General features: G+C 46.8%; 5 protein-coding genes across 16 annotated transcripts in view; 3 read left to right on the top strand and 2 right to left on the bottom strand.

Annotated features, from left to right (window-relative positions):
• SOAT2 (sterol O-acyltransferase 2) overlaps positions 1-1,931 on the top strand; it is a 22,227-nt gene extending 20,296 nt beyond the window's left edge. Inside the window, exons 14-15 of the mRNA XM_053373375.1 lie at positions 274-419; positions 1,566-1,931. Coding sequence (XP_053229350.1) covers positions 274-419; positions 1,566-1,616 — 197 coding nt within the window. The 3' untranslated portion in view covers positions 1,617-1,931. The remainder of the gene's footprint in view (positions 1-273; positions 420-1,565) is intronic.
• A 1,339-nt stretch (positions 1,932-3,270) lies between these two features.
• On the top strand, positions 3,271-6,416 carry LOC128406195 (uncharacterized). The gene is made up of 2 exons (XM_053373300.1): positions 3,271-3,822; positions 5,835-6,416. Exons 1-2 carry the CDS (start codon positions 3,489-3,491, stop codon positions 6,119-6,121), a joined length of 621 nt encoding a protein of 206 aa, XP_053229275.1. The 5' UTR covers positions 3,271-3,488; the 3' UTR covers positions 6,122-6,416.
• Positions 6,417-11,247: 4,831 nt separating this feature from the next.
• CSAD (cysteine sulfinic acid decarboxylase) lies at positions 11,248-45,436 on the bottom strand. Of its 5 annotated transcripts, none has more exons than XM_053373153.1 (16): positions 45,354-45,381; positions 36,977-37,078; positions 35,733-35,885; positions 35,416-35,542; positions 34,223-34,313; positions 32,006-32,112; positions 31,206-31,321; positions 26,205-26,284; positions 24,988-25,042; positions 24,121-24,237; positions 22,516-22,580; positions 18,745-18,826; positions 14,205-14,404; positions 13,997-14,048; positions 12,681-12,770; positions 11,248-11,862 (listed from the first exon to the last, which is right to left on the bottom strand). In XM_053373153.1, the coding sequence occupies exons 3-16, from the start codon at positions 35,856-35,858 to the stop codon at positions 11,689-11,691; spliced, it is 1,482 nt and encodes a 493-aa protein (XP_053229128.1). In that variant the 5' UTR covers positions 35,859-35,885; positions 36,977-37,078; positions 45,354-45,381; the 3' UTR covers positions 11,248-11,688. The 5 variants fall into 5 exon arrangements, with proteins under 5 accessions (XP_053229128.1, XP_053229124.1, XP_053229146.1 ...); XM_053373149.1 differs by lacking the exon at positions 45,354-45,381 and adding an exon at positions 44,835-44,984; XM_053373171.1 differs by lacking the exon at positions 36,977-37,078 and having other exon boundaries at positions 45,354-45,436.
• Positions 45,437-45,487: 51 nt separating this feature from the next.
• Positions 45,488-62,336, top strand: ZNF740 (zinc finger protein 740). Of its 7 annotated transcripts, none has more exons than XM_053373314.1 (8): positions 45,488-45,630; positions 50,094-50,313; positions 50,495-50,640; positions 54,479-54,607; positions 54,795-54,884; positions 56,695-56,818; positions 58,967-59,085; positions 61,793-62,336. In XM_053373314.1, exons 3-8 carry the CDS (start codon positions 50,599-50,601, stop codon positions 61,880-61,882), a joined length of 594 nt encoding a protein of 197 aa, XP_053229289.1. In that variant the 5' UTR covers positions 45,488-45,630; positions 50,094-50,313; positions 50,495-50,598; the 3' UTR covers positions 61,883-62,336. The 7 variants fall into 7 exon arrangements, with proteins under 7 accessions (XP_053229289.1, XP_053229295.1, XP_053229313.1 ...); XM_053373338.1 differs by having other exon boundaries at positions 45,490-45,630; positions 54,479-54,571; XM_053373320.1 differs by lacking the exon at positions 50,495-50,640 and having other exon boundaries at positions 45,489-45,630.
• A 5,549-nt stretch (positions 62,337-67,885) lies between these two features.
• ITGB7 (integrin subunit beta 7) overlaps positions 67,886-69,360 on the bottom strand; it is a 52,479-nt gene continuing 51,004 nt past the window's right edge. For both annotated transcript variants that reach the window (XM_053373140.1, XM_053373143.1), the window contains 2 exons: positions 68,955-69,118; positions 67,886-68,078 (listed from right to left, as the gene is read on the bottom strand). In XM_053373140.1, the coding sequence (XP_053229115.1) occupies positions 68,013-68,078; positions 68,955-69,118 (230 nt within the window). In that variant the 3' untranslated portion in view covers positions 67,886-68,012. The remainder of the gene's footprint in view (positions 68,079-68,954; positions 69,119-69,360) is intronic.

Raw genomic sequence — 69,360 nt, 5'->3', positions numbered from 1 at the left:
TTGGAGCATCTGCTATGCCTGTAAAAGGTCCCAGCTTCAGTTCCCAGCTTCTCCAGAGAATGCCCCATCTGAAACCCTGGAGAGCTGCTGCCAATCAGTGTTGGTAGTATGGAGCTAAATGGACCAATAATCTGATTCACATTCCTATGTCACTACGGACCAGGGCACTGCTCTGTCGCAGAGGTTCCCAGAAACTGGCAGGTGAGAAATACCTTTGGTCCAGTGTGGTCTGGACTGTGCCCAACTAACCTTTTCTCCTGGTCTTCTTCGCAGTGATCTTTAACTTCATCCTCAATGATAAGAGAACAAGCCCCGTTTGGAACGTCATCATGTGGACATTCCTGTATGTGGGCCAAGGAATCCAGGTCTGCCTGTACTGCCAAGAGTGGTATGCTCAAATCCACTGCCCACTCAAAGAGGTGAGTATGCAGACTGGCTTGTGGGTGTAGAACAAGCCCTCAGTTCCTCCCATGTGCCAACTTGCAGAAGGCACAGCCAAAGGCATTTTGCTGCCTGAAGAACTCCCAGTTCTGTCCACTTCCTGGACCTCCCCATCTGCTGCCTGAGGCAGCTGCCTCACAGCAGGGCCAGCCCTGCTATCAGGGATCAAAAGTCCCCAAGCCTGATTAGCACCGATTAGCACACATAAAGGCTCCACAATCCTGTGCTGTTCTGCCATATTATTAATAACATGGTTTCCAAGCACATCAGTAAATGGCAAAATCCACATAGAATCTTGTAGCATCTTGAATAATAAGTGTGCTTGCAGGCAGGTGTTTCTTGTGGGATTGGTGCTCCTCCTGCATGCATCTGTTTTTGCTGTGTCCACACAATGTTGTTGCCATAAAAATGCTGGCCTGCATTCACACCCAGTCAATTTGGATTTACAATGGTACCTTGGGTTAAGAACTTAATTCGTTCCGGAGGTCCGTTCTTAACCTGAAACTGTTCTTAACCTGAAGCACCACTTTAGCTAATGGGGCCTCCCACTGCCACCGCGCAATTTCTGTTCTCATCCTGAAGCAAAGTTCTTAACCTGAGGTACTATTTCTGGGTTAGTGGAGTCTGTAACCTGAAGCGTATGTAACCTGAAGCGTCTGTAACCTGAGGTACCGCTGTACTCTTCCCAGGAGAAATACTGTAACTCCCCCCCCCCCCCGTTCTGTTCCAATTAAACCTTCTCTACCCGAGACCCTGTGGAAACCCTTTGAGTCAAAGTAGACAATATAGGCTATTTCACAGGTGGTCAAACCTTGAGATAGCTCAATGACCTGCTTTCAGTACTAAAACCCTGCCTGGAAACTCCCTGCCAAATGTATTATGATGTACGTAAGTGTTCCTGGGCTAGAGCCCATTTCATTATATTATGCCATAATGCTCATAATAGAATGAAATGGGATTATAAAGTGTGACTCCGTGCACTAGCATAAATTGCCACCATATCGACCTAGATCTAACCACCAGTGAAAGGCATGACTTCGTGTATTCCTTTTTGTCTTGTCAAAGTCCTTTCCTTTTCTGATTCTGGCCCTCAGTGATGTTTGTTGTTGTTTTCTGCCTTTCAGAGGACCTTCTGGGGGATAGTGACTCCACGTTCTTGGTCCTGCCGCTCCTAGGTCAATGCCAACTACCTTTGAGAAGCCACCTTCCCCTTTGCTCCAAACAGATCTTCCTGGACTCACACTCTGACCATTAGAAGAGTCGGAGCCCAACATCTTCAGAGGAGGGTTAGGTTGTCCATACTTGCTGTTGACTCAAATTCAAGTACCCAGCATTGACTGACTAATCCTTTCCCCAGCATAGCAAGGTGATTTACCTGTCCACTGTTGTTGCTTGATTCCAGCATCTACGTAATACTTCAAAGTTTGCCTACTCAGTTTATTCATGGCTGTTTTCTACTTTAAAAAATAAAATTCTGTGCACACAAGTAATTTGGATTCTGCTCCCAGAAATGTGGAGTTCTGCATCATTCATATACTATGTGAATTACTACCTTTTGTTTTTTGTTTCGGTTATGCTTTTGCAGCTAAAGATATACAGCAAAAGATATAACCAAAAAGGTTATGCCTTTGCAGCTAAAGATATACAGCATTTGCAGACATCCTGCTAAAATTACATGATTGTGTAGTCATTTTTTAAAAGAATCTGTTCCCTGGCTATCAGCTGTTTTCTGGGAAATGTGGCCTGGAATGGACTGCCACAGCTGCTTGGGACTCAGTTGGCTGAGCTGAAACTGGCTGATCCGAGGCTGGTGTAAGTTCAAAAAGGGGTCCTTCCTGTTCAGCTCAGCTACCTTACCAGGCAATCCAGTGTAGAACACTATTTTAAAGGCTGGTTTTCCCTCGGCCAGGGACACAGGTGGCGCTGTGGGTGAAACCACAGAGCCTAGGACTTGCCGATCAGAAGGTTGGCGGTTCGAATCCCTGTGACGGGGTGAGCTCCCGTTGCTCAGTCCCTGCTCCTGCCAACCTAGCAATTTGAAAGCACGTCAAAGTGCAAGTAGATAAACAGGTACCGCTCCGGCGGGAAGGTAAACAGCGTTTCGGTGCGCTGCTCTGGTTCGCCAGAAGCAGCTTAGTCATGCTGGCCACATGACCCGGAAGCTGTACGCCGGCTCCCTCGGCCAATAAAGCGAGATGAGCACCGCAACCCGAATCGGCCATGACTGGACCTAATGGTCAGGGGTCCCTTTACCTTTCCCTCCGCCAGGCTTAGACAGAGAGGGCAGCTGATGAACACACTTTGAATCTTAGGTAACATTACTTGAATTGCCATTCAAGTGGTATGTGTGTGTTTTGTGATTATGTGGGCTGGGGTTACCTGCCCTCCACCCCCAATATTTTATTCAAGTTGGCACCCCTTGCGAGTCCAGTCTGAGGTCACTCCCCGCCCTAGCGGGAGATGCGCCGCGCATTAAACCTGGTAAGTTTTGAACGCAAAGGGCGCAAATTGCAGCCCTCCCCCGCAATTCTTTTCAGCTCCAGAACTGGAGCTCGCGTGCAGATCCTTAGACAGAAATTGCTTTCTTGATTTCAGCAGCCCAATCTAGGGAGGGGGGGTGCTTTTACTTGTTGCTGCTCAAGACGCTGATGAAGAGCTGGAAAAAAAGTCTCTGTTGATCATCTACCATTACAAATCATCCGGAGATCATCCCCACCTACTTTCTGCCCGTCCCTGAAAAAAATCCACCCTAGTCCGCTCCCCTGAAGAAGAAGAAAAAACCCTCCCACCCCCGCAGCCTTGGCACCGCCCCGCCCCAACTTCCTGGACTCGAGGCTGCATCTCCCGTTCCACCAAATCGAAAGCAGCCGCGCAGCAGCCCTGTTGCAGCCCTCCTTTCCGCGCGCCCTCTGCTGCTCACGTCACTAGGAAGGGGGTTTCCCGCGTGGCCCTTTGTCTTGGATAAGTGTGTGTGTGTGTGTGTGTGTGTGTGTGTGTGTGTGTGTGTGTGTGTGTGTGTTTATCTGGACTGGGCACCCGCTCCTTCCATGGCGGCTGCGAGAGAGCGGTTGCTGCAGATCCTCGACGATCTGACGGACGAAGAGCTCCGCAAATTCGTCTTCTACCTGGAATCCATCCCGGACCTATCTGTCCGAATCCCTCGACGGAAGCTGGAGAAAGTCTCGCCGGTCGAGCTAGCCGAGCTGCTTGCGCGCTATTTTCCCGGGAAAGAATTAGAAGTCGCCGCCCACGCGCTGGGAAAGATACCCAGGAAGGATCTTCTGCGGAACCTCCCACGCGACGTAGCGGGGGGCGATCGCCCGAGCGGAAGGGGGACCCCTGCCATGGAAGCCCCAGTAGACCTCGTGGAAGCAGCTCCAGGTGAGTACTGTAGAGGTGGGCACAGCCCGAACCCACAGGGAGAGCTCGGAGCAGGGAGGGGGTAGAGGTTTTGCTGTCTAGGATAGGGGTGCCAACTTGAATAAAATATTGGGGAGGGCGGGTTAGGCCGCCCCGCCCCACCGCACCCCACATAATCGATCATATGACATGGTGCACACTAATTATTTGAATGTGCTTCAACTTTGAGAGGGCCCGGCCCCCTCAAATGTTTTATTGGGGGGAGTTGGCTCCTATGCTCCAGGACTCCCATTTTGTCTAGGGCAGGGGAAGAGAAACTGTTGGCCTCCCCCCTCCCCATGTTTGTGGGACTGTTGCTCTCTTGATGCCTGATCGTTGGCTATGCTGGGTGGGGCAGATGGGAGTTGAAGTCCAGCAACATCTGCACAAGGAACTTCCAGGAAACGTTCAGAGTATGCTTCGCAGCAAGCAAAACTACTCACACACATATATACAGAGGCAGACACTGTGCTCCAGTGTGGACCTAGCCAGGTAACATGCAATTTTTGCACTGGATTTTCTTCCCTTATCAAATTATTCCTGGATCTGGCAGGAATTGCAGGTTGCTGCTTAGATAAAGAGGACGTTTTGTAGATGTAAATAAATAGAGACCCATGTAGCATCACATCCACATTAAACTCCTGTGCAGATGAGCCCATTCCCTCTCTACTGGGATCTTGGTTTCCAACTGGGCAGGAAGTGGAAGGGTGGGGAGGGAAAGGATAGTCCATCTGGAGGTTTTGAGGTGTGTGCTTTGCCTGTACCCCCTCATCGCTTCCTGGAACGTTCCTCAAATGCCCTGGGCGCACCCTTGTTCCAGCACCTACACAGATAAAAAAAAATTCTAGCATCCAACTTAAATCTAGGACTCAGCCCCAGACCAGGATGAGTGGGTGAGCTTCCACAACAGGTCTGAACCCTCATATTATCTGGCAGGGATCCTGCACCTTTAACATCTGCACAACAAGCAGGAATTCACATGGGATAACTTTTCTGACATGGGAAGAACTTCACAGGTTGATTTCGGCTCGTGGTGCGGCTTTTAAAGCAGGAGGCGGAGCCTCTGGCCCTCTCAGATAGTGCTGGACTTAATTTCCCATCAGCACCAGGCAGCATGGCACAATGGTCAGGGTGTTGGGAGTTGCAGCCTAACAATAATCTGAAGGGCAGCAGATACCGTATTTTTCGCTCCATAAGATTCACCTGACCATAAGATGCACCTAGTTTTTAGAGGGGGAATGCGAGGGGGAGAGATTCTTTAAAGGGAGCGCTGAGCAGAGCCTGTATGCTTCCCAGAGCCTGTATGCGTGGAGCGTGTGTGCGGCACTTGGAGGCTTTTCCCCGAGGAGGGAGAAGGGCAGCCCATCACTGACGGGTTGCCCTTCTCCCTCCTCGGGGAAAAGCCCCCAAGAGCCGCACACACGCTCCGCGCAGCTCTTTAAAGGGAGCGCGGCTCTTGCTGGCTTTTGCACGAGGTGGGGGAAGGGACAGAGCACAGCTAAGCCAGAAGCTAGAACAGCGAGAGGGAGCGCTGCACAGCGATCCCTCTCACTGTTCTGGTTTCTGGGATAGCTGCGCAGCCTGCATTCGCTTCATTAGACGCACACACATTTCCCCTTACTTTTTAGGAGGGAAAAAGTGTGTCTTATAGAGCGAAAAATACGGTACCTTATCCTTATCTTAAAGGCTCATAAAGCATTTTCCTCGCCTAGCCACTGCCTTGTATCTTGCTTGTTATTTGTTTTATTATAAATATCTAAATACCCAGAGGAATATACAATATTAAGCAAAGAATAAAAAGAAGGCATTGTTAAAAGACACAGCAAAAATCTCAGCTGGGAAGCTTTCCTGTTTGGTTGCCAGGACTTCATCCTCAGGCAAATCATTTTTAGCAAGCTTGCGAGGAGTCCCATCTTGCCAATGAAGCGAACAGAAGGCACCATGTTAGCTGTGCTCTTCTGCCTCTCATAATCTTCCTTCCCACTATTTTGCAGTGCAACCCAGTCAGGTTTCGCAGCAGCAGCTGATGAAGCTAGCCAGGAAGTTGGGCAGGAAATGGAAGACGATTGCCATCGAGTTCCTGGGGGTGGAAAATTCACGCTTGGAGCAGATCGAAGAGGAGAATCACAAGGACATGGTCATGCAAGCTTTCTACATGCTTTGGGACTGGAGGAACCGGGAGGGAGGGAAGGCCACTGCAGCCAATTTATACCTTATTCTCGACCAGGGTGGAGTGAATCTTGACCGTGATGCATATGCGTTCCTGAGAGAGAGTGCCTGAAAGAGTTCTTGAAAGGCCAAATACCCCTAACAGTCTTCTCCAGCAACTCAGGCTCTCCAGATACCTTTCCCAATGCAAGTGAACACAGATTATAATGATTTATGTTGACTGGTGTTTACGCTGATATGACTGAGCTGTGCGGGGTGTGGGGTGTGTGTTTGAAATTAGCCAAGGGCCAGGCGCATTTTGCACCTGACTATTGGCCACTTGCAGGGACGCGGGTGGCACTGTGGGTTAAACCACAGAGCCTAGGACTTGCCGATCAGAAGGTCGGTGGTTCGAATCCCCACGATGGGGTGAGCTCCCGTTGCTGGGTCCCTGCTCCTGCCAGCCTAGCAGTTCGAAAGCACATCAAAGTGCAAGTAAATAAATAGGTACCACTCCGGCGGGAAGGTAAATGGCATTTCCATGCGCGGCTCTGGTTCACCAGAAGCGGTTTAGTCATGCTGGCCACATGACCAGCATGTCTGCGGACAAACGCCAGCTTCCTCAGCCTATAGAGTGAGATGAGCGCGCAACCCCAGAGTCGTCCGCGACTGGACCTAACAGTCAGAGGTACCTTTACCTATTGGCCACTTGCAACCGAGTGAAGATACCTGGGCGCCAGGATGGCACCTGACATCACCACCTGAAGGTGCATGCCTTGGGATCATTGGATCTTGACTGTTTTCACATACTAATACCCCATCCTGTAGAATTCTATCAGTTATATTTTATCTGCTCATTCCGTATTAATTCCAGGAACCAAAATACTTTCCCCATACAGCCTGAGCAGTGAACAACTTTACAGCTAACTGTTGTAACTTGTCTTCACTTACCCTGTCCCACTGCCCTGGTCACAGTTGTGAAGAATATTTTTACGTTTTGAATGGCCCCTGTCACCATTGAGAAAAAGAGGTCGGAATAGGCCAATATATATGTGTACTGTCCCTGGATCAAGTGACTTTTCTTCCTTAAGGTCTCAAAGCTCTTAACCTGGCTCAAGGATGTCATCTGAACCAGCCAGATGCTTAACTGATAATCAATCATAGTCAGTGCATCCTTTGAAAAATAAGACTTCAGAGCTGTCTTGCCCCCAAAATGGCAACTAGACATTCTCTTTTGGCAACTCTAACCCTGGTTTAAGGAGCCACTTGGCGCCTAGCTTATATATTTGAGTTTCTAACACTGGTTCTAGTGCACAATAGTGGTAGACACCTTGCTGAGTGAGCTCTGCTGCCAAGCCAGCTGGGGAGATTCCCACAGAACTGAACAACCACCTCTCTTTTTTCAAAAGATAGCCAGTGTGGTGTAGTGGTTAAGAGCAGTGGAGTCGTAATCTGGTGAACCGGGTTCGCTTCCCCGCTCCTCCAAATGCAGCTGCTGGGTGACCTTGGGCTAGTCACGCTTCTCTGAAGTCTCTCAGCCCCACTCACCTCACAGGGTGATTGTTGTGGGGGAGGAAGGGAAGGGAGAATGTTAGCCGCTTTGAGACTCCTTCGGGTAGTGATAAAGCGGGATATCAAATCCAAACTACTCAACAAAGATGGACTCAGGCTCAGTTGGAAGAAGCAGGGATTGCGTAGACTGAGCCAGTGTGGTGTAGTGGTTAAGAGCGGTAGTCTTGTAATCTGGGGAACCGGGTTCGCGTCTCCGCTCCTCCACATGCAGCTGCTGGGTGACCTTGGGCCAGTCACACTTCTCTCAGCCCCACTCACCCCACAGAGTGTTTGTTGTGGGGGAGGAAGGGAAAGGAGAATGTTAGCCGCTTTGAGACTCCTTAAAGGGAGTGAAAGGCAGGATATAAAATCCAAACTCTTCTTCTTCTTGAGGGACTTCTCTAAGAATGGAACCTCTCCGGAGGGCAATTCCATTATAATACTTCTGAAAGTGCCACAAACACCCTGGCTGCCATTATGCCAGGTCATCCTTATGAAGGAGCTTATTCTTACTCTGTTTTAGTATGTGCTGGATGCCACCCAGAGTGGCTAGGGCATGGGTAGGCAAACTAAGGCCCGGGGGCCGGATCCGGCCCAATCACCTTCTAAATCTGGTCTGCGGACAGACCGGGAATCAGCGTGTTTTTACATGAGTAGAATGTGTCCTTTTATTTAAAATGCATCTCTGGGTTATTTGTGGGGCACAGGAATTTGTTCATTCCCCCCCCAAAAAATATAGTCCGGCCCCCCACAAGGTCTGAGGGACAGTGGACTGGCCCCCTGCTGAAAAAGTTTGCTGACCCCTGGGCTAGGGAAACCCAGCGAGATGAGCAGGGTAGAAATAATAAAATTATTATCATTATCACAGAGCAATCAAACAGATCTTTAACTGAGCCAGTGTGGTGTTAGTGGTTAGAGTGTCAGAGTAGGGCCTGGGAGACCAGAGTTTGAATCTCCACTCAGCCACGAAGCTCACCTTGGGCCCAGTCACTGCCCCTCAGCCTAACCTACCTCACAGGGTTGTTGTGGGGCTTAAATGAGATGGGAGGGAGAACCATGTTCATCACTTTGAGCTTCTTGGAGAAAAAGTGTGGCTATAAATGCAATAAACTCAGCTTGAGGGGCTGGTGTTGCTATCTCAGCTCTTCTAAGGGTGCAGTCTTGCAAATTTGTTATTCTCAACGCCAGGTCTACTGACCTGCTTCAGATAAAGATGGCCTGGGGACATGATATGAGTACAGAACCAGGAGAATAAGCCATGGCAAGGCAACCGTCTTCACACCAGGGATACAGGAAAACAGCCTCAAGATGGTGTTTGCTGTGGCAGATGAAGGTGATAGACTACATGGGCTTGGCAGAAATGACGAGCAGAATCCGAAACCAGGGAAGAGAAACAGCGCAAGAAGAATGGAAAAAATTCAAGGACTACTTAAAGAAATATCATAAAGTTAATGAAAGTTAGAATGATGATGGATTGGAAAGTAAACGGTTACTATTAGTAATGGTTAAGACAAGGAGAATAAGGAAGATTAGTTTAAACTTAAATTAAAATAAGGGAAGATTTGCTGAGCAATTGATAAGAATTTGGAATACAGAAAAGGGAGGCATGAGGAAGTCGGGGAAGGAAGGTATAAGAAATCAGGATATGAAATGGTACATGTTTTTTGTTTTGTTTTTGTCTTTGTATGTTTATGTATGTTATGTTTATATGGAAAAATTCTTGAATAAAAATATTTAAAAAAAAAAAAAAGATGGTGTTTGCTGGCACTACAATTTTTATGGGACAGGGCTCTAAACTGTGTTAAGGTGTGGGTTCTGTGGCCCCTTTGGTAGAAACATTTTGGGTCTCTGTATTGTATGAAAACTATTTTCATTTTCGGATGCGAAGACAACAATTCTGAGTTGCAACAAGATATATCGTCACCTGAGTTAGCCGTCTTCCTTTTAGTCATTTCTCCTTTTTTTTGCAATGGAATATTCACCAGCCGACATTGTTATGCTGTTGATAAATACTTAAATAAAAAAGACTGAACTACTTACCTTTCCTCCCAAACCTTCCTCTGCTGGATCCCTCTCCATGTCTGACAATGTTGACCTCATTAACCCTGTTAACATACAGCCTTGGCTGCTATCTCTGTGATGTTTTTGCCCTTTTTTGCTTCCAAACTGCTCAGTGCTCTCATGCAGGGTTAATGCTCCTCCACACCTCAGAACATGACAAAACACTTACCATCCCACCCATAATTATTCAAAAGAAACACCCCACCGTGACTCCTAGTGGCTCAAGAAGCTGGTACAGTGGTACCTCAGGTTAAGTACTTAATTCATTCTGGAGGTCCATACTTAACCTGAAACTGTTCTTAACCTGAAGCACCACTTTAGCTAATGGGGCCTCGCGCTGCCGGAGCACGATTTCTGTTCTCATCCTGAAGCAAAGTTCTTAACCTGAAGCACTATTTCTGGGTTAGTGGAGTCTGTAACCTGAAGCGTATGTAACCTGAGGTACCACTGTATTGAGCATTCTGGAAGGCCAGCAGGTTGTTAGCTTTCTACAAAACTTGGCACAAAACGTGGGCACTGGTCCCACGAAGATACAATAGTGTTGGTTGTTCTGAGCGTTGATGGGCAGTTTTGGAAGAGAATATAAGGAGAGAAATAGCACTAATGTGGCTGTTTAATAAACAGGGAGCCACTAATTAACCAATCCTGTTCAAAACTGCATGTTCAAGTGAACAAACTGCTGCCCTATAATGAAAGAAATGGCAGCTGCATCAAAAAAAATTCGGAAACATTCCAGGAAAGCAGGGCACCTGAGAGCCTTCGCTCACTCCTGGCCTTGAAAGTGGGCAAAAGGGGTGAGGAAGTTGCGTTATACCAAAGGTCAAGACTGTGTTTAAATTAATGGATTTTCTGAACATATCCAGAATACTGCTGTCTCTAGCAGCGTCTGAGCGGAAATCAGTGTTTGGGCGGAAATCCAGATGTATGGCAGCCCATGTATGGTAGTGCCAAAAAAGCTCAACAACTTTTCTGTCCAAATTTTCACTGTTTGAAATACGGCACCCCTAATCTATGGAAGTCACATTCATTAATTTCAATTTGTGAGTATGGACTCAGCTACATTAGTCAAAAAATGTATTATAAACATGCAACACCAGATGGCGATGGAGAGCAAAAAAAATTCTGTGCGGATTTTTACATAGTGTTTCTTTTTCTTTTGTTATAACAATTTAATTTCTACTTATTTATAACATTTTTTTCCTGTGCGTAGATGCACCCTATGAATAAGGTTGGACCCAACCGTGCCTGCTCATCTAGCATGGCAATATCTACTGTGGGTGGCTGTGGCTCGCTTCAGAGTCTCAGGCAGACACACACACACCCCGCACCACTTCCTGGTTCTGTTTTTAAACAGGAGACACCAGGGGCATTCTGCAGGCCAAGCGGAATTTGTCTTGGACCTCAAGCTGAAATTTAGGCATGTTTTGATTTCTTACTGTTTGATAAGTTTCCCAGCTTGTATTTTACGTGCATCAGACCCAAATGCAACACTGAGTTTAGGCTGGAAGCTCCTCAGAGGCAGGGACCTTTCTGTTTTTCTTTATCAAACTACAAGGTCACTGTGGGTGCTCCATGAAGCAAAGCAAAAAAGCATTGCTTTGTGGTTGGGGTTTTTTTATTTAAAAAAAACACTAGAAAAAGAGAGGGATGAAAACAGATTTTTAATCAAATTCTCATTTTAAAAGAGAAAGCAAGGTTTGTGCAAGCAGGCCAGAGAACGGGTCTTTGGGGTCTTTTTGTTCTTCTGCAGTGGGCTTTGGATGCTGACTGTTGCTTCCTCCTCCATGTCTCACCTTCCACTTCCATAAGCTCCTTGCAGCGGCCTCGGCTGTTCCCCTTTCTGAAGAAGGAAGGCCCGGTGGCGTTCCAGATATCATTGATGTTTATGTGAAGAGGGTTGAGGTGAGAATGGGGGAAAGCGAGCTGGAGGCCCTGGCGAGTTGCAGCTTCTGTTGCTTCTTGTAAGGTTTGCAGAGGGAGGCGGTGGAGAAAGAAAACCAAAGGCTCCTGGATTTCAGGTGTGAAGTCCCACCCGCATTGCCAAAGGGTTCAGAGAAGTGGGCCACAGGGAGAAGGGAAACAGAGCTGCTACAGGTCTCTTCCGAGCCTCTCAATCTCGTCGAGGAAGAAGTCCAAGTCCTCTCGGGTGACTGCAGGGTTCGTCACCACCTGGCGGAAGAAGTTGACTCTGTTGCCGAGGGGCTGGTAGCTCACCATCATAGACCCTTTCTTCATCATCCGCTCCTTGATCATAGGAGCTACCTAAACCCAGGCAAAGAAGGAACCCAGTCTCAGAGTTTGGTTGGACACTGGGACGCAGCACCCACCCACCCCAGTTTAGAAGAATGAGCACATGCACAATGAGCAATATCCACAGCCTCCTGTCAGAGTGGACCATTTCCTTTACAGGATTCTCAACACTCCCAGTATGTTTCCAAGCACAATTCAAAGTGTTGGAGCTGACCTTGAAAGCCCTAAACGGCCTCGGTCCTGTATACCTGAAGGAGTGTCTCCTCCCCCATCGTTCTGCCCGGACACTGAGGTCCAGCGCCGAGGGCCTTCTGGTGGTTCCCTCATTGCAAGAAGTAAGCTTATTTCAGAATGCGGCAGCTAGATTGGTGACTGGGAGTGGCTGCTGGGACCATATAACATGCATTGGCTCCCAGTACGTTTCTGGGCACAATTCAAAGTGTTGGTGTTGACCTTTAAAGCCCTAAATGGCCTCAGCCCAGTATACCTGAAGGAGTGTCTCCACCACCATTGTTCAGCCCAGACACTGAGGTCCAGTGCCGAGGGCCTTCTGGCAGTTCCCTCATTGAAAGAAGTAAGGTTACAGGGAACCAGGCAGAGGGCCTTCTCAGTAGTGGCACCCGCCCTGTGGAGCGCCCTCGCATCAGATGTCAAGGAAATAAACAGATATCTGACTTTTAGAAGACATCTGAAGGCAGCCCTGTTTAGGGAAGTTTTAAACATTTGATGTTTTATCGTGTTTTTAATATTCTGTTGGGAGCCGCCCAGAGTGGCTGGGGAAACCAGCCAGATGGGCGGGGTATAAATAAATAAATTATTATTATTATTACCTTGCCCAATCTCAGACAGTAATCTGTGCATCCCTCCTTCCCGCGTAGGCTGGGAGGCATGTACCAAAAGCACAGATTGATGAATTCCGGCTAAAAGAAAAGAGGAACAAGACAACTTAAGGGAAGTGTTCAGGAATATATTTCTCCTACACACCCATCCCCTATGAAGCGCGACGTTCTGGGAGCCCTGGTTTATATTTCAGTAGCATACACCCCCTATCTGCAGGGGTGCATCTTTATCCTGTCAATCATCAGGTGACTTGAGAGTTCAAGCCAGGCTCAGGGTGACCTCGAATCTTACTGCTGCAAAGTGCAAAAATATAGATAGAAGTGACCTGTTTTATAAGGTTTAGATCTCCGTGCTTGGTGGCACAGGATGCCCGGTGTCTGGCGGGTGGGCATGTTTCACCCAAAACACCAAAGAAAGATGCCAAGGCTCAAATTTGTTCGGCAGCTTTGATGGTTGATTGCAGGTGAGGAATCAGCCTGCAGCTCCGAGTGAATAGTGCGTGCTTTTCATGCGGAGTGCTCTGAGTTCAGTTCCTGCCTTCTCCAAAATAACCTCAATGAGGACTAGTAAAGGTCCCCTCACAAAGACAGCTGCACTGCTTGAGGGCTTGAGGAATCATTGGTCCAACATTACAAAAGACACCTTCATAGGTGTTGTCGTTGTTTAGTCGTGTCCGAGTCTTCGTGACCCCCTGGACCAGAGCACGCCAGGCACTCCTGTCTTCCACTGCCTCCCGCAATTTGGTCAAACTCATGCTGTAGCTTCGAGAACACTGTCCAACCATCTTGTCTTCTGTCCTCCCCTTCTCCTTGTGCCCTCCATCTTTCCCAACATCAGGGTCTTTTCCAGGGAGTCTTCTCTTCTCATGAGGTGGCCAAAGTATTGGAGCCTCAGCTTCAGGATCTGTCCTTCCGGTGAGCACTCAGGGCTGATTTCCTTCAGAATGGAGAGCTTTGATCTTCTTGCAGTCCACGGGACTCTCAAGAGTCTCCTCCAGCACCATAATTCAAAAGCATCAATTCTTTGGCGATCAGCCTTCTTTATGGTCCAGCTCCCACTTCCATACATCACTACTGGGAAAACCATAGCTTTAACTATACGCACCTTTGTTGGCAAGGTGATGTCTCTGCTTTTTAAGATGCTGTCTAGGTTTGTCATTGCTTCATAGGTGTAAGACTAGTCAAAGAATAGTGAAAGTCTCAGCAAGCCTAGGGGCGCCCTATTGTGTCCTAGGGTTGAGCCCTACCACTGAAAACAGATTCTGAGACTGAGGCCTGTCGAGTCCTGGAGCTCAGGCACATCTTACCTCTATCACCAGCTGAAAGCCTTCTCTCTTCTTGATCTCATCAGCCAGGTACCTAGCGGAGGGAAGGAGGAGAAGACCAGGAAACTGGGATGAGCTCTGTAACATTCACCTGCCGGCAATTAGGCAATGGAGGTGTCATCCCTATTTCCTCGGCTTTGAGAAAGGGAGACCACCCACCCCGCTCCCACCCTTACCCCACAAGGCGCACCTGGTCATGGCGAAGGCCCTGTCAACTCTCTGCTCTAAACCCCTGGTACCATTGGCCTTCCACATCAGCCACAGCTTGAAGCAGTCAACTTTGCGGCCACACTGGATGGTCTGGTCCCCCCTGTCATAAGTCCTATTGTAGAACTTGTCGGTCTGGAATAGGTAAGTGGCTTTGGCACAGTGGCATCTCTGCAGCAGGCCCTGCCAGGGAGGAAAAGCCAAAACAGAATTTAAAAAAAACATGTTCCTACGTTCTATTGTAACATATTCCTGCCTTCCCCCGTCCGGTCCATTAAAATGGCTTTTGATCATTCTCTAGAGGCCCCCCTTCGCATGTCTCTTCCATGAGAGGCCCAGAAGGCATCAACACGAGAGCGGGGACTTTTCCGTGTTGGCACCCTGCTTGTGGAATGCTCTCCCCAGGGAGACTTGCCTGGTGCCTTCATTACATATCTTTAGCTGCTAGTCAAAAACATTCCTCTTCTCTCAGGCCCTTGGGTACTTAAATAGTCTAGGGTCTTTTAAATTGTTTTTGTTCGTTATTATGCTATGTAATTTGTGTTTCTATATTGTAAACTGCCCTGTAATCTTCGGATGAAGGGCGGGATTGATATTTAATCAATCAATCAGTCAATCAATCAATCAATAGTTAGCGTGGCTTTCAACCACAGTTAAGAAATACACAGGATAAAACCACGAGATTTTTTTAAAAAAAAAAGATCAGGAGACTCAAGAACTTTTGGGACTTTAGAACTGGAGCAAGACCAGGCTTCCACAGGGAAAAACAAAACAACAACCACAATATAGGACACACTTCCACAACCTTGGGCACTCCAGATGTTTTGGACTCCAAATCCCATCAATCCACAGTCAGCATCATGTTTTGGAGTACAGTTCCCATCAGCCCTAGCCAGTATCATGTGGATGAAGGGAATCGTAGTCCAAAACACCTGGAGGCCCCCAGGTTGGGGAAAGCTGGTCAATGGAGACAGCTGTTTCTCCACATCCCAGCTAAGTGCAGTTCGAAAGTGGGCAGGACACAAAGGGAAGTGTCTCCACAGCAGATCTCAAGGACTGCCTCGCCCCTTATGAGCCAGGCTGCTCTTAATAATAAAAATAAAAATAAAAATAATAAATTTTTATTTGTATCCCGCCATCCCCAGCCAAGGCCGGGCTCAGAGTGGCTAACATCATAAAAACAACACAATATGCATAAAAACAGACATCAATTACCGTATTTTTCGCACCATAGGACGCACTTTTTCCCTCCTGAAAAGCAAGGGAAAATGTGTGTGCGTCCAATGGAGCGAATGCAGGGGGGAGGCAGGTGGGAAAAGCCCCCAAGAGCCGCACACAAGTTCCGTGCGTTCTTGCGGGCTTTTCCACAGGAGGGAGAAGGGACTGACTGGCCGCATCAGTCCCTTCTCCCACCTCCCAGAAAAGCCAGGAGAAGCCGTGCAGCCCTTTTAAAGTGTGCGCGGCTTCTGCCGGTTTTGCGGGAGGTGGGGGAATTCCCTCACTTCCCAGAAAAGCCAGGAGAAGCTGCGATCTCTTTAAAGGGGTTGCGCGGCTTCTGCGGGCTTTTGGGAGAGGTGAGGGAATCCCCCCACCTCCCAGTAAAGCCAGGAAAGCCCTGTGCAGCGTCTCCTGGCAAGGAGAGGCTGCACGGGGCTAAAGGGGAAGCCAAAACAGCGAGCGGGATCCATCCCGCCCCCTGCCTTGGCTTGCTCCATAGCTGCGCGCAACCCCTCCGGCAGGGAGAGGTTGTGCGCAGCCTGTACGCTGCTCTTTGGGGCTGGGGGGGGGGAAAGATTTTTTTTCTTGATTCCCCCCCTATAAACTGGGTGCGCCCTATGGTCCAGTGCGCCCTATGGTGCGAAAAATACGGTAATTCTCTTTGAGAAGTCCTGGTCTTGAGGTGGAAGTGGGACCTTGCAAATCGGAGAGACAAACATCCACCCTGCATGGGCCAATGAGAGCTCACTGAGACAGGTAGGACTAGGGCTATGGGTAGTCAAGAATTCCATGCCCCCCCCAAAAAAATCTGTCTGAATCCAAGCTCCAATTTATTTTTTAAGTGTCTATCCCTTACGATTGCAAAATGGTTGCTTCAGAGTCAGGGGGAAGCTGGGGACCATTTGCCTTAGTCCGAGGGCGGGGGCTTTGGGATTCTTCTGCATAGCTCCCCCCTTGCGATAGCTAGCAGAAGCACAATAAATTCTGCACAACCAATAAGCAAATATATGTGTCAGGGAACTGACATCAGAGATCAACGGAGAGGGAAGACGCTCCGAGGATGCAGGGGAGGGAACCAGCAAGGAGAGAGGGAGAGCTTCCGCTGGGGAAGGAAACCAAGGTGACACCAGGAAGAAAGGGGAGGCTGAGAGTACTTCGGAGGGAAGGCTCCGAGACTCTGCCAGTGAGACCAGTGGGGAGAGCGCAGGACCTCCGCTTGGCACGCCTACTCTGCGCAGAAGGCTTCCGCGCAGAGAAGCTAGGCGGAGACTGGGGGTCAAGGAATTCTTATGTTGGAAGAAGTTCAGGAAACGCCCACTGACGGATTCTAGCAGTGATTAAGACAGTCGCGTTTGCAAGGCGCTGTCAAACCAGGGAAAGTTTGAGCTATATAACCTGCTTGGGGGCAGTTTGGAGTTTTACGCATGAGCAACACCATTTCCCATTACAATATGCAAAAATATGCACAGCGTACATACACACAGACCTCACCTTGACTTTTGGGTGGAGGCAGGAGTGGACAGGGCCACATTTCCTCGGGGGTCATCTGTCAAGTTCTCAAGCTGGTTGTGAGTGGGGGGCCAAAACGAGTGGTATGGGGGGACACAGACCAAAGTGTGGCATGCAATCCACTGGGAGCAGTCAAATACAACATTCTTTGTTTTCCTAGAGTGGACATGCAAGGGGATGTTGGTCCAGCCAGTGGAACTTCCTGTTACACCTGGCTGGAGTATCCTTCCTTGCATGTGACTAGTGGGTGGGTGTAACCTTTCCAGACCAGGTAAAAGGACAAGGCATGCTGCCACTCCCTCTCTTCCTCCATCTTCCTTTCGTCCTGCGAACTTCCTGGACTAAACTGCTGACTCCCAGGTCATCTCCTTTATGGGGTAAACCTTTTTGTATATGTTTGTAACTTTAAGCCTAAAGTCTGCCTTCAGGGATCACACTGTGCTCTGCCTGATCGTGAGTCAACTTTCTTTTTATTGCTTATGAATAAGACTGTGGTGTCTTTATTCTTTTAGGAGGGATTCAAGGGGTCTTACCAGGAAATATTAGAACACATTTCAATTTGGACAAGCCAGACTGAATTGCTTTTTGCCTGCAGGCTGTCTCGCCAGAGTGGTGCATGATCTAGTTATCTCTCACTTGGACTACTGCAATGCGCTCTACGTGGGGCTACCTTTGAAGGTGACCAGGAAACTACAACTAATCCAGAATGCGGCAGCTAGACTGGTGATTGGTGAGACCACATAACACCGGTCTTGAAAGACCTACACTGGCTCCCAGTACGTTTCTGAGCACAATTCAAAGTGTTGGTGCTGACCTTTAAAGCCCTACGGCCTCGGTCCAGTATACCTGAAGGAGCGTCTCCACCCCCATCATTCAGCCCAGACACTCAGATCCAGCGCTGAGGGCCTTCTGGCAGTTCCCTCGCTGCGAGAAGTCAAGTTACAGGGAACCAGGCACAGGGTCTTCTCGGTAGTGGCACCCGCCCTGTGGAATGCCCTCCCACCAGATGTCAAAGAGAACAACTACCAGACTTTTAGAAGACATCTGAAGGCAGCCCTATTTAGGGAAGCTTTTAATGTTTAATAGACCAGGGTATTTTAATATTTTGTTGGAAGCTGCCCAGAGTGGCTGGGGAAACCCAGCCAGATGGGCAGGGTATAAATGATAAATTGTTGTTGTTGTTGTTTTGTTGTTGTTGTTATGAAACTCACATGATTTTGCAACCAGTTTTCTGCTGGGTAGCAAGTTAGGTAAAGGTAAAGGGACCCCGGACCATTAGGTCCACTCGTGACCGACTCTGGGATTGCGGCGCTCATCTTGCTTTTATTGGCCGAGGGAGCTGGTGTACAGCTTCCAGATCATGTGGCCAGCATGACTAAGCCGCTTCTGGTGAACCAAAGCAGCACACAGAAACGCCGTTTACCTTCCTGCTGGAGCAGTACCTATTTATCTACTTGCACTTTGACGTGCTTTTGAACTGCTAGGTTGGCAGGAGCAGGGACCGAGCAACGGGAGCTCACTCCATCGCGGGGATTTGAACCGGTGACCTTCGGATCAGCAAGTCCTAGGCTCTGTGGTTTAACCCACAGCACAACCCGCGTCCCATAGCACAAGTTAGGAAGGATATTAATAAACAATATATCCTCTCCTGACACCCTCAACATTCCAACAAAAAGTGGGTGGGATACTCCTTTCTCCGAACCTTCTCTTTTCTTCATTTCCCCCCCCCTTCCTTGCCACTCACATGGCATTAGGCCAGTTCCTTAAGCTGAATCATCCCCAGCCCAAATACCTACGGAGTTGTCTCGGAGCAGGAAGGCAGAACACTGCAGCCCAGTCATAAGCATTTTGTGGGGATTCCAAGCCACAGAATCTGCCCTGTGTAGGGAAACAGAAGAACAAAGTTATCACAGCTTGTTTCGACATGGAACATATCCTATTCTAAGATGCAAGAAAATGCAAAGCAATGTTGTGGGAAGGGGGAGCGAACTGGGGGAGAAGAAAATGCAATATTGCAACGTAAACAAGGCTTTTCCAGAAGGAAATGTCTGTCAGTTTGACTTTCACATGTCAGGGCTTACAGGCCTGGGTGAATTTTGAGAATGCCCCAAATATATATTTTACTTATTCCTCTATTGTTTGGACAGACTCAGGCAAATGCTAACAGTATCAACATTCACCAATGGCTCTTTAGGCATTCACAGTTGTTTGGAATGATCAATACATATACTGTATGTGGCTGTTGACATCCACTGGAACCGTAAGGTGCTGGTGGAGGTCTTCAGGCAGGAGTGGTGCCACCAGCACTCTGGTCTCCCAGGCAAGACTCTGTCAGCTCAGAGTGCCCTCTGTGCTGCAGAACTGGTGTGGGCACTGCCATCTGAGCCCACAGCATGAAGATGGTCAGTTGAATTCACAAGCGAATGTAGATGCATAAAAACTTTCCATCAAAACCAACTTGTCATGCTCAACAGCAATATACATTCGCTCACCCTGAGTGTCTGGCACCTATCTGTAAAACACACACACACACACACACACGAAAGTTAAGGAAACTATATGCTGTTGTCATAAATTAAAACTTCTTCTTTTTTCGGTTTTGTTCATTTGCAGATTTCTGCAGGGGGTTAAGGAGCCCAAGTTTCATCCTTCATCATTGTAAAGGTTCCAAGGGGTTGCTCGGCTGTGAAGCCTTGCTTTTGATGCAAAAATAAATTTTATCTGTCCAGAGAGTCACTCTCCCGTGGCTGGCTCATTCACTGGCAGAATCCGTGAGTGGGCGGTCCTTAAACTTTCCCCAGCAAAGTAATTTCTTGACGCCCAGTCTGCGCCTCCCCTCTCTGCGCAGAAGCCTACTGCGCAGGGAGGGCATGGGTAACGGAGGACCTCTCTCCTCCCCGCTTTGCCCAGACAAGGTGTCCTGGCACCGCCTCGCCTCCTCCGAGCCCTGCAGCTCCTCTCCACTGGAGTCGTGGTTACTCTCCTCCGCCGAGGAGGAGCTGCTTCCCACGATCTTTGGGGCCTCTCTATAATCCATCCGGCTTTTCCTCTCTCCCTCCTGAACCGATGGCAGTACCCTGACAATCATCATCGTTCATTGTTCAGATATCAAGCATTCCAAATGCTGGCTTATCTTGCCAGCAGAGTCTGGAAGTTATTGGCCTCATTTAAATAAAAAAATGAAACTTTGCTAAACCTTTAAAACATATGCCTTTCTTGGTCAAAAACTCAACAGCTTTGTGTATGCTAATATTTTCATAACTGTTAGAAACCACGCCAGGCTGTACCAAGCCTCTTTCAATGAGACCAGCCCCATCTCTGACCTCCAGGCCATCTGTGACTGCATCTCCTGCTTTTGACCCCCCTCCCTGCCCAATGCATGTTTGCCTGATCTAGTGCCTGACTTCCAGCCTGCCTTGTTACTGGCACTGGTTCCTTTGACCCATCCTGGAATTGGACCCCAGCAGCCTGATCTAGTGCCTGACTTCCAGCCTGCCTTGTTACTGGCACTGGTTCCTTTGACCCATCCTGGAATTGGACCCCAGCAGCAGCCTGTTGCAAAATGATGCCCTGGACTTGACAGTAATATTATGAATGAAATATACTTGGAGTCGAGAGTGGATTTTATGCTCTTTATTCAGCTCATAGTGGTGAGGAGGAATGGAAGTTCCCCCAGAATGTCTGCTTTATATACATTATTTACACAATGGGCCCCACGTGATTGGCTTATTCTGGGATTCACCTGCAGGCCAATCAGGTTGCGGATTCACTTCCACCTGGAGCTGGATTGGGTGGCTCCTGTGGACCAATCAGACTGCTGCATTGTTCTAGGACCAATCAGACTGCTGCATTCTGGACCCTATTGTTCTAGGACCAATCAGACTGCTGCATTCTGAATCCTATTGTTCTAGGACCAATCAGACTGTTGCATTCTGAATCCTATTGTTCTAGAACCAATCAGACTGCTGCCTTTTGGATTCTATTCAACTCAGTAGATAACAATGAAGGACATGAATCAGGCCAGTGACAAGTAGTGGCTTACCAGGGCAGGTGTCTTATCTGAAAGCTATTGGGCTGCCGAGATATTTGGCCCTGAACCAGCAGCCTCACATACAACCTGTCACAGGGCACCAGGGACCTGTTATGGCAGGATCCAGGGCTCCTTGCTCCCTGTGCCAGCTTGCCAGGCAAGGGAACTGCCCGCCATTTTGTGGAACTCTTGTGGACTCCCCTTCCTTGGAGGTTTTTAAGCAGAGGTTGGATGGTCATCTGTCATGGATTGCTTTAGCTGAGATTCATAGACGACCCTCTATGAGTCTATGATTCTAAATCAGCAGGGGATTAAGTATGTAGGGATTTCACCCGGCTGGTCCCATATAAAGTTGCTGACTCGAGACTGGCTGCTTGGGTATATGCTGAGCTGCTTCACCAGCCCATCCATCCGCATTTCCGATGTGGGGGTCAGGTGGGATTGCTATGAGGAATTATGAAAAATGGAATAAGCCATTGTGTCCGCAATGAAAGCATTGTGTTGACTGGGCTTGGGTCATAGACAACAATTTCTGATCAAATCCCACAAGCCTCTGCATCTCTGCCATTTTCTCTACTGCCCATTTCTCTATGCCTGACAAGCACGTATAAGCATTCTGAAACACAGACCAGGCACCCTCAGTACATAAAGATAACAGGTTACTTTGATGTAGCTTTTGTTAATCTTTAGGTAGATCTTAGGGCCAGGAAACAGAGTTTCACATGCAGGTGATAAAGATGCCTAATCTTTCCTGGCCATCCTTCCTCTCATGTTTACTGCTTATTTATGACCTCCGGGGTTGCTGAATGCATTCCTCCTTTAGTCCTGTTTTATTTACCCCAGAATGTATGCATGCTCAAATTAGCTCTTTGTAGTTTTAACTTTAACTTTGTCCCATGTTGGTTTTTTTGAAATGCTCAGAGGAAATCTGATTGGTTCTTACGAACACTGTGTAAAAAGTTCTTTTGTAAATAAAATGACCTGGGCCAAGGGGTGGAGAGATTATTATTGGCACTTCTTCCCAGAGTCTTGCTGGTCAAGCCTCGTGTGTATTTTATTAATGAGAGTCCAATCCTTCCTTGTGGGACACGGGCGGCGTTGTGGTCTAAACCACAGAGCCTACGGCTTGCCGATCAGAAGGTCGGCGGTTCGAATCCCCGCGATAGGGTGTGTACCCGTTGCTTGGTCCCTGCTCCTGCCAACCTAGCAGTTCGAAAGCACGTCAAAGTGCAAGTAGATAAATAGGTACCGCTCCGGCGGGAAGGTAAACGGTGTTTCTGTGCACTGCTCTGGTTCACCAGAAGCGGCTTAGTCATGCTGGCCACAAGACCCGGAAGCTGTACACCAGCTCCCTCGGCCAATAAAAGCAAGATGAGCAAGCAACCCCAGAGTCGGCCACGACTGGACCAAATGGTCAGGGGTCCCTTTACCCTTTACCTTAATCCTTCCTTGCTTTTGGGATGCAACCTTCCAGCCCTTGCATCACCGGTCCATTGGTATATAGCTCAAAGCCCACTCAAGAGTAAATATTGCCTACCTCTCGACCCCATTCAGAAGGTGCCGGTGCCTCTGCGAGATGAGGGCACTGCCACCCCATGCAGCCTACAAGAGAGTGACAGAGGCGTATCGGTCATTAAGAACCCATCTGGGCAAAGTATGTCAACGAGGTGCTCATGTAGTCAGAAATCCCAATCTGAAAATACCTGAAGAGCATAATTCCAGGGATAGCTGACCAGTGATGGAATGGGAGTCTTACCCCCATTTATGCATTTGATCTGTTTCATTGTGGCATATCTACTGAGCACGAGAGCTGGTTGTGGGAGAGACCCACAACTTCCCCTATGCCACCAACAGTTAAGGCATTTCTAAGGGCCTGTCTAGGGGACGCAGGTGGCGGTGGGTTAAACCACAGAGCCTAGGGCTTGCTGATCAGAAGGTCGGCGGTTCGAATCCCCGCGACAGGGTGAGCTCCCGTTGCTCATGCCCACCTAAGCAGTTCAAAAGCACGAAGAGCAAGTAGATAAATAGGTACCACCCCGGCGGGAAGGTAAACGGCGTTTCCGTGCGCTGCTCTGGTTCGCCAGAAGCGGCTTAGTCATGCTGGCCACATGACCCGGAAGCTGTACGCCAGCTCCCTCGGCCTATAGAGCGAGATGAGCGCTGCAAGCCCAGAGTCGGCCACGACTGGACCTAACGGTCAGGGGTCCCTTTACCTTTACCTTTAAGGGCCTGTCTTTAAGGGCTAGAAACTTGAGGGCAATCACAAGCTCCAGTTGAAAGCATCTGAAGACACTGAATTCTGCCCCCAAACCCAAAAGCTGGACTTAGTTGGAATGATAACAGATACAAAGAATACATTCAACCTTTCTTTCCGGTCTTTTCCTCCCTGCCTTGATTTTTGTCCCTCTTCCACCCTACTACCTCTTGGATAATAATTAAACAGTAATCGCCCTAAAGAGCAGGTTGCCTGCTACATCTATGCACAACTGATTCACCGCTCTGGTCTGTCCTCAATAGAGGCAGGTTAGTCTGTTGCATCCCTGCATCTGCAGCACGCAATCGCTTCTAATGCAGAGACATGAAAGAACAATTCATCCTAGGAGGTTAGTTGTTGCACCTCTGCATGGGGCAAATCTTGCAACTACATCCTGAAAGGAACAGGATTGTAAGATCATCCTCGGACCAAAAAAATAAAATTGCATGGGGGAAATGATCGTGACATTACTTTTTGCACATGACACCAGAAAGCAATTCCATGGACATGAATCACTGGTCAAGATCCAAAGAGACCTGTGTATGTACACAAAGGTCGCTCTGTGTGTGCAGAAAGAAACAGCTGCTTTTACCTTTCGGCTGCAGCTCCTGTCGACTCCCTGAATGCTACTTCAGGAGAGGTTTTGGGGAGGGAGGAGCAAGGGACCCTGATAGGAAAGCCACCTCACCTGCCAATATGTCAGAAGTGGACCACCTGTCTCTAAGGACCATCTTCTATCCTTGATCTGGGTGGCATTCAGGGTTTAAAAGACACAGAACACACACACCCCTCCCCATTTTCTCTCTCTCTCACACACACTTATAACAGGCACCTCCTGCCATCCCCAAGGATCTGTAGGGCACCAAACCCCCAGCGTGCCGCACTTACATCAACGTGAAGCCAGATCTTGTGCCGTGCGCACACTTCCGCAATCTCAGCCACGGGGTCGAAGGCTCCCAGGACGGTGGTGCCACAGGTGGCGTTGACAAAGAAGGGGAATGCCCTCTGGAAAAGAAGAACATCAGGAGCAGGCATTGGCAGACGGGAAGTATAGCTGGCGCAGGTTTTGCCAATCTGGTGCCCTCCGGAAGTTTTGGACTACAACTCCCATCATAGAATCATAGAATCATAGAGTTGGAAGAGACCACAAGGGCCATCGAGTCCAACCCCCTACCAAGCAGCCAGAGCAGTCTGGGTTGGCTAGAGCTGATTTTCTGTGAACATTACAAGGATGTTGTGTCTCCCAACAACACAAATCCCCCCCCCCCATTGTATGTCTCTCTCTGATCATGTTTGGTAACAGGTTAGCCACCCCTGTTAACAACAACAACAATTTATCATTTATACCCCGCCCATCTGACTGGGTTTCCCCAGCCACTCTGGGCGGCTCCCAACAGAATATTAAAAACACGATGAAACATCAAACATCAAACATTAAAAACTGGTTGCCTTCAGATGTCTTCTAAAAGTCAGAGAGTTGTTTGTTTCCTTGACATCTGACGGGAGGGCGCTCCACAGGGCGGGCGCCACTACCGAGAAGGCCCTCTGCCTGTTTCCCTGTAATCTCACTTATTGCAGTGAGGGAACCACCAAAAGGCCCTCGGAGCTGGACCTCCATGTCCAGGCTGAACGATGGGGGTGGTGAAGCTCCTTCAGGTGTAAGTAGGCAAGTCCTCAGAAATAGAGTGGAGCATCGTGAAGGAAAATGTCCTGTGCTCCCAGTTCTGCCCCCTTCACCGCCTGGAGAAAACCTACCTCAGATTTGGCCTGGTTGATCTTTTTCTCCAGATCAGCAGGGATCATTTTTCCCCTGAAGGAGAAAGAAAGCAGTGGCAGAAGTGAGCCTTGAGACAATCCACCTCTAGAACCAACCTATGCAAGGAGCAGAATCGTGTGGTGTGTGTTTGCCCCGGAATGTGCTATTTCAGGCTGCAGCAGGTATAGAATCTCGTAGACAAATGCCTCCCTGTTTCAAAATTCCCTGTGCACACAGAAAACTATTGCCTTTGGGGGAAGGCGTTCTAGGCTAGCCCTCTCTGTGAAGCATTGCTTTTCCACATCCGGGAAGATATTTTTCCTAATGAGAAAAAGATACCCTACCTGCAATCCGAAATGGCAAAATCCACATATACCTGTTCTACATTAGCTTGTGCAGATCAACCACTCAAGGATGATCTGAATGGATCACCTCTTCGGAGGCCTGTTTTAAATCTCTGCCAACTTTATTTCAAAGGCAATGTGCAAAGTGACACAGTGGCTTAAGGACTTCTTGATGCAATTCTAGGCCCTGTGTTAATGCACTACCTTAACCTTTTCGGAACTTTTTGTCATTGGAAAGAATTTGAGGGAAACATCTTTTCCTTCTTGAGGACTAGAAGAGAAATAAAAATAAATCTTTGGTTTTCAAGGTGCTAAATTCTATCCTCCATTATCAGCTCCTATGTTAGCTGCAAAATCACTGTGTACCTGTCTATGGGGTTATACCGTATTTTTCTATCTATAAGACGCACCAGACCACAAGACGCACCTAGTTTTTGGAGGAGGAAAACAAGAAAAAAAATATTCTGAATCTCAGAAGCCAGAACAGCAAGAGGTGAAAGCAGCAATCCCTCTTGCTGTTCTGGCTTCTGCGATAGCCTCGCAGCCTGCATTCGCTCCATAAGACACGCACACATTTCCCCTTACTTTTTAGGAGGGAAAAAGTGAGTCTTATAGAGCAAAAAATACGGTAATTTTCCATTAAGTATTGGGGAAGGGGGAGGGAATCTGGAAACAAAAGGAAAAAGAAAAACACCGATAAGCAATGGTATCTCTGTCCTTGGGTATTTCCCAGGGGAGGCATCTGTTAAAGGTGCATTTGGTAGGTAAGTATCATGTCTCAGGGCAAATTATTTTATTAGATGGTCCACTGGCAGTGCCAGGAGACCCGGGCCAGGTCAAGTCTCACAAGGGTTTCCGATGGAAGCTCTCACTTTTCATCAACAGCAACAAGGTAGATGTTGTCTGTGCCAATTCCCAGGAAAGCCGCTCCCTTCTGGATGGAGTAATGGCACTGGAAGAGAAGCCAGAAAAAGAGGGAATTAGAGGATGATGATGATGATAATTTATACCCCGCCCATCTGGCCGGGCTTCCCCAGCCACTCTGGGTGGCTTCCAAAAAAAATTAAAATACTGTAATACATCAAACATTAAAAGCTTCCATAAACAGGGCTGCCTTCAGATGTCTTCTAAAAGTCTGGTAGTTGTTTATCTCTTTGACATCTGGTGGGAGGGCGTTCCACAGAGTGGGCGCCACTACCGAGAAGACCCTCTGCCTGGTTCCCTGTAACTTGGCTTCTTGCAGAGAGGGAACCGCCAGAAGGCCCTCGATGCTGGACCTCAGTGTCCGGGTAGAATGATGGGGGTGGAGACGCTCCTTCAGGTATACTGGACCAAGGCTGTTTAGGGCTTTAAAGGTCAGCACCAACACTTTGAATTGTGCTCGGAAATGTACTGGGAGCCAATGTAGGTCTTTCAAGACCGGTATCATATGGTCCCGGCAGCCGCTCCCAGTCACCAGTCTAGCTGCCGCATTCTGGATTAGTTGTAGTTTCTGGGTCACCTTCAAAGGTAGCCCCAGGTAGAGCGCATTGCAGTAGTCCAAGCAGGAGATAACCAGAGCATGCACCACTCTGGCGAGACAGTCTGCGGGCAGATAGGGTCTTAGCTTGCATACCAGATGGATCTGGTAGACAGCTGCCCTGGACACAGATTTGACCTAGGATACTAGCAGAGGCTGGTCCATTTGGGGCTAATAAGACACTGGCCCACCAACCATAGCCTATTCTCGGCAAACACCCATCTCTGGGTCTTCTAACAACCAGCCCACTGGGTGGCACTGCCTATCAGCTCCCACCTCTGCAGTCTCAGTTTTGCCCTTATAGAACTTAGCAGGGAGGGAGATGGTGACAACCTAGAATTGGTTGGCTCTGCGTGTCATGGGCTCTCTGGCGCCACCTCCTGTTGGCCTCCTGGCTTCTGCCTTAGCAGCACCAATGGGCATCAGCCACCATGGACTGATACCTCCATTGGAAGCTGTCTAATACAGTGGTACCTTGGGTTACATACGCTTCAGGTTACAGACTCCGCTAACCCAGAAATATTACCTCGGGTTAAGAACTTTGCTTCAGGATGAGAACAGAAATCGTGCTCCGGCGGCGCAGCAGCAGCAGGAGGCCCCATTAGCTAAAGTGGTGCTTCAGGTTAAGAACAGTTTCAGGTTAAGAACAGACCTTCAGAACGAATTAAGTTCTTAACCCGAGGTACCACTGTACATGGATAGGCAAACTAAGGCCCGGGGGCTGGATCCAGCCCAATCGCCTTCTAAATTCGGCCTGTGGGCGGTCCGGGAACCAGTGTGTTTTTACAGAGGTAGAATGTGTCCTTTTAATTAAAATGCATCTCTGGGTTATTTGTGGGGCATAGGAATTTGTTCATCCCCCCCCCCCAATATATAGTCCGGCTCCCTGCAAGGTCTGAGGGAAAGTGGACCGGCCCCCTGCTGAAAAAGTTTGCTGACCCCTGGTCTAATACCATTTGATCATTTGGGGTCCATTTGAAGTGATTTCCCTTAGCTCCATGCAGCTCCCCCCCTCCTGAATAATTATTTAATGTTATTGATTAATAAATAGTGTTGAGGGTGCTTTTTTAAGAAAACTCAACAACAAGCAATCAATGAATTTTATAGACAAACACAAGCACAATTAAGCTAGGGTGGCACATCACCGGGAAACAGGGCACGCTATAGGACAAACGAGGACACCATGTATTAGCATAAAGCTTTCATATGGTATAAATAGATACAAATATGGAAATGACTGCTATGATACTCAAGGCAGCTAGAAATCCTTAAAACGCCACATGCAAATATCAGCAAAATATTCAACAATATATTGTAAGTTCAAAATGGGCAAAATATGTAGACGTAGGGGAACAGCATGGGAAATGAGCGAGGTCCCAACTGAAGAAGAATGGCAAGTTAAACTGATGGAATATGCACAGATTGCAGACTTAACATATAGAATAAGAGAATAAGAAGAACATATGTTTAAAGAAGATTGGGAAATGTTTATTGATTATATGGGGGGAAATTGTGCACACCTGAAAGCATGGGCAGCATTAAGATAAATCGAACAGTGTAAATAAATTTTGATGGATGTAATAATGGAATTCAGTGGTACCTCGGGTTACATACGCTTCAGGTTACAGACTCCGCTAACCCAGAAATACTACCTCGAGTTAAGAACTTTGCTTCAGGATGAGAACAGAAATTGTGCTCCGGCAGCACGGCGGCAGCAGGAGGCCCCATTAGCTAAAGTGGTGCTTCAGGTTAAGAACAGACCTCTGGAACAAATTAAGTACTTAACCTGAGTTACCATTGTACAGTGGTACCTCGGTTTACAACCATAATCTGTTCCGGAGGTCTGTTTGTAAACCAAAACAGGTTGTAACCCAAGGCGCACTTTCGCCCATGGGGCCTCCAAATTTTTTTTGTTCATAATCAAAAAATAAATAAATGGGTTGTCATCCAAAAAAAGGTTGCAAACCGGGACACACACTTCTGGGTTTGACGTGTTTGTAATCCAAAGCGTATGCAAACCAAGGTACTGAATGGTTTAGTTTATATAAAATATGCAGGGATTTTTGTTGTGCAAAATGAACCATGGAGAGAGAAGAAGGGAAGTCATTGATCCTTTAAGATTGTTTAAATGAATACTCTAAAATGTAAAACAGAAAATTTAATAATAATAATAATAATAATAATAATAATAATAATAATATATTATTTGTACCCCGCCCATCTGGCTGCGTTTCCCCAGCCACTCTGGGCGGCTTCCATAGAAACCAAAAATACACTAAAATATAAATATTAAATATAAATATAAAAATTATAGGGCAGGGGAAAGAAGTAGGGGAACAGCTGGCTGCATTCCAAGGCTCCTTCTTGACAACTTGAGCCTGTCTCCCCTCTGCTCTCCCAGTGTAGCCCCAGCAGCCAAAGCCATGTGTGAGGTTAAGCAGCCCTTGAGTGCGTGCAGATATCAGCCCGTCCCAGAAATCCAATTAAATAATTTATTCAAAAGAAGTATATGGTAAAGAGGAAGCAGCAGGGGAGAGCGAAACCACTAGTAAGCAGCTCAGAATTGAAATAAAACATTATACTAGAATATTGGTTTAATCCTTCACTAATCCAAACTTAATATTAACACTGGGATTTCTCAATCCTTCCACTAGGCAGACTTAATCAGTAACTTGGCTTCTTCACTTATAGGTGATGCAGGGCTGGGTAATCTTAAAATAACAGCCTGAGGATAGCATGGCTGTAGCAAAGGCCCTACAGCTGAGAACGTGTACAGCAGTCTTCCCCCTGCTCCACTTCCAAGGAGACCTCAGGTTTGAGGTCTGGGCAAGGCTGAAGCCACAGTCACAACACCCACACATATGCACCAGTGCTGGAATTGTTCTTGTCTGGGATAATACAGAAGCTGTGTATACATTTGGAGAAGTCGTGGCTACCCATAACCAGTGCTAGAAACTCAGACACATAAACTAGGCATCAAATGGCTAGTTTATACATCAAACCTAGGCATTAAACCTAGGTTATGGTTGCCACAACAGAATGTCTATTTGTCAGGGGGTTGGACTAGACCCTAGAGGGTTGCTTCCAATGCTACAATTTTATGATTCTATGATCTCAACTAAATTGCTTGACTGTAGCTTTCTCAAACAACCATTCACTTGTCCTAGTATGCAAGAAAGGAGAAGTACACACAGTGGAAATGGGAATGGCATTAACTATGGACTAGGGCAGGTTTTTGAAACTGTGTTCTGTGAGTTCCATGATGATGATGATGATGATGATGATGATGATGATGATGATAAATTTATTATTTATACCCCGCACATCTGGCTGGGTTTCCCCAGCCACTCCCCAGCCAATCAAATATTAAAAACACAATACAGCATTAAACATTAAAAACTTCCCTAAACAGGGCTGCCTTCAGATATCTTTTAAAAGTAGAGTACAGTGGTACCTCGGGTTACATACCCTTCAGGTTACATACGCTTCAGGTTACAGACTCCGCTAACCCAGAAATATTACCTTGGGTTAAGAACTTTGCTTCAGGATGAGAACAGAAATCATTCAGCAGCGGTGCAGCAGCAGCAGGAGGCCCCATTAGCTAAAGTGGTACTTCAGGTTAAGAACAGTTTCAGGTTAAGAACGGACCTCCGGAACGAATTAAGTACTTAACCCGAGGTACCACTGTAGTTGTTTATTTCCTTGACAACTCATGGGAGGGTGTTCCACAGGGCAGGCACCACTACCAAGAAGGCCCTCTGCCTGGTTCCCTGTAACCTCACTTCTCGCAGCGAGGGAACCGCCAGAAGGCCCTCAGAGCTGGACCGCAGTGTCTGGGCTGAATGATGGGGGTGGAGACATTCCTTCAGGTATACCAAGGCCGTTTAGGGCTTTAAAGATCAGCACCAATGCTTTGAATTGTGCCCAGAAATGTACTGGGAGCCAATGCAGGTTTCTCAGAACCGGTGTTATATGGTCCCTGCAGCCACTCCCAGTCACCAGTCTAGCTGCCACATTCTGAATTAACTGCAGTTTCCGGGTCACCTTCAAAGGTAGCCCCACGTAGAGCGCATTGCAGTGGTCCAAGCAGGAGATAACAAGAGCATGCACCACTCTGGCAAGACAATCTACGGGCAGGTAGGTTCTCAGCCTGAGTACCAGACGGAGCTGGTAGACAGCTGCCCTGGACACAGAATTGACCTGAGCCTTCATGGACAGCTGTGAGTCCAAAATGACTCCCCGGCTGTGCACCTGGTCCTCCCTCCATTTGGGTGGCCTCTGGAAAGGCTGCAGCACAGTCAAATATCAGGCAGCAAACAGACAGACAAACGAACAATTCAGGAGAATAGCATACCTCCTGCGAAGTGAACACTGCCAGTTTTGGTATTGCCCAGTTACCCTTCTGCTTGCAATCTGGGAAGCGGTGGTATCGTGCCACATTCATGGCATACATGTTTGAGATTGAGCCTCCTGCAAAAAAAGAGCCCAGAGAAATCATGGTCTAAGGTTATTTATTTCTATTTCTATGCCATTTAATGCGCTCATAGCCAGGTATATGTGTATGCCGTAATTCTGTAGGAGCACAGCAAAGATGCAGAATGTATCATCAGGTGCAGATTTCAGCTTCCATTAAAACAAACCAACAAAAAAACCCAAGGGAGCAAGTTCCTAGCCTTCATGGCTGTGAAGGTTACAAATGGACAATGGCTTCTGAGAGGAGGAATGAAAGAAGATTTCCAGCGGATAGGGAAGCAGTGAAACACTTAACCGGCTGCTTAGCCATCCCCATTACTAGCAAAACCAGAATAAAATAGGCAAGTAGTCAAGAATCCATGCAAAGTCAGAAGCGGCAGAGAAGAGACAGCATGAAGATTGCCTGCTTTCACTTATAAATGGCAATTATAATGTCAAATATAAAGGTTAGTATGGGATTCCTAAAGCAAAACTCGAAGTTGTTTTTGGTGCAACAAGTTGCAGACCAGAGGCAGCCATAGCCATTGTGGTGGCCTCAAGATGTTATTTGACTGCAAATCCCATCATTTCAGACCATTATCCAGGTGGGCTTAAATCTGCTTCAAGTGGACAATATACAGCCCTCTGTAAAGGTACTGCTGCAGATTTGACCTAGAACATGCAGAAAGGAATATCACTCACCAGGACTGAAGAGCCCATCCCCTTCCTCCCAGCCAATCAGCTCCCGCAGCTTCTTCAGAACCACTTCCTCCATCAATACAAACACAGGAGCGATCTCATATGTGTACCTAGAACACAAGGCGAGATGACGTTTTGGTCCAAGTCATATACCTGCAATTGTAAGTCACAAGCAGGTATCGGGGAGTTTCACCTAGGAAAGGTGCCTAGGAAGTAAAGAGCGGTTGGCGAATGGTTGGAGGGACATTGGCAGGCCTATCAGGAATCCAAGGAATTATACTGGACTAATAGATGAGAACTTCATCCCTTAGCACACAGCCGCTGAAAAAAATATTATTAAAATGAAGAAAGCAAAACAAAAGAAAGTAAAATGGTTCACAAAATGACCTGGGCATAGTTCTACCACTGAACTATTCTGACAGTCTCATTCCGCAGGGATAGATACCGTATTTTTTGCTCTATAAGACTCACTTTTTCCCTCCTAAAAAGTAAGGGGAAATGTGTGTGTGTCTTATGGAGCGAATGCAGGCTGCACAGCTATCCTAGAAGCCAGAACAGCAAGAGGGATTGCTGCTTTCACCATGCAGCGATCCCTCTTGCAGTTCTGGCTTCTGAGATTCAGAATATTTTTTTTCTTGTTTTCCTCCTCCACAAACTAGGTGCGTCTTGTGGTCTGGTGCGTCTTATAGAGCAAAAAATACAGTAATTACACTATAAACAGACATGCTCTCTGAAGTATGGAGGAAGCACTCCATTTCCCCGGATACAAAAACTCTGAATTTTTAGTGCTCTGAAAACGCCATGCCTCCACAACAGAGCCCAACAGTGCAATCCCATGCATGTTTACCTGCTCGTAAGTCCTACTGATTCCCCCTGAAAAGTGTGGGGCGTTTAAGTAATGCAGCGTGCAGAATATATGTAACAAACTACCAGATATGAGGAACTGCATGGGTGCTGACAGCCAACATCTATCTCTTTAGCTTGGCGGGGTGGGGGAGTGCAAGCATGATGTCTTGTCCTATGACATCACCACCTTAGGACTTACCTAGGGCTGTTCTGGCTTAACAGTTGCTCCTTGCCATGGATGTGAATATGTGAATACAACTGTGTCATGTTTCTACCCCACAACTTTGCGTTATCAGAAATATGTAGTTTGCCTGCATCACAGGAGGTGGCTCACTTAGAAAACTGCTATGCTCTCTTCCTTCCAGGATGAAGGATGGAATTAGTAAGAGGGAAACAAGAAGAAGAAGAGTTTGGATTTGATATCCCGCTTCATCACTAACCTAAGGAGTTGCAAAGCGGCTAACATTCTCCTTTCCCTTCCTCCCCCACAACAAACACTCTGTGAGGTGAGTGGGGCTGAGAGACTTCAGAGAAGTGTGACTGGCCCAAGGTCACCCAGCAGCTGCATGTGGAGGAGCGGGGACGCGAACCCGGTTCACCAGATTACGAGTCCACCGCTCTTAACCACTACACCACACTGGGGAGAAGCTTTTGTGACGGTACTGACCGCTACAGAGTACCATGAACCTCTTTTTTGCTGCCCATGGCAGCCATTTTGTGTAGATACCCATGGCCCTTCTAGTCATATATGAACACTGGCACCTCAATTTTTTTAACCCCCCAAAAGTGCTAGATAGAGATACAGTGGTACCTTGGAAGTCGAACAGAATCCATTCTGGAAGTCCGATCGACTTCCAAAACGTTCAGAAACCAAGGCATGGCTTCCGACTGGCTGCAGGAAGCTCCTGCAGCCAATCGGAAGCTGCAGAAGCCACGTCAGAAGTTCAGGTTCCAAAGAACGTTCATGAACCAGAACACTCACTTCCGGGTTTCGGTGTTTGGGAGCCAAAACCTTCGACTCGCAAGTTGTTCAGGATTCAAGGTACGACTGTATATAGAAAGGGATAAGGATAGAAATATATACATAAAAAGATATGTATTTCAGAGTTGAAAGCTCTTTGGGGGGAAATATTGTATGTACGCTAACACCACTTTTGCCTCTGGTAAAGAGTTCTGCCTTTCAAGAACCTGCAAACCTTGTTTGATCGCAGAGGACAAAAGAAATATGTGGGTAGACCCTAGGAAGAAACACCCTAATCTACACAATCTAACCATTTTCAGCTCTTTTAAAAACTATAATCCATACTGAGCCCAAAAGAGCCACTGCAACCTATTTTAACGCCATGGTTTCATCTGAAAAGTGCAAACACATACTGGCTGGTGTTGAGCATCTCTGTGATCAGCCGTCCGGCCAAAGCATGGGGATCAAGTCCTGAAAACAACTGGTTGAAAAATCGCGGGTGACCTGAGAACGAAAGAGAAAGAGAGTGTGTAGCTATGCTGAACTGAAGCTACTTTGGATCAGTCTACAGCACGATCACATCATACCAAATACAATTCTCTTTTTGGAAGTGGTGTGTGGGGAACACACTCTTTTACACAGGGCATGAATGAAAGGTACTGCAGGAAGGCATTCGGGCCGGGCAATATCTGGTTTTCAACATCGTGATATATCACCAGCTAAACATCGCGATATACTGATATATCGCAATGTCTGAAATAAGGATGGAGCTATGTAGAGGCATTGGCTGGCTTCACAGTTTTCCCCACATTGTGATTTTTGCATAGCGCGCACGCACACACACACACATCATGGTTCGAAATATATTGCCAGGTCAAAAATTCTGAAACCGTTATTATGGACTTCAAACCAGTTTTGGACGATATATCACCCAACCCTAGAAAACGCTTGTTTTCTGAAGCACTTATTACAGTGGTACCTCGGGTTAAGAACTTAATTCGTTCTGGAGGTCCGTTCTTAACCTGAAACTGTTCTTAACCTGAGGTATCACTTTAGCTAATGGGGCCTCCTGCTGCCGCCACGTGATTTCTGTTCTCATCCTGAGGTAAAGTTCTTAACCCGAGGTACTATTTCTGCGTTAGCGGAGTCTGTAACCTGAAGAGTCCGTAACCTGAAGCGTCTGTAACCTGAGGTACCACTGTACTTTGCCTCTCATCATGGGAACGCTGCTGTCTCTGTTTGCTGAAAAGATGCCAGAACGTGCTTTTTCCTTTAGGACATATTTACATAACCAGATATATTTGTCTTGAATTCTGACCTCATGTCTACAAGGACAGCAAATTCCAGGGTGTTTTAGCCACAGCCCCTTGGCTGACAATTTTCATCGCCTTTGGGCTACTGCGCATATATAGGCTATATTAAATCCATGTCTCTTTACATTGGAGGCAATAGCCAGCTTTGTTATCAGGTCACTTAACATGAGAAGCATCCAGTTTTGCTGCTTCAGGCCATGGAAACAAGACCTAACTGGAGCAGGAACTACATATTACTCCACACGCAAGAACTACGCTATTTCACGAATAAGCTGCTGGTGCCAGGCACTCACATGTCTTCACGCTGTATCTGATAACATCCTGGCAGCGGTCCAGCAATCTCTCCTGCGGCTCCCCTCCGTCTTTTAGATCCAGGTCCAGGATTTGCTGCAGCTCCTCAGGTTCCTTCCAATCACACACCTAACAAGGAAGGAAACAGGTTGGCCAGTTCGTATTGAAAAGTTCAGGCGGCATTCACATAAATGCTTGAAAGCCAAATAACATAGTCCCATCCTCACGTTATGCCAGTAATTAAGCACTGGATAAATACACCATTACATAAGAACAACCCCCAAGATTATGTTGGGAGAATGAGCCCTGAAAGCCTTACCTTTTCAGAGGCATCCATCCCTTTCCTTACACCTTCCTCAAGCATGATCTGGAATGCTTTCTGCAGGAACTCTTCACCCGCCACCTTATCCAAAGCAGGACACAACAGGGCATTATGTTCTGCCATTGTCAGCCACACCTCCTATGCAGGTCTCTGCAGGTCTGGGCAACATGAAGCAGTAAGTCAGATCACCCTCAAAATCTTGTAAAACATTTCTAGATAGTTATGATGAACTGGTATACAATTTCTGTTACATGAATGAACGAACAAATAAATAAAAGGTATATCATTTCATTGGTGTGTTATATACCCCAGAATACACTGCAATCTATACCATGTTCCTGATCTGAAACATCACTCTTTACTTTTACTTGGGGAAAGCTAAAGGTAAAGGACTCCTGACATTTAAGTCCAGTCACAAACGACTCTGGGGTTGCGGCGCTCATCTCGCTTTACTGGCCGAGGGAGCCGACGTTTGTCCACAGACAAGTATGATCTGCAGTTTTTCCAGATCTGCAGACAGTTTTTCCAGGTCATGCGGCCACCGTGACTAAGCTGCTTCTGGCGAAACCAGAGCAGCGCATGGAAACGCCGTTTACCTTCCTGCTGGAGCGGTACATATTTATCTACTTGCACTTTGATGTGCTTTTGAACTGCTAGGTGGGCAGGAGCTGGGACCGAACAACAGGAGCTCACCCCATCGCGGGGATTCGAACCGCCGGCCTTCTGATCGGCAAGCCCTAGGCTCTGTGGTTTAACCCACAGTGCCACCCGCGTCCCTTGGGGAAAGTTAGTACTTTTGAAAAAAGGAACTAGCTCCCTCAACCCTTGTCTATGCTAATTTACAGTGCAATCACAGGCAAGTTCATTCGGAAGCAGGTCCCACTGAATTCAATGTGACTTACTTCCAGGTAACAGAATCGTAGCGTTAAAGGAATATCCCTCCCCTCCTTGCATTATTACAGTTCAGAAAAGTTCGCCTCACCCTATCGTCTAAAAATGGCAGACACCAGTAAGGTTTTATCCTGCTCCAAGTGCACACACCACTTTAAAGCGTATATTTGCAGCCACAAAGGTTAAACACTTACTTTAAAAAAAAATGGAAATTGATATTTTCAGGATAATAAATTCTGTGCCAACCATCACATTCTATACCACCCTAATGATTACTAGAGCCACCTCCCTCTGGCCCTGGTTGTAGCTTGACGGTTTTATCACCCAAAGTGCCACTCATTTGACCGGACCTCTTTGATATTTCTCTCTGGTTTTTCTCTGTAGTGACTCTCCTTTGGTGTCCAGCAGCCCTCTGCTCTCCAAATAGTATTCAGGACGACTTCCTTGCTTTCCTCAGAGAGATCATTCCAGAAAGAGCATTAAATCCACTCCTTTGGTCTCGTCTAAAACCAAGCTCTAGTTAGCTGTGAAAACTCTTACACAGATAGATCACCTTGCAGAGGTTATTTCCCCATGTCACTGGAATGTGGCGGGGGGGGGAGGGGGTTGAGGACAGCAGACATTACGCCCAATTGCTATGGTTACCTGCTCAATCCTGCACGGATCTCCACTGATTTCAGGGACAAAGTACAAAGGCAGTATAACCTGTGATACACTGACAAGTATCATTATGTACACCAGGGGTAGTCAACCTTTTTATACCTGCCGCCCACTAATGCATCTTTCTTGATGGTAAAATTTCCTTACCGCCCAGCATGGATTCAGTTGGGCCGTAGAACCCCCTACCGCCCACCTGGAATCCTGAAACGCTCACTAGTGGGTTGACAACCCCCATGGGGGTGGAGATTTACACGTATGAACCAGGCAGGTGTGCTTCTCATGTCAGAAAAGCAATTTATTTCAGGTACTGAGCTAGTTTGTTTTGTTTTGCTTAGCCCTAAAAGTTCAGGATGAGTCCTGCTAAGGGCTTTTTGAGATGCCAAACAAAGCACTTGCAACCATATTTGCCAATAGAAGCATTAGCTGTGTATGCCTATAATTTTTCTACATCTCCTATTCTCATCTAATAGGGGCAGTATGTAAGAAAAGGGTTGCCTGTGCTTTATCAACAACTGAATCTCTATTTGTTTGATTGTAAGTCACATAGTGTTGCCCTGAACAAGATAAAGTGACTAACAAATTTAACAAAAATAATAGCAATATGCTTCCCTCCATGCAGTGAAAAGCTTCACCAACTGACTTTGAGGAAGCCCTGGAGTAAGGAATATTGAAATTAACTGAAGGATTGTGCAATTCTTGTTAAGTGATTCAGTTTGTGTCCTGTAGCACAGGATGTCCTCAGCCTTATCTGACTTGCAGAGCCATAAAATAAATTGCTATTGGCTGTTACTGTTGTCCCGCACCTAGTCTTGTGTTTATAGCAAATTATGTAGTAGTTCTCCTTCCTCGCAGTTCACTTAAGGCAGGGATATTTCAACAACAGAGTTTTAAAGTTGTGACAAAGTGGTGGGTTTTCTAGATTAGAACATGTGTCACTCTTCACTCTCAGTTAAAAAGATAAGAGTGCTATCCAGTTAAATAATACTGAATTTGAGCCCAAGGATTTTGATGGGTCTATTCCAAGTATTATTTGATTGACTATCACCCTACGTGTAGATCTATTTCTTTTTTAACAGTTCCCTGAACAAAGGGCGAACAATCCCTTCTTGCAACTGCAGGATAGCTCAGGTAAGAGTTGGGCATCAGGGATGCTTTTTGGGGCAATGCAGGTTACACCTGATGCATCAGTACACTCAAGATGCCACCATTACCCTGTACAGTAGCAGACAAAGACCAAGTTGATCATGTGACAGCTTCTGATTGATCAGCTTGACTTTTTGAATAAGAAGCTATTTTTTCAGATGCGTCTGCTTCTCCTAACACATACTCAGTGCCGGATTTATGTATAGGGTAAGTAGGCTGAAGCCTAGGGCCTCTAAATCTAGGGGGCCTTGCCAGCCGTCCCACTCCCCAGCAGTCTCCTCTCTCCCAAAATTGTAAACCCAAGACTTCATGCAAGGGCAGGGCAACTCAGGCCTCTAAATCTAGGAGGCCTCACCTGCCTGCCCGCTCCCCAGTGCCGCAGTCTCCCCTCTCCCAAAATTGTAAACCCAAGACTTCATGCAAGGGCAGGGCAACTCAGGCCCAGCAACTATTAGACTCAGGGCTAGCCAGTGGGGCCCAATTTGAAGCAGTGGGGCACAACTTGATTATTTCTAGGCCCCCAGTTCACAGCCAAAGTCTGCAAAATCTAGATTGCCCTGGTGCAGGGGCCTTCTTAGGAGCGGCCCGCAGGGCCCAATTGCATTAAGGTCAGCCCTGATGAGACTGTGTAGGGGGTTGGACTGACAAGACCTGAACCTTCTGGGTCCCTGGTGTCACCATTCAGAGTACAGACTCAAGGACTTGTTATGGAAATAAGGGGGGGGGCACTTATTGGAAATCAGGACTGTATTTTGTGAATTACCTAAGAGCCACCAATAGGGAGTTCTAGAATCTGACAGCTAACCAATTGGGTACTACCAAACAGCGATCCCTATTGCTGAAAGCAGGTAGCCAGCAGGCGATGCTTCGGCTCAGCCTTTGCACTGTGGACTGAACACCCCCTGCTGTGCAGATAATGGAGAAAGCTTGTAAAATGTATCCCTTCTAGCATCCTGGCCAACTCTATAACGCTGGTGTAAACCCTGGTGCGCCAGAAGCACAGAATAGCATCAAATAAAATCCGCTCATACATCAGCATCTGATAAGACTTGTCAACCAGTTCTTCCAAAGTCTTCCTAAATTATAAAGCTCCAAAATGCAGGCCAAAAGAGAGCAGGTCTGGGAAAGAGTGAGGCATACAATGGGCACCACCAGTGAAAAGACCCTGCTGCATGTAACTCCTGCCCTTTCATTTGAAGGGCCCGGGGCCTAAAAGTGCTGTCTTGGAACATCGCGGGTTGGCACGTCAAGAAAAATAACCAACAATTTTTGTGTTACCTTAAGCAATTTGACATCATCTTCTTTCAGGAGACATGGCAGAATGACCCTATATTTCTTAATGGGTATAACTGCCACTACCTGCCTGCCTCTCCATCTCAGAGGGGCGGCAGATCTAGTGGTGGCTTAGCTTGCTTCATTTCCACGGAGCTGGCGCATTCTCTAACAGCCCTACCTAGCTGCAATTCTGTAGCAACAGCCGCTCTACTTAGCTTCAAGAGAACTACTCTCTTGCTGGTCAATGTCTATATTCCCCCAGGCCAAAAAAACCCCGTTGTCAAGGCTACATGGGCTGAGCTAGAGGCGTTTTTAGAGCCTCTCGAATCTACTTACCCGTCTGCCCTGACCATTGTGTGCGGAGACTTCAACGCTCGCATAGGAACAGATGACAACAGTCTATACACTCATTTCAACCAATTTATGGACCCCGAAGAACTGACGGATATTGGCGCGACACGACTGTCCAAAGATAGCAGAAGTAATTTCTCAGGTCTCTGCTTGGTGCAGGCTGCCAGACGGAGGGAACTGCTGATATTAAACGGCAATATAGAGGGGGACCGCCCCGGGGAATATACCCATTTCTCCAAGGCTGGGGGAAGCGTTATAGATTATATCTTAATCTCAAGATTTGCTCACAGCTTTGTAAGGAAGTTCCAAGTGGGCCACAATATTCTGAGTGATCACCTGCCTCTAATTTTAGAGCTTGCAGGTCGGCCTTTTGACTATTCTATTGCCGAGCCACAATATATACCTTCTGCAAATTTGGTTATACCTGCCCCCAAAAGACTTAAATGGTCCCCAATACTGAATGAAAATCTAACCCTCCTTCTTCAGTCAGTGGAGTTAAAGCGTATTCGCTCCGCTATCGTATCAGGCAATTCAGTAGCTGCGATCATGGAACGCTTTAAATTACTTTTGGAAAGATTGAAACCCCATTTAACAACAGTGATACATTGCTCCGCTACAAAGAGGGCAAAGGACGGAGCTAGCTGGTTTGACCTGGAGTGCAGGCAAACAAGGAGACAAACGAGAACAGCCTACTGGAGATACAGGAAATCAGGGACTGCCCCCCTACTTAACGCTTATATTTATCTGAGACGGTCTTACAAACAATTACTAAGGAGAAAGAAATTGGAAGCTGAAAGAGCCGCTTGGCACAGTTTGGTTAAGGCATCGCACGAGAAAGATACTACTTGTTTTTGGCGAACCATATCTGGTCTACTGGACCAGGAGCGTACTAATTCCATCTGTACAGTGGAACCAATGGAGTGGTTGCGCCATTTTCAATCTTTGTTCTATGACCAGGAAGCCCAACATTACAAACTATGCATCCAATTGGAGGACCTACCTCATTGGCCACCAGTAACTGCGAAGGAAGTTGAGAATTTAATCGCACAACTAAAGAACAACAAGGCCCCAGGGAATGATTACATCCCTGCTGAACTTCTGAAGTCCAACATTGGCTGGTGGGCCCCCCTGCTGGCGTCTTTATTTTCTTGGATCGACTCAACGGGTTTACTCCCAGATGGTTGGTCTGAGGCAATAATTATCCCAATCTATAAAAAAGGACCCATGACAGACCCGGCAAGTTATAGACCAATCAGCCTTCTGCCTATACCGAGCAAACTATATGCCAAACATCTTTATACCAAGCTAACTAGCTGGCTGGAAACTGAAGCCATTCTAGCGGAAGAGCAAGCGGGTTTCAGGCAAGGCAGATCCACCATAGACCATTGCTTCATCTTAGCCTATCTAATTGACAAATATGCCAAAAAATCCCGTGGGGTGTTATATGCAGCCTTTATCGATCTAAAGGCTGCTTTCGATTCAATTCCACGTGTAAGACTCTGGGATAAATTGAGCACATCAAGTATAGACAAAAGACTATTATTTCTGATGAGCCGTTTGTATAAAGACACGGTGCTGCATGTAAGAACTTCGTTAAACGGCCATCTTATAGGACCAGTTTCTGTCAGTAAGGGGGTCAAGCAAGGTTGCATCCTGGCCCCAGCTCTATTCAACATCTACATCAACGATATGGTTAACTGTCTGTCATCTCCGGACTTCCACGCCCCCAAACTGGCTGACAAAGCAATATCAGTGCTTTTGTACGCTGACGATGCGATACTCCTATCCCGAACAAGAATAGGCTTAAATAGGCTCATAGGTGAATTCTCAGCATACTGTAGGAGAGAGCAACTTGCAATAAACTATCAGAAAACCAAAACTATGGTTTTTGCAAGGAAACACAGACAGTATAGCTGGAGGATGGATAACCAGACAATTGAACAAGTCAAAGCCTTCAAATATCTGGGTATCGTTTTCCAGTCGACTGGGTCCTGGGATGTCCATCAAAAATGTGCCAAAGAAAAAGCAGCTCAAAGTATCAAGATGCTGTCCCGCTTCTTCTACACGAAGGGGGGCAGATACATCCCAGCAGCCCTTGAAGTTTATCAAGCAAAACCTCTGGCGCAGTTACTGTATGGGGCCCAAATCTGGACGGGGAACCACTGCTCCAGTCTTGAGTCTGTCCAGTCTAAATTTCTAAGGCAGATTCTCGGTGTCCCCCCCTGTGTTCCCAACGCAGCATTAAGACTCGAGGCCTGCCTTCCATCTGTGGAAACTCGGACTTGGCAGAGAACATTCAACTATTGGCTTCGTCTTAATCTGAATCCACCTGGTCTACTGCCTTTAGTAATGCAAGACTCTCACAAAAGCAAGTGGTTCAAAACCGTGCATCAAAAACTCCTTACATGCGGTCTGCACTCACAGTCCCTATTATCAATGGGCCTCATCAAAGCAAAGAGTCTAATAGGCCAGCGCCTGAAAGACATCGAACGACAAAACAACCTGACCATCTTAAAGAAACTGTGCCCATGGTATACCTACTTTCCCCCTTCTCATTTTGACTCTCCAGCTTCATACTTGTCTAAACTAACCATCCCGAAATACAGACGTGCCTTTACATTGGCTAGATGGGATGTTCTTCCCTCTGCTGTACTCGAAGGTCGTTACCAAAAGACTCCATTTGAAAAACGACTCTGCCCATGTGGAGATGGTAACACGGAAACAGTGTCTCACGTCCTTCTTTCTTGCCCCCTCTACAAAGACCTAAGGAATGAGATTATTACTCCACTCATTCTCTCCAACCCCGGCCGTTCATCAGACATTACACTGTATTTTCTATTATCTGATACGGAAAGTCAGATAACAGAGAAGGTCGCGAGGTACATCGAGAGAGCTGCGAAATTGAGGGCCACCATCTGAGTGACAGACTTGTTCATCCGACGGACCATCTTTTGCCTGTTCTTTTCCTCCTTTTATCTCTATTTTTACTTTTAACTCTTGTACAGCTGTGGCCTGTTGGCTTTGCTAATAAAGTTTTGTTGTTGTTCCTTTCATTTGATAGAGTGCCCACTTTCCCTCCTTCTTGACATGGAATGCTCTCTATTGGAGTCTCCAGGTCCATAAGAAGGGAGAGCAGGGACCTTGAAGTTCCTGACACCTGTTAAGCAAGCAAGCAAGCAAGCAAGCACACAGATCACCTTTGTCACAGTCAGGATGCCTATGTCCTGGCCAGGCCTGCACCCAACCTTGTTTTTGTACAATCTTGTTTGTCCTCAGTAACCAAAATTATATTATCAACATATACAAGCAGAAAAGTTGTTTTCCTTCATTTGAAAGGAATCGTACAAAACAAAGTGGCACTAATAAAAAAAAGTTCCAGGGTGGCAACAGAAAGCTAAAAATGCTTTTGCAGTTCATCAAAACTATCCAGCAATATCAAGTTATAGGAAAACTGGTGCTATTAACAGTACTCCTTCTAGTTGGTTAATTGGTTTGGCAACTTCCATGCACATGACGTCTGATGCTAATTATTTCCCCCAAGAGTTAAATGATAACTAATCAGAGGCAGCTACAGGAGAGCTATGAGATTCAGGTGAGGGGCAGATGCCTTGCCAATCCCAGCAGGTATATAATAAATAATAATAATAATAATAATTTTTATTTATATGAGGTATATAAGAGGCCTGCGGCCTGCCCACAAAACGTTTGTAAAGTTCAGTTATTGCAAAAGTTTTTCAGTGTTAATTTTATGCATTTTTAAAAATTACAATGGTATTTAACAATAATATATTATGTCCTTTAGAGGAGAAATTGTGAATTGTAGAATTTTAAATACCCACCATCCTTGGCTCCACTCAATTTTGTTTATAACAAACTTCCATTTTCTTCTAGTTGTGAGGGTGAGGGTGGGGAGGGGCCTCACAAGTGGAGTAGCCTAGGGCCTCTCTTCATCTAAATCCGGCCCTGCACATACCACACAAGGAACCAGACAACTTGCATCTGAGCTGTCCCAAGGTGGAAGTAAATATCTAGGCATCCATAAGCATACCTAACTTGAGAGATGAAAATACACAAAATGACACTCAATAAAGATCAATATGCAAGGTTAAGAAGTGAAGGTTTAAAGCATATGAGAGCAGATTGCAGAAAATCAGGGATGTGGAACCCGTGGACCACCAGATGTTGTTGGACTACAACTCCCATCATCCCTAGCCAGCAGGACCAGTGGCCAGGGATGATGGGAAATGTATTCCAAAAAAACCCTGGGGACCGAAGTTTGGAAAAGCCTCGACTACACCACCCCTGACCACTGGTCATAGATTATGGGTTTTGTAGTCCATCAGCATCTGGAAAGCCAAAGGTTCCTCATACTTGTTGAGTAATGCAGGAGAGCATGTCAGGGATAGCCCCCCCCCAACCCTTCTGAAATACAGTGGTACCTCGAGTTAAGTACTTAATTTGTTCCGGAGGTCCGTTCTTAACCTGAAACTGTTCTTAACCTGAAGCACCACTTTAGTTAATGGGGCCTCCTCCTGCCGCTGCACCGCCGGAGCACAATTTCTGTTCTCATCCTGAAGCAAAGTTCTTAGCCTGAAGCACTATTTGTGGGTTAGCGGAGTCTGTAACCTGAAGCGTATGTAACCCGAGGTACCACTGTAAAGTGTGGTAACTGATTGGATGGTGGTAATAAAAAAGAATCACAGAGTTGTAGATTTTGGAAGCGTCCCCAATGGACAGTCCAACCACCTGCAATGCGGGACTTTCAACACAGAATCATACCATTGTGGAAGTGGAAGGTACAAGGCAAAGCCTTCCTTCCTTTGCATCTGGTCATTGCAGGCCATGCCCATGGCCTACTGTGAATCGAAGCTCAGAATGCTGAAAGAACAGGATGCTGCTAAGCATACACAGAGTGCTTTCCTCTTGGTATAACCCAGTTCCTCCCAACAAATCCGGAGGGTTTAGGAGGCAGCGCTTCCTAAATCAGAGGATGAAGGAGCTTGAACAGAGGCGCCTCTGATTTGACAATTCAGCGAAGGACCAAGGGGCTTCTGTCAGGCGACCCCTCACCAGTGAATCGGGGATGGGGGGGGAGTGACCCTCCAATGGACTACAACTCCCGTCAACCATCGCGGCTAATGGGAGCTGGAGTCCAATAGCGGCCCACAGGTTGTCCCATCCCCTGCGGCAGACACCTCAAGCAGACCTCCTCGGAAACACCTCAGAAAGCGAGGGGGAGGCGGTAATGTATACCTTAAACGAGCCTTTTCCTCATCACTTGCTTTTCTAGCCCCTCACCTTTGCATCTCTTTCCTGCCCCTACCAAGATGGCGGCGGCAGGCGCACAACCACGGAGCGCCGCCAATGCGCGTGCGCGAAGCCGTCACCCCACCCCCCCACCTTCAACGGAAGTAATTGCCCTGTGCGTCTGCACCGGGTTCCGACGCTTCCGCTTCCGGGGTGGCGGCGGCGGGCGGCTGTGGAGGCCGGGAGGGCTCGGCGGCCGGAGGTGCCTGGGCGCGAACTTGCCTCCCCGGGAGAAGCGGGAGCCGGAACGGCGGGAGTGGAGTTTCAGGTGCGGCCTTGGGGGGCTCCGTGAGGAGAGTTAGGGGGCGGGGGCGCGAGGCTGGCCCGGCGCGACGGAGCCGCTAGCGGGACCCCCTGCAAGGAGCCCGTTCGTGGCGAGCCGGTTCTCCCTCCCGTTCCCGGGCACGCGCAACCCGCGTGCGCGGCTGCTGTGGCGCTTGCACGGTGTTTTTTTGTGTGTTTTGTTTTGCGCACGACCTTCTCGCTCGCTGGGTTCCCCGCTGCGCACCTGCCCGCACCCCGTTGGTGCCCGGAACTCTTCGTGCACTTATATTTTTATTTTTTGGCAATAAGGAGAAGGGATTTTTTTGGAGTGGGGAGGCCTTTGTCCCTTAAAATTGATGGCCGAGCAACGACTCAAATTTTGAATTTTTGCATCTGCCACAAGAGCGCAGGACATCTCGTGCAGGAGGCGGATAATAACGCTGACACACGTGCGCACACTCGCGCTTCTTAAGCACCTCATCAGTAGGAAGTGATATTGTTCCCCGTGTTCATATCCCAGGCTTTATCCAAGCAACGGAGGGGTTTTTTTTGCAGAGGTAGAATTCACCTCTACTTCCTTAATTCACATACTCTGGTGAGGCATCAGAGGTTGTCAAGGCTAGGGCTGCTTCAGCAATGTTAGATTTCTACATGGGAGGAATTAATATGTCGATTAGAACATAGGATGCCATGTGCTGGGTTTTGGTGGGTGTGTAAAGGAGTGGGGCTTGTCACAGAAAGAGCCATATGTGTGACAGGTTGCTCTCCTTTATGTTTGAATTGGCTTCACAGGACTTAATTCCTCTCAAATTGTGATGCCCACTTTTGCCACAGAGTTCTTGTCTGATTCTGTAGTGTCAAATGCCAAACACAGCAACTTCTAAATATTTTTAATTATCTTTGCAGATACTTGTTCCTTGTCGCTCCCTTTTCTCTCATTCTTCTTCATTTCCTTTCCCTCACCTCCTGAAATTTGCAACAGAATTTAGGTTGTGAGCTTGTTAGGGCAATTTTGCTTATGACACCAAACAGTATGCATGTTGGTGGTGTTGTGTAAGTTAAAATTTTTGAACATTAAAATCTTTATGCAGGTTTTATATTAATCCTTCCTCAGCAACAGAATTTAGCAAAACACTTAAGGAGTTCTTGCACAGAACTATAAAGGGTGTTACTTAATGTTGTTTAAGGATCTCAGCAACTTGCAGCTGAGCATAACACACAGCTGGTCTAATAACATAAAAGCAATTGCCCTTTTACATAAAGATTTAATAACCTTTCCAATAAAATAGTTTGCTGGTAGTATTAGCCTATACCTGGGGCTACTGGGGCCCTCAAACTTTTTATGTTGTTCCCACCCTGAACCAGTGCTAGAAACAGATACGAAATCTAGCAGCTAAATCACACCTTAAGCCTAGGTTATGGGCGCAACAACAGAATGCCTAGGCATGCTTTTTAATAACAAGATTACAAAGCTGAAAATGAATAAACTGCAGCTAAAATATTACAGTATGTTCATTTTTCACATGGTCTAGTCCTTCCCCTGCCCTTCCACCCCTTATAGTCTTAAGAGGGTCTCTTCTCCAGTCTTCAGGGAGTAGCTGGAAGTGGGGAGGCAGAAAAAGGTCTTCCTTTCCTTCCACACTGCAGTTTTAATCTGAAATCTTGGGTGCAGTACTGTGCCCAGAGCTCAGAAACTGCCTGCCATAATGAAATTCCTTGTTGCAAAATGCGCCTAGAACAAGGGGAGTTTTGAATACTGCCCCGAACAAATGCATAGGAAGACAAGCTCCCATAAAGAATGCTGTCCAAACGACGTGAGATTTTTAAGTTGAGGGCAGAGGGATTTCTGGACATGAGGTGCTAGTCATCTACACTATGGAAGAGCAAAGGAAGAGGTAGGTCTCAAGCTTGGTACTAGAAGGTAGTGATTTATTTTGTGAAGGTTGCTCAATACTTAACAACCATAGGTCCTCCTCAGGGAGAAAAGTGTCTTCAATCTATCCTGTTCCACAGTAAAAATATCCTCAATGTACACGGAAGTACCTTTGGTTGAAACATGTTAGGCATTTTTCACGAAGCAAATTACTACCTTCTAGAACTAACTTGTGTTTCACCTTGCCCTTTGCTCTTCAGGTTATTGTGGTATCATTTTCTCTCTGCACACGATGTGTATTTGCCATCTTGTGTGCTGCTAATATTTATTTCTCTGTGTAAAACATTGTAGATAGTTATTTGGTTACTTAACGTAGGCATGGATAGTCATTCAGTGTCATAGGTGCACACCTACGGTAATGCTAACTTACACAGTTACAGTGGAACCTCGGTTTTCGAACATAATCCATTCTGGAAGCCCATTTGACTTACAAAACGTTTGAAAACCGAAGCCATTCAGTTTCCGAGGCGCTTTCGAAAATGGAAGCATTCACTTCTGTGTTTTCAGTGATCAGCTTCCGAATTGTTTAGCAGCCGAGATGTTCGAAAACTGAGGTTTGACTGTACTCTAGGTTCACCTTTGTATGTCAAGCATTAGATGTTTCAGCTGGCAATTTACTGTTTTGTTACGTTTAAGAGTAGCACTTTGTAGGATTCAAAGTTATTTTAAAATTTTATTTCTTATTATGCTTTGATAATTATAATTCTGTGTGCACCAGTATTTAGGAGTTTTGAGACCACAGAGATTAGCTGGATTTGGATGCTACGGTGATTTCATAAGTTGGATGGCACTGGACACTTGTCCTGTAAATGAACTGCTTCACTGTGAATTACTGAACGTTGGAATTTGATCCAGGCATCCATTGCTTATAGGAGAATGTATATGAAATCATGCTCACACATGATTTCTGAAGATGTCCCTATATAAAGATTGCTCAGTCAAACAAGTGAACCCTTGACTGCAAAAAGTAACATGTGGATCTGCCCTCGCTTTGCAAGCCTGGACAATTGCTTAACTGCTGTAGATCAGTATCTTGCTGTGCAAGGTTGTTGTTTTTTTATGTGAATAGGTTTAGGTGCAAAGGCTCTTATACTAATGTTGTATTGTGGATCAAGATGTTGCAGTAGTGTAGAAAATTTCCCCAGCTGTTGGCACCAGCACAACAGTTCAAGACACCACACAAGGTTTTTTGCATGAATGAGATGTGAATTGAAAGTGGTTATGTCGTTTGAAAGTGGGGTTGACAAGAGGAAGCGGGAATTTATTTATACCATTTGTGGTACAGGAAAATGAAACACCATACACTATTGTAATCATATATTGTTTAACAGCAACAACAACACCACAACACCCATCTGGGTGGCTTACAGCACATATAAAAACATAGCAAATAGTAAAAAATTAAAAACTTCCTGCCGTAATATTGCAAGTGCTAGTCCTACACAAAGTAGAAACATTGACGTTAATAGCCATGACCAACTTACTTGCATTAATTTTAGTGGGTCTACTCTGTGTAGGACTAGCATTGGCCACAACCCTAAATCCAAAACATGATTGCCAACCAAGGCCTGCAATTTGTACAAGCCAGAGAATACTAGCAAGGAACATCATTTTTTTAATCAACCTTTTAAAACAGCAGTTGTTTACTCCCAGCAGTAAAGTCTTTCAGTTCTGTACTGTTCGTGCTGTTCTTTTCCACTTTGTCCCCGTGCTGAGAACTAAAGTAGTGTCACAGTCCTTTTCATGAGCAAAGGGTTGCGGGAAGAAGCGTTCTGGGGGGCACTCTCCAACTGTTTATACTCAAGAGGATAGAAGTGGTTAATTCACCCTAGTTCCCTTAAACCTTTCAAGGTCAAACAGTACTAAACCACTACTGGCCATGTGTGAATCGTCTGATGGTAGGAGTACACCCAGTAGTTAAACCAGTGGTGAACTGTCTGTGAACACACCCTATCAAGTTTTCCCTGCTACAAATGCTGATGCAGCAACAGCCATTTTTTGCAGGCATCCATAGAATGTGACTGCCTGAAATTCTCGCTTAGGTGTAGGGAGGGTGCTTTACTTTTAACCTCCCTGCCTTCCCCAACAATCTCATGTCTTAAGATATTCAGATGAGGCCTTGCTTTGCTTTAACTGATTGGTAGATGTTCAGAAGAAGGCTGGTGGACCTCCAGCCTTTTCCATAATGGCATCCCTGTCTCTGTGTCTCCCTGTCAAAAGAAGCCGCCTAGGAAACTCCCTCCTGATCATTAGATGATCAGCCATATCTTTGTTGCAGAGGAACGCTGAAGGCTCGCTGAGAGCGAGGAAGACTGGTTTCTTGGGCATTTTTTGTGTGATGGATTTTACCTGTGCTTGCTTAATAGGTACTGTTTATCTTTTGTATGTGTGTCTGTCGTTGCATGGTAATATTGAGTCATGCATATTTTTTTGCTTGCTTCAAAGCATCTTTGATCAATGTGTTTCTCTCTGTCTCTCTCCATTCTGAAATAAATAAATGGTTCAATAAACCTATCTTCTGGATTAACCCACAGGTTGAAATTAGAGGAGGAGAAGCAGCAATACTGTGGCAGCTGTGCTAGGAGGACCTTGGCACCCTATCCCCATCCTGAAGGGAGATTTAGGTTTGGGGTGACTCATCCACAAGAGCAGCACAGCCTGTAGCTTTCATCAGCTTTTGACAGGGCTGGGGAAATTTTCTGTACGCAAATTCTGGGCACTCCCGACTCCAGAAAGATGTCGTCAAAGTGGAAGGTATTGGACGGGACCAACGCAGAAACAATTTACTGAAAAATCTTTGTAGTCGTAAAATTCTTTCCTGGGCAAGAGAGAGAGAGAAAAGCATAAGGACTTGGCGTAAATCTACGTATTGAGGACTGTCAGACTAACGCGATGGCTCAGGTAACAGGCCGGTTTTCCCATCCTGTCCCAACAGGAATTCATCATTACAGCAGGTGGCTGCAAAGTGCCCTCGGTGATAATCCGTTCTCCGAAACCTAAAAGCAGCTGAGCTCTCAGTGGTCTGCTCCAGTGACTAGCATGCATTCCCAAGCCTTCAGTGCTGGACCCTCCCTAGTCAAGGTGCTTAGTGGCCAGGCCATCCTGGTCCTTTCCTCTCAGCTGTGCTTGGGGTGTGGATCAGGAGAGAAGTGGCTTCCTCTTTTGTCCAGCTTCAGTGAGGGCTTTGAGCCTTATATAACATTTGAAGGGGGTGGGGAGAGGAGAGGATGTGGAGGCGATTCTGCAAAGGCTGCTTAGGAGTTCTTTTTGCCCTCAACTTGCCCTATCCAGTATTCCAAGCGTGGCGGGGCACTGGCATGGCACAGGGGGAGGCGTGGGAGCTGGTTGTCGTGCCACGTTACTGTGCAGAGGCTCCTGTAGGCCACCTGCGGTGGATCCTCAGTTGTAAGAGTAACAGGAGGTTACATGCATAGTCACCTGAACCGTGATGTTCAGAAGCAGTATCGGTGCTCACTGAAACTGCTTGGCCTCTGTCTTAGGTCATATGAAGGAATTTGCTACATGTATACACACACACACACACACACACACACACACACACACACCAGCAAGCTGTCGAGCATTATTTTTAAAAGGACCAAGTAAAGGCAAACTCACAAGGAGCCTTGGAAGCATGCAGATACACATGTATGCTTTCTTTACTATTTTTCAATCCCTCCCCATCCCTTGAGAGTTTGATTTCCAACAACCACCCGGTATATAGTGTCCGCCTTAAGGTCGCCCCTAGAGCTTCATGACTGAGCAGAGATTAGAAATTTGGAATGCCTGGTTCTTGTACAACACTGTTTGCTATGCTACACTGCCTTGTTCTCTCACTTTGGGCTAGTTACCGTGAATTCTAATCCAGTGTCAACGGGTTTACTTCTGTAGCCACAAATTTGGTTGAATAATTTGATATTCCCCTTTTCCCACGCTTGCCCACCCCATCAACTATCACTATGTCCTAGAATACCACAGCTCTAACGAAGAGGGTGCTATAAAAGTCTTTATCGGGACGGCCCAACTTTTCATACTGAGTGGGGATACAAGAGTACTTTGACACGGAACTTGCAGGCCTCATGCTACCATGTCATTGGGGGGGGGGGAGAGAGGAGCATGCCCAAAATTTTACACCCCCTCCTCCGCCCTCACTCGGCCTTCCCAAAACTTTACTACTAAGCAAGGCGGTGTACTTTGGGAAAGAGGCCCAAGACTCTAGCAGGAGCCTTTCGCCTCCTTCCGGAAGCTGGGAAAGTGCTAACCAGTCTGGAGGAAGGAGGGCTCTAGGACCCTGTCAGAGCCCTCATGTCTCCTTCCCAAAGCTTAGTACCTCATTTACATGGCATGGGGAAGACAGTGCAAGGGCTGGAGGTGGAGTCAAATGTTACTGGGGGCCACCAAAAAAGGCATCAAGGGCCGCATGTGGTTTGGATGCGATACTGACTGATAAAATGTCCTTGGAAGTTAGGCTCGGGTAACATCCTTGTGATATCCTGGAGATGCAGAGTTTCCACCATTTCTGGCCACTTCCCTGTGCACATTTTAAATATGAAATAAGGAAACCTGGGTGAGAAGCAGCACTTACCGTATTTTTCACTCTATAAGATGCACCCGAGCATAAGACGCACCCTAGTTTTTGGAGGAGGAAAACAAGAAAAAAATATTCTGAATCCCAGAAGCCAGAACAGCAAGTGGGATCGCTGTGCAGCAATCCCTCTTGCTGTTCTGGCTTCTGGGATATCTGCGCAGCCTGCATTCACTCCATAAGATGCACACACATTTCCCCTTACTTTCTAGGAGGGGAAAAGTGCATCTTAGAGCAAAAAATACGGTAAATCGTGGATGGGGGAACCTGTTGGACTCCAGCTCCCTTTAACCCCAGCCAGCACAGTCTGTAGTCCTGGATGGGAGCTGTAATCCAGCCACTTCTGGAGAACCACACGATCCTCATCCCTGCCCTGAGTCTCCCTCTTAGGCTTGGAAGCAAAACCAAAGTGCTTCAACCTGAGCTACCTGTCTTTAGCTCACTTCCCAACTCAGGAATGCAGACTGACATAAGTCTTTTTTAAATAAAAAACAACAATCAAGCAATTGTGGTCTAGATGTCAGACAGCGATAACCTTGCTGGCCTGCAGCTCTGTGCTTGTTAGTAACCCGCAAGACTCATCCCTCCTTGGTACAGATTGTAAGCAGCCGCTTGACAGGTGTCCCAAGTTGAGCAAGAGTTGCCTCTAGTTCACCGGCCCTCAAAGGGTTTGGCAGGAGAGGATGGCAAGTGTGGTGGAAAGATTCAAGGACAATCAAACATTTAAATATTTCAGTGTAGCATAGCATAGTATCAAAATAATACAGTAGTGGGGTAGGAGAGCTGAAAATAATGCCAATATATTTCACATTTGGCAACCAATGCTTGATCCTGACCACACTAAGCCTTCTGATGTATATTGTACTCTCAGAGGCTTAGTTTGGTCAGAATCGAGTACAGCCGTACCTCTGTTTACATATCCCTCTGGTTACGTAAACTTCAGGATGCGCGTGCAGCAAACCCAGAAGTATTTTACCGGAAACCTCGGGATCCGACCGGACCTCCGGAACGGATCTCGTCTGCAACCAGAGGTACCACTGTACCACTTCCACAGTTAATGCTAAATATGTTCCTTCCAGTAAATGAGCCACCATAGCCACTAGAGGGCCACAAAAATTTGTGTCCTGCGCTTTTTAGACGCGTCTACCCATCTGAAACTGAAGGGGCTCATTGGTTGCCAGACATGAAAAATTTTCAGCTCTCCCTTTTGTTTTCCAGTGCACTTCTTATCAATTAAAAATTTTCTTTTTTTAATTTTTTTAATTTTTATTGTTAAAATAGTTCATCATTAATACACATATATTACAGATATACAAGCATACAAACATACATTTCATACAATCCTTAAAAGTGTTCAAACATACTTACACTCAATCCCACAAATAATTCCTTTTCCCATCACCATCCACCACCCCTCACCCCACCTTTGTGTTTGACTTCCAAACACAACTAAAAATTTTCTGTGGGGTGAGCAAATTTTGATTCTGAAAGTGTGGCCCACTGCTCTAGGTGGAAAAGCAAAGGGGGTCCTACAAAAGCCAGTCATTTTGGAGACAGAGCATTTGTGTTTGTCACTCTGGTCTCCTGGGGTATCTAATAGTCTCTGAGAGCCAGCAAAGACATTGAGCTGAGTTGCTTTAGGTTTTATGATTCAAGGAGCTCAGCAAAGTAACCTCACTCGACTGTCTTAGCTGGAGGCCTGCTATTCTTTCAGTACCAGTAGAATCATAGAAATGTTGCATTGGAAAGGGACGCCCGAGGGTCAACCCCTGCAATGCAGGAAACACTGCTAAAGCATCCATGACAGATGGCCCTTCATTCATATCCTTTGCTGGTAAACAGACACATACACCGCCAGCACAGGGCATCATACTCCCATGTCAAATTGTGGCCCACAGTTTAGAACAGGAGCGACATTTTTCAGCATTCTTATCTGGACAGGGCCAAAGACCAAAGTGGGCGGAGCAACACATGCAGATTTTCTTTTTTTTACCATTGCACAGCAGGCTGGTGCGTGTACACACATCTGTTCCCCTCTATCTTACATCCAGGCAACCAAGAGTCATCACTGGCATTCACTGAAACATTCCTGCGGTGCAAAAGCAAGGGGGTTGGGGGATGAAGTAAGGCTGATGAAGAGTGTGGTCTAGGGGGAAGGGTGTGTAGCCGAGGAGGAGATGTGGGCTGGGGAGAGTCCCGAGGGCCCGAAAGGCCAAGAGGGCTGTATTTGGGTCGGAGGTTTCCCACCCTCTGCTTAGAAGCTGCAGCCATGTTCTCGCTTTGGGCTGGACCGCCTTGTCTGGTACTTAGCTCTCCGCTTTCGTTTCCCCGCAGGCGAGTCTCCTGGCCTGCGAGGGACTCTCTGGGGTTTGCCTGGTGCCGACGGTTGCCAGCAAGAAGATGATGCCGAAGCAAAGCCCTAAGCAGGTGGAGAATGGAGAAAGGGGTGCTCCAAACATGCTGGTACGGGGCCAGCCCACTTTCAGCTTGTCTGCGCAGCTGGTCCCTGTGTGCTCCCCTGTGCCCCTTTCCAGCCGTGTCAGTGGGTGACGAATAGAAAAAAGCTCGGATAGGGAAAGTGGCATTTAGGGCCCTGGGTTGAGCTGCAGGTGTTTTTGTGACCTGTGTTGTCCCGCTTCCTCTCTGCCAGGGACATCACCGCAAGGAAAGCGAGAAGTCGCGCAGCCGAAAGGAAGAGGAAGCGACAGAAGGGTCTCAACCCAAAAAGTCTCATAAAAAGGCAGGTAATCTTAAGTCGTACGGGCTAGCAAAAGGTCTAGCCCTCCTCAGTATGATCTCCCTGCTGCTGGCAAAGACGCGGAGCAGTATGCCTGTCAGATTCTGGTGGAGGCTGGAGGGCCACCTCCCTCAGCTGAAAGTGGCTGGTTATTTTTTAGAAATTTCTCCACTGCCTTTCAGCCCCCAAGCTGGCTTCTGGATTAAAAACACTAACTATAGTAATAAAGAGAGAGAGAGAGAAACAATTCCATTGTTCAAATCATTGAAAGTGTAGCAGGAAGGAGGCATAAAATAACTGGTGAGTTTAAAAACGCAGTGACCTAGCAGGTGGATAAATCACATTGAAACAGTGGAAAGAAGTGTCTGTGTCCTAGAAGCTAAGAAAGGGAATCGTAGGAATGATTTTCGGGAGATACCATATAACGCCAGTCCTAAAAGATCTACATTGGCTCCTATTATGTTTCCAGGCACAATTCAAAGTGTTGGTGCTGACCTTTAAAGCCCTAAACGGCCTGGTCCATGTATACCTGAAGGAGCTTCTCCACCCCCATCATTCAGCCTGGACACTGAGGTCCAGCGCTGAGGGCCATCTGGCAGTTCCCTCACAGCAAGCAGTGAAGAGGGAACCAGGGAGAGGGCCTTCTCAGTAGTCACACCTGCCCTGTGGAACACCCATCAGATGTCCAGGAGAAGACATAGTTTTCAATACTTTGAATTCATTGGCAGTAATCTCAGCTCTGGGACTGAACAGCCAACATAAGTCACAAGAGAGTGTGTGTATTGATATATTGCTCAGTCCTAGTTATTAACTGGGAGCCTTTGGAGTTTAAACTGAGGCTGGGAGAGAAACCCTTGAGGTAAGGATTCCCCCCACCCGTGCATCTGGCTCTTGAGTGAAGGACGCACGTGCAGGAAGTGTGTCACCGAGACTGGACTGCCAGCAGACTCCATCCATATGTAGCAGCAGAATTGTAGTAGCAGTACAAAGGGAGGGGAAGGAGGCTTGGCAGGCCGGTGAGACCGCCACGTGGTCTGCTTTAAAAATCTTTAAAAATAAAATTTTCTTGCAGCTTTTTCATAATACAATAAAATAAACTAATCTAAATAAAAACAAAAATGAAGAAAGAAAAAAGAAAGGACCAAAGAAAAACAAACAAAAAAGAGAAGAAAGAGAAAAAGGATTTTTGCTTTTCCTCCTTTCAATTACATAAAAGAAATTATTCAGAATAATCACTCTAGAATGACACCCAACTGATCAGCTTTCTGTTAGGCAATATTTCCCCTTCCTTCTGACCCAAATGGATTAAATCGTTTTCCCTTTTTTACACAGAAAGTCCAAAAGGTTGTTTTTTATTATTATTATTATTATTATTATTATTATTAAATGTCAGCAATAGTTTTTTTCTTATTAAACATACCACGTTTGTTACTAATAAGTTCAACAACCATTCCTCCATATTAAACAATAATGTATTTCCATCTTTGTCCACTCAATAGTCTCTCTGCTGCCATCATATATTAAAATGATAATTCTGTAGTTATTTACTTACTAGGTATTAATTAGTTCACACCCAGTTCCATATCTTCCATTCCTGCTTACTCTTGTATTTGCTCTGGTTTTCCATCTTGATTTTGAAAAAGTTATCCCTTCCATTTATGCTGCTTCCATTCTTTTTCCAGGAAAAGCTCCAGAAGTTTGATAGCTTTCCCCTCTAAATCCACTCCAAGCCAGTTATTAAATGACAGGGGTAGGTAGGCAAATTACAGGTTAGCTGAGAAGGTAGCAGTAACCGTATGTGCCTTGGTTGCAGGTCATGGTGATTGAGCAGAACGGGTCGTTCCAGCTCCGAATCCCCAAGAACTTTATTTGCGAACACTGCTATGGTGCATTCCGGAGCAGCTATCATCTCAAGAGGCACATCCTCATCCATACAGGTAAGCGGTCCCAGAATCCTTCTGCACCTGGTGATACCTGAGAACATTGTGGGAAGCAAGCAACTACCTTGCCAGCACTGGGCTCGCGACTTAATCTTTTGCTTCTTGCATTGAGACTGCTGGTTGGTAGCTTCCGCTAATAATAATTCATTTATTAGATAAATTAGTTGTTTGCCACCCAAAGGTCTCCAAGCGACTTACAGCAAAAAAAGATAGATATTTTTTAATACAGTGGTACCTCGGTTTAAGAACAGTCCTGTTTACGAATGATTCGGTTTACGAACTCAGCAAAACTGGAAGTAGTGTCCTGGTTTGAGAACTTTACCTCGGTCTAAGAATGGAATTCGAATGGTGGAAGGGCACTGGTGGCAGGAGGCCTCATTAGGGAAAGCGCACCTCGGTTTAAGAACAGACTTCCGGAACGGATTAAGTTCGTAAACCGAGGTACCACTGTACTCATATTACCATACTTATGTTACCATAAGTAAAGGTAAAGGGGCCCCTGACCATTAGGTCCTGTCGTGGCTGACTCTGGGGTTGCGGTGCTCATCTCGCTTTATTGGCCGAGGGAGCCGGCGTACAGCTTCCGGGTCATGTGGCCAGCATGACTAAGCCGCTTCTGGCAAACCAGAGCAGCGCACGGAAATGCCGTTTACCTTCCTGCTGGAGCAGTCCCTATTTATCTACTTGCACTTTGATGTGCTTCTGAACTGCTAGGTTGGCAGGAGCAGGGACTGAGCAACAGGAGCTCACCCCGTCACAGGGAATGGAACCGCCGACCTTCTGATCGGCAAGTCCTAGGCTCTGTGGTTTAACCCACAGCGCCACCCGTGTCCCCTTACCATAAGTACTTATATTACCATAAGTGAAAAAAGGAGGGGAATCATAGCACATTAATATTTTGTATAACAGAACATTCATACATTCATTCACTCAAAAAATAAATACACACACACAAATAATAATGGTGATGGTGATAGTGTTAATAATAGTAACAATAACAAACAACAATAATAAACAATTCTAAACAAAGCAATACTCAGACCCATTAATTAACAAATTAACACAAATAAATAAAACCTCTATCCTTAGTCCAAGAATCTTAGTCCAAACCAACAATTTCCCCCCTTTAACCTCCCTTCCCCACCCAGAAATCTGGTGTCAAGGGTAGTTATTGCAAATCGGGGTAGGTGACGTCAGGTTTTCAACTTTGCGATGTATCACCAGCCCAAACATCGCGGTGTTGAAAGGGGGGAACAAACTGCATTGGCGCCAGTGTGAAACTGCTCCGTTCCCACCGAGGGAGCTGAGGCAGTTTCACCCTGGCACCCAACAGCAGGAACAAGCTGCCTCGTCCCTGGCGCCAGGAGGAAGAGGAATCTTGCCCACCCATGCAAAGGCAGCCACGGCAGAAAAAGCCCTGCGGACAGAGTCTGTCAGACTCCGTCCACAGGGCTCCCACTCTGCCTTCGCACAGGCAGGCAGCTTCTCTAAAGTGCTCTGCTGGGGAGTGCATGGCTGCCTGAGCCTCAGCGGAGCAGTTTAATAAAGCCCCTACCCCACTTCTGGCTCCAGAGGAGGGCTCTGGGAGCATCCCAGGGACTGGTAAGTGAGATGGAGGATGTTGTGGTTCTGGACAGTCAAGAGATAACACTCCAGAAGTGTTCTGATTCACTGGGTGCATTGCCCACATGACCCGGGCATTTTCCTTTGATCTGTGCTCTGTGGGGGCTGAGCTGTTTCTGGAGAGCAGTCTGTCTGAGAATATGAGCAAGGTAGTTTCGTTTTTGTTACATGCAGAAAGCTGAAAGCATGCAGCTAGATTCTGTAGGTTTTTCTTTCTGTTTGTTACGCTTCTAAATAAAGAGTGTTAGAATAGAAGCACTGGTGTTGAGCTGAGTTATTGAAGGCACCACGTCGACACAGACAAGCCATTTTACGCTGCGTGTGAACTCTGCTATTATCCAGCAACTGAGAAGAGTGGCAGCGCGCGAGTGGAAGCGTGTGGGCGCCATTGAAGTTTGTCGGAGTGGCAATAAATCAGATGTGTGCCCCTTTAATCACTGGGGCTTTAAAGGTGTGGGAGCCATGAGACATGCGCCAAAGTTGCTTCCCACCCCAAAAGCACCTGTTTTCTCCTTTCTGCAGGTGAGAAGCCATTTGAGTGTGATGTGTGTGACATGCGCTTCATCCAGAAATACCACCTGGAGCGCCACAAGCGTGTGCACAGTGGGGAGAAGCCGTACCAGTGTGAGCGCTGCCTGCAGGTAATGCCTCCGTCGTCACTTTCTGTGTAGGGTGGGAAATGTTAGCACCCCCGCCTGATGTTTGAGAGACCTCCTTGCACCAAGGGAAGGGAGGCACTGGTGCCTGCCGCCTCCTAAGAGATCTCTTGGGTGGGATTCTAGATTGAGAGGGTGCAAAAAAGTACTAGGCTGCAACTGGCAGCTTTCCCCAGCAAGGGAGAGAATATCCAGATAATTATGGCTCATCGTGGCAGCAGGAAGTTAATCTCAGTTGTGCAGAAGTCTGTTTTGACTGACAGTGCGTGCATTCCTGAGCTTTATGGTGCACAACTTAATTGCCTTTGGAGCTACATGTATCCTGCATATCCATGGAATTCTTGAGTAAGCAGAAAATATCTAACCTGTCATAGAATTCTGAGAAGCTATCATTTTAGGTCTTACTTTAAAACAACATTCTAAGCCACAGAGTAAATGTATGGATAACTGTTTTTTCACAAGCTTGGGGGGGACTAAGTGGGGTTTCAAATAATTGGACAGCAGGGCATTAGTCAGGCTATGTGCACTTTTTATATATTTTTTAAAAATCTGTTTTGCACCAAAAGTAGCTGTACTTTGCAAATTGCAAACCATGCCAATCAAACAGCGCCATATTCTGCTGTCTTCCCGCTGTCCCCGGACCTGGTCTGAAGGCAGGCGGTGGGGAGAAGAGCGCTTCTCTCCGCTGCCTGCCCCGCAAGCTCCGGGGCAGCTGGGAGGCGCAGCGTGTCTTCTCGCTGTCCCCGGACCTGGTCTGAAGGCGGGCTGTGGGGAGAAGAGCGCTTCTCCCCGCTGCCTGCCCCGCAAGCGCCTGGGGGGAAAATAAATGTTTTTTCTTTATTTCCCTCCCAAAAAACTTGGTGCGTCCTATGGGCCGGTGCGTCCTATGGGGCGAAAAATACGGTAAATCTTTCTTGATAATCGCAGAGACTAGAAACTTGCATTTCCCAGCTAAGGAAACAGGATTCTGTGCTCAGTACGCTATCCTGTGGATTTTTGGTATTTGTGTGGAAGTGCAGAATACATGCAGTCCTGACTTTAGGACTCTAGATGGCTCCTTTCGCCCTTCCCGTGGCTGATTCTCTCTGTCTGTACAGCTCACCTCTGTTTTCCTTCTGTCTTTGTGTGCACCAGTACATGGCCTTGCTAATACTCTGTTGTTGGAGTTTATGTTGCAGTACGGATACATTTAGCTGTGTGCAACCCTATGATTTGGTTTTTTAAAAGCCCTAGTTAAAGTTTCAGACATACAATGAAGCCATAGTTCAGCCAAGCCCTGCTCATAGAGGATGTACTTGGTTAGGAACTAGTAAGACTGGGCTATCACCTTTCCAGCAGTATGAGATTTGGAGAAGCCAGCAAACAACCATTGTTTACGCTGTCCAAATGTAGTGCTTAACACAAACCCTGGTTTGCAACCCATTTCAAACTGTGATTTCACATTCTAGTTTGCAGCTTAGTATATTATTATTTCTATACTTCCCTTCATCCGAACCTCACAGGGCAGTATATAAAATGCCAAAATACATATTATAATAACCAACAAAAACAATAAACCCCCATGTACCTGTACCGGATTGTGCTTTTGGCTGTGAAGCCTCTGGTTACGCTTGCATGACATGGAATGTTCAGTTGCTTAGGGTACAGTACTGTGAACTGTTTGCAAACCTGCTTACATGGGGGAAGGGAGAATAGTCATTGCAGCTGCAATTCAAATCTCTTGTAGGGCAGGCTGAGGACCCAGAAGAGGTCCCAGGGGAGAGAAAAATGAAGAGTCGGGGACTAAAAGAGGCAAGGTGGCTGGAGGAATGATACAGAGTAGGCAACAGGCTGAGAAAGCAAGAACCCAGAGGGAGTGTAGGTAGGAAATGAGGCTTGAGGAGACAAGGAACTAAGGCAAGAAGTGGCTTTGAATCAGTGCTTACAATGAGGAGGAGCTCTATGCTCTGTGGGAAGGGAGAGAGGAGGGCTGGAGAGCTGTTCCAAGAGATCTGAGTAGCTAAAGGAATGAGAGGCTGAAAAGCAGGGAACTGGAAGAAATAATTGGTGTCGGAGACATAGTGAAAGAAAGGATGGTCCAAGAATAAAGTGGCTCTGAGGCAAAACTGCAGGTAGGATCTAGGGCAGCCTCTCTCAGCCTTGTTTCTGCATATGTTGTTGGACCTACAACTTCCATCATCCCTTACCACTGGTCCTGCCAGATAGGAATGGTGGGAATTGTAGTCTAACATCTGGGGACGCAGGGTTAAGAAAGGAGGATCTGGGGGTGGGAGGAGAGCTGGGTGTGCCCTGGGCAAGTAGGCAAAGAAGAGAGGAAGCCAGAATTGGAAGGAGTTCCCTTATGCCTATCTGGCTTTCTCTCTTTTGTCGGAGAAAGCCTGAAACGGATAAAGGAGTTTCTCCCAACTCTGGCTTCTGTTGCTACTACAGAATTATGATCTGGCAACCTTAAGGCTGAGAAGCTGGAGGTGGGTGGCAAAATTTCACACCTTGGTTTGAATTAACCAGCCAGTTCCTGTGGTTTCAGGCTTATTCCCCAAATGCAACACTTTTCCCCATGCTTAAGTGTTTCCCCCCACTTAGAACTGAGCCTTTAACTTTCCCTCTGACCCTACATGAGCCTCTCCCTGCCTCGCTTTCTTGCATGTGCCACTCGTGAGATGTTTCCTCTCTTCTCCTTTGTTCCTTTCAGAGCTTCTCCAGGACAGACCGGCTGCTGAGACACAAACGAATGTGTCAGGGTTGCCCCAGCAAAGCGTCTGACTCACAGCTGCTGCTTTAGGGGTAGGCCAGGAGAAAGGGGAAACTAGGAGGAGCTGCAAAGCAAACAGGATTATCTGTGGGTTATTTTGTTCATTTGTTGGGGTGGGGTGGGGTTGTGCTTCTGTCTGCCTGCTGGGCCTCCCCCTATGGAAGGGGGCAGAGCTGAGTTGGCGCACAGACTTTCAGACAAGGTCTTGGCACTGTAAATAAGTTGAGGACAAACCAGGGCTGGCTTCCCAGCCCCTTGTGGTTGTGGATAAACTTTGTCCGAGTTCCTCTTTTTTGTTGGAGTTATCACCATTTGCCTCAGGAAAGGCTTTGTGAGAACGGCTGAACCCTCCTGCAAGACCTGATTATGATGTTCGATGCTCTCGGTTGACAGAGCTGCCAGCTCTTGCCCAGCCTTTTGGGCCTGCCAAGATGGGAGAAGGACAGACTACTAATCATTTTTAAAAATTATTATTATTATTATTTTAAAAAGACAACAATCAAGCATCAAACTGTTTTCGCAGAGCTGAGAAGCAAAAGCTGTGGATTTAAGAGACAGGTTATCAACAGAAGGGTTTCGATTCCAAGGGGTCGCATCAGAGCCTGTCTCATTAGAGCTTTTCCAGAAGGTCTACAGAGCTTTTTATTCTCCTGCAGGATCTGGATCCCTTTCTCAACCCTCAGGTTCCAAGAAACAAGGGCTGGTGGGGTGATGTGTGCTCCTGGGTACCATAAAAGCCCACCTTTCAGGTGTTCACTACCAGCGAACTCCAAGAGGAGATGCTACTGACTGCTGGCTGGAGGGACATGTCTGGCTACTTCCAGTGCTTCAGACCTTTTGCAGGAAACTTGGCTCTTGCTCCCCTTCCCTTGTATATATATATATATATATCCTGTATGTGTTCAGGATCCACCCCACTGAACTCTGCTTCATGTACAATTCATATCTTTATCTGATGGGAATCCTTCCTCACCCACCCCTCCAAAAAAAACACAACAACGACAGAAGAGTCAGTGATAGTCCACGGTTTCAAAGTGTTCCTCTGGCAGGAGGGGACTATAATCCATCTTGGGCTGTGTGATGAAGATGACAAGCAATGTACTCGAAGCTCACAACTAAACCAAGTCCAGGATGCCCTTACTCCTTCATACTGGTTTCTGCTGCCTCGGCCAAAGTACTGCTATCTTAGGAAAGCCATTGTCCGAGAGAAGCAAAGTCTCCAGTTGCTCTTGGCTGTCCCAGTTTTTGCAGGCCTCAAGATTCAGCCCGATTCATGTGATCCTGGCTGGTGCTGCAATCGGGCTGGATTGCAACAAACCAGCAAGTCTGCAAAGAAAGCAGGTGCCTGCAAAATCTTGCCATCGGTTTTGGTTCTCACAGGGGGTTTGTGACTGTGTTGGGGTGTGGGGAGAGAGAGAACAGTCAGTTCAGAACTCTGCCATTGGAACCCCCGTCTTCTGAATGGGCACCCATATCTGAAATCCTCCTGTGTCTTTTGTGCGATAAAACTCTTCTCCTACCCTTCCCCCCATTCTAGAGTTAACCTCTCCCAGGCTTCTGCAGGCTTCCGTTGGGTCCCACTTCCCACTCATCCCTCGCTGCAAGCCAGCTTCTGAGACATGCATCAGTAGAGGACTGGCTTCCTCCATGAGGTCATGTTGCAGAGAGAGAGAGCAAGCACTTTTGAAAGTTTAAATGACGTGCCGATGCAACTGGAAAGGTTTGTAAATAGAGGTGGAATTCTTTAGATCAAAAAGGATTTCTCCAACAGTACAGCAATGCTCTAGTAGTAAGTGCTGCGTGCTAGAGGCTCAAAACACTTGTAAACTTGGAGAAATCACCTGGTTTCTTTTTAAATGTTCTCTGTCATTTCCCAAATGGCTGTCTAAAAGGCAGTGTATCTTCTTAGACTCCCTCATCCTCTTGCAGTCAGCCTGAGCTTTGGTCGGAGCGCCCAATGGGAGAGTTTTGTGTGCTATGTGGTTTGTTAACGCTGTGCTTGAAGGCATTGCATTGCAGCGACTACCCAGGTGTAGGCTGTCTTAAGTAGTGGAACAAAAAGCACTGTTGGAAAGGACTTCCACCACCATTTGTTCTGTGCTTCTACAGAGCAGGTCATAGGTCCAGCTTTCCTGGTGCAAGATGAGGATTATGCCAAATCATAATGGTGCTTCCAAGACTTACTGGTTACTTCAGCTCTTGGAGCAGAGATGGAAAGGGAGCTTTTTCAAGCCCCCCCTCTTGTGTGTATTAGGAGAACCAGTGTTTCATTCCCACTTCCTTTCATTAGGTAAATTGACCCCCCCCCAAAGCTATAATTAGTTCAGCCCCCTTTTACTCTGCACTTCATTGTGCTGAATGATTTGTTAAGTGTAACTCTGGGTACTGTGGCTTGTTGTTTTGGTTGGGGCCAGCAAAAAGCATTGTACAAAAACGTTGACTCTCTTAGAGAAGAATAACGATTGAGCGACTGCGTGGCTTTGTGATTTCGCTTTCCACAGAAGCAGTTATGGGATTGTGCATTAGTAAATGCATGTGGAAATACAATAAGTTGGGATTCTCTCCTGGTGTCCTCCTCTCTTGTGCCACAATTCTAGGGCAAGAAGCACTAAACGTTTTTAAAAAGGAAAAATCTTGCTCTAGCAGGAAACGCCTTTTTGTTGAACACTAGGCATTGCTGTTCTGCTCTCTTCCGGTTAATCCTCTGGCATTATTCCTTCAGTAATTCAGTAATGCCATAGCATTGCAAAAGCGTACTCAGTGTTGCGGCTTATTTCCCCTTTCAGCAGACTGAAAATCATCTGGTTCTCTTGAATGGACTTGATGCCAGAGCCCTTTGTGTGCCAAACAGGGCAATGACCTATCATTGCTTCGATCCCTCTGAAGCGCGTGTGGCTTTTTACAGCAGGCTTGGCAGGCTGGCGTGCCACCAAATGAGCACTCTTCAGCCTGCTTGTTAACACTTGGCCGGTGCAGCCAGCCATTGGGTTAACTATCGGTCCAGCTCTTTGTTGAGCTAGCTAACAAAGGGAAATGCTTGTTTCTGCTCAGGCAGATACATAGTGAAGTGCAGATTTGGAAATGGCTTGCATGAGCCGCTGTGCGGCACATGATCTTTGCTGTTGGGGTTTCTCTCAGAACCTGGCGAGAAGGAGGGTGCTGGTGGTGTTAAAGGCAACATAGCTAGCTGAGTGAGTGGGAAGGAGGGTGTTTCTACTTCCCATTGCAGCCGTCTTCCTTGTACAGTTGACACATGGCTTAGCTTGTGGCTTATCCACTAGTGCAAGTCACACTTCAGTGTACAGAAGTGCGGCCAGCTTGGCTCTGAAGATTAATTTGTTTGCAGGGCGAGTTTGCTTGTCTTTGTAAAAGTATCTGCTGTGTTCCTCAAGTATCCTCTAAGGAAAACCTTTAGGGGAGAGATTTGCAGAACTTTCAGATGCCTTCGAGGAACAAAATGTTTTGGGAACTCCTGGAAAATGGGCTGTCGTGTTTTTATGGGACTGTAGGCAATCTTTCCTGAGGGAGTCAGAATTATACGGTAAGGAAAACCATGGTTAAAGCTTTTTTCTGAGCTTTACGACTAAAGTGTGCAACAAGTGATGTGCTTGTATGTCCCGTCCCCCCAAAAAATCAGAATGCCTGCACACAGCGAGTTACCATGTCAAAGAGAAAAAGTATGAATGTGTAAAACATGCAACTTTCTCCTACCCTTCCTGAAATGGTATTATCCAGGAAGTGCTGCATCGCATGGCTATGCTAGTGTGTGCAACAGGCTTGGTTGTCGTCTTCTTGGAAGCTATACTTAAATGACACAAGAACCCTTCTCAAGTGAATTGATAGCAACACCCAGGATGAGTGAAGTCTTGCATTTTTCGCTGACGGAGGTGAAATTGACTAGGAACAGAAGTGAAACTTGACCGGGAAGTGTCTGACTTCCACTGTTTCAAAAATGAAATGGTTTCAAAACAAATCTTGTTTGTTCACCGAGTAGCACAAAGGGGTGGTTGTGTTGAAAGAACGTTTTAAACTTGGCAAGGGGTTCGGGAAAGCGACACGAACAAACGCAGTTGGCAGGGGTTTGCGTTGGTGCGGCTATAGCAGAGAACAAAGCGGATTTCAAGCCGGAGGAGGAGTTGTAGCGCGGAAGCAGGGCTCTGCATAAACTCAGAAATTCGTACGTTACATGCAAACTTGTCTCTAAACACAACCACTGTTGGTGCAACATCTCCCCCTTCTAGATATGGGGGGAAATCCAGTGTTTTTTGAGTGTGTGCCATGTTGCAGTGAACCAGTGCCCACAGCTCCCCCCAACACCGCCGCCTCAAGATGTTATTTGTACGCACAACTTCAGTTCACCGATTGAAGCCTCCTAACATTAACGTGCATTCGGGGAAACTTTTAGGAGATGCTTTTGCCCCTAACCTCTACCCGATACCTCTTCTTCCGTAGAAGTTGAGAAACTAGCATACCATCAGTGGGTGTGGCTTGAAACCTGTTGAAATTCTGGTTGTCTCGCTGGTGGCATGTGCACAAAACTCTCCAGCACAAATCATTGTGTCGTTTTTAACGTACTTGACAGGCTGCCTTAGGGTGCTGTGTTATTTGGTAGACATACTGCTGGCCTTGGGGGTTTTGGGATTGAAGCTGTGGCCCTAACCCCACCTATCTGGGAGTAAGCCCCGTTGAATTAAATAGGACTTACTTCTGAATAGACACGGTTAGGATTGCCCTGTTTGTTTGAGGTCAGAGAAGGCAGGAGGACATCTTCATACTGGCTTTTTACACCTTCCATTCGCAGACAGAGGAAGGACGAATACTTAGCACTTCAGGCTGAACAGAGGATCTATGAATTTGTCCATATTGCTCTAGCCTAGTCCAGTGGCTTTTTTTTTTAATTTCCCTCTCCCCCCCTTTCCCTTTAATTCACTTATTTTGCTATAGGGGAGGGAATTGGGGCAGGGTGTGTGTTACCCCTGGGCAGGATCACTTTTAAACTGTAGTTTTTATAAAATGTTATAAACTTGTATCTTTTTACCATTAGTGTGGTGTCTGATCCTTTTTTGTGACCTATTTAGTTCTCCATCTGAACTCTGCCAAAGATTCAGTTCATTATCCCGTCAATGGCCAGTTACCCACAATCCACCAAACTATCGAGAGTGACCAAAGAGCTGAAATACACAAACTACTTCTCTATGAAGTTGCCTTGCCAACAAAGGTTGGTATTCTCTAAACACTCTCTTTCCAGGGTTCCAAGCCATAGCTGGAGAATGAATTTGGGACTGTTTTGCATGCAGAGCCTATGTTTGACTAGTGAGCTACAACTGTTGCCCACTGGGTTCCTCAGTGCCTTCCGCTGACTTCATTTATATATGGGCTATATAATTTGGAAGGGACGCGGGTGGCGCTGTGGGTAAAAGCCTCAGCGCCTAGGGCTTGCCGATCGAAAGGTCGGGGGTTCGAATCCCCGCGGCGGGGTGCGCTCCCGTTGTTCGGTCCCAGCGCCTGCCAACCTAGCAGTTCGAAAGCACTCCCGGGTGCAAGTAGATAAATAGGGACCGCTTACTAGCGGGAAGGTAAACGGCGTTCCGTGTGCTGCGCTGGCTCACCAGAGCAGCGATGTCACACTGGCCACGTGACCCGGAAGTGTCTCCGGACAGCGCTGGCCCCCGGCCTCTTGAGTGAGATGGGCGCACAACCCTAGAGTCTGTCAAGACTGGCCCGTACGGGCAGGGGTACCTTTACTTTTTTATATAATTTGGGTCACTGGAGATGGGAAGAAGTGGCTCCTGCCACTGGGCCAACTAACATTCCTGAACCCAAATGGCTACTTGCATAAAAGATAACTGTAGCCCCTCTTTTCTGATTTGTTTTCCATTAGTGCTGCACCCATCTGGGGGGAGGGAATGGCAGAACTAGGAATCTCTAAGTAAAGCACATCTTGCGAAAAGAATTCGTTAACCAGTTTTATTATGAAATTGCATCCAGTTCCCTTCCCTCCCCCCCCCGGAAAAAAGTTTAAATTTTATTACGCTGTGAGGTAGATAGACCCAAGCTAAGAGATGAAGACATCCCTGTGTTTTTGAGTGAGGATTCGAACCCAGCTTCTCCATAGTCCAAATCCAGCAGCTGGCACAGCGCTCAAGGCTTTCACCAATCCTCAGTCACCGTTGTACTTGGGATTGATGACTGTGGTGGTGGCACTCCGGTATAGTGGATTGTTCACCTGCAAAAGAGGCAAGTAGACAAAGTTGTATGCCTCTTACTTCCTCTTACAGAATTTGCTTTCCCCAAACCAGGTGTGTGTGTGTGTGTGTGTGTCACACACGCACGCCTTAGGGGCTCAGCCTCCCATAGTTTTATATGCCTTGAAATAACACTGGGGGGTGAAGCTGTGGGTAGTAGTGTCAACCTGACTAAAAGACTCCATTTAATAGTGGGGAATTGATTTGGGAAGGTCACAGGTTTGATCTGCAGGCAGGGCGGCCAGAGACTTTTCCCTGAAACCCTGGAGAGTCACTGCCAGTCAACATTGACTACTGGGCTGGATGAACCAACAGCACAAGGTAGCTTCCTATGGTGGGACACTTTCTGTGGTTGAAAGGGGTTTCCATCATTTTCTGTTAAAATTCTTTGGAACAACAATAAAATACATCTAGGTTCATTACATGATTACCAGGTCCAGCTGCTGCTTTGGTCACAGCCTGAGCTAAGGTGGGTCTCAGCGACATGGATATACGCTGAATGAAGTTATGAACATGGTTGGGCGAAAAGTTGAGTCTCAACTTTGAAGAAGTTGACGTCTGCTCATCTAAACAGTAGTCAAGGAAGCGGGGAGGTTAGAAATCGGACTCGTCACATGTGCCTAACTTGCCCCTTTCTGCATAGAGTGTTTAGCCTTCCAGCTTTGGGCTTGCTGTAAATACTCCACTCTTGTGGCCCCACCATCCCTTTTACAGAATGAACCTAACTTTTGTTCCAGGAAACAGCAGCCCGGTCAGGGCTGAGATATTCCCTGGCTGGGATAAGGAGCAGGTGGGATCAGAGTGAGGCTGACATGAACTAACTGCAGCCTTCAGGTAGGGAAGGAAGGAGCACTGACCTCGTTCCACTTGGCGTGCTTCCTCTCCTTTTCAAAACGCTTGAACTCCCTCCGGTCATAGATCTCCAAGACGATGCGATAGACTATTATGAGGAAGAGCCCAAATAACACCAGGCCCAGCACTGAGCTCAGTACCAGCTTGAATGTCTTCTTGGTTGTGTTACCTGGCAGTTTAGAAGAAAGGAGCTATGAGGATCTGCAGCTGAGTTCTGAGAAGCAAGTGCCCCTTCCTCATTTATTTATTGGACTTACTCCCTTCTCCTGCTACCGTCATGCACACATACTCTGCTAACAGTTATTGTAACAATAATAATCATTTATTATTTATATGCCGCCCATCTGTCTGGGTTGCCTCAACCACTCTGGGTGGCTCCCAACAGAATATTAAAAACATGATGAAACATCA

This window comes from Podarcis raffonei, chromosome 2, assembly GCF_027172205.1.
Source record: "Podarcis raffonei isolate rPodRaf1 chromosome 2, rPodRaf1.pri, whole genome shotgun sequence".
Taxonomy (NCBI): domain Eukaryota; kingdom Metazoa; phylum Chordata; class Lepidosauria; order Squamata; family Lacertidae; genus Podarcis; species Podarcis raffonei.
The sequence above is the reverse complement of the archived record's forward strand: the minus strand, read 5'-3'. Positions and strand labels throughout refer to the sequence as shown.

Bases quoted from the DNA above. Each gene is read 5' to 3' on its own strand.
- LOC128406195 (XM_053373300.1), top strand. From the start codon at position 3,489: ATGGCGGCTGCGAGAGAGCGGTTGCTGCAGATCCTCGACGATCTGACG. The intron at 3,823-5,834 runs GTGAGTACTGTA...ACTATTTTGCAG, and splicing joins CCTCGTGGAAGCAGCTCCAG to TGCAACCCAGTCAGGTTTCG.
- CSAD (XM_053373171.1), bottom strand. From the start codon at position 35,858: ATGGCAGAACATAATGCCCTGTTGTGTCCTGCTTTGGATAAGGTGGCG. The intron at 26,285-31,205 runs GTATGCTATTCT...CTTCTCTTCCAG, and splicing joins CAGTGTTCACTTCGCAGGAG to TGCCATTACTCCATCCAGAA. The intron at 25,043-26,204 runs GTGAGAGCTTCC...TTTCTCCTTCAG, and splicing joins CTTGTTGCTGTTGATGAAAA to GGGAAAAATGATCCCTGCTG.
- ZNF740 (XM_053373314.1), top strand. From the start codon at position 50,599: ATGCATTCCCAAGCCTTCAGTGCTGGACCCTCCCTAGTCAAG. The intron at 54,608-54,794 runs GTACGGGGCCAG...CCTCTCTGCCAG, and splicing joins GGGGTGCTCCAAACATGCTG to GGACATCACCGCAAGGAAAG. The intron at 56,819-58,966 runs GTAAGCGGTCCC...TCCTTTCTGCAG, and splicing joins GCACATCCTCATCCATACAG to GTGAGAAGCCATTTGAGTGT.